At 40.1% G+C, this 72,089-nt stretch overlaps 3 protein-coding genes across 3 annotated transcripts; all 3 read left to right on the top strand.

The window, feature by feature from the left end:
- Positions 1-33,739: 33,739 nt before the first annotated feature.
- LOC135087390 (uncharacterized) lies at positions 33,740-35,317 on the top strand. Its single transcript, XM_063982157.1, has 2 exons — positions 33,740-34,407; positions 34,648-35,317. The coding sequence occupies exon 1, from the start codon at positions 33,822-33,824 to the stop codon at positions 34,377-34,379; it is 558 nt and encodes a 185-aa protein (XP_063838227.1). The 5' UTR covers positions 33,740-33,821; the 3' UTR covers positions 34,380-34,407; positions 34,648-35,317.
- LOC135087387 (uncharacterized) lies at positions 34,454-36,224 on the top strand. Its single transcript, XM_063982154.1, has 4 exons — positions 34,454-34,554; positions 34,636-35,004; positions 35,056-35,698; positions 36,174-36,224. Exons 1-4 carry the CDS (start codon positions 34,454-34,456, stop codon positions 36,222-36,224), a joined length of 1,164 nt encoding a protein of 387 aa, XP_063838224.1.
- An 821-nt stretch (positions 36,225-37,045) lies between these two features.
- LOC135087386 (uncharacterized) lies at positions 37,046-38,023 on the top strand. The gene has a single exon (XM_063982153.1). It carries the CDS (start codon positions 37,046-37,048, stop codon positions 38,021-38,023), a length of 978 nt encoding a protein of 325 aa, XP_063838223.1.
- The last annotated feature ends 34,066 nt before the right edge of the window (positions 38,024-72,089 follow it).

Here is a 72,089-nt window from a genome sequence, read left to right as displayed (position 1 = left end):
GCAATCAAGGTTTATTGTTCCAACAGCACTGTTATTCGTCTTTATAATGGAAAATCGTATATTTAGAAATAATAATTAACTGTAGTAATTTAAATAATTAAAAATAACAGCATTTTTTTTAAATAAATTTGAAATACTTATGGCAAAAAGCTATAGCAAAAACATTATTTTAGCTAATAAAACATTAACTTTACTTCACCGTGTCTATTTTCCGACACTACACCTTTTAAAACTGTTTGTCCAATTTCGAATTATCGCAACACTGAAGTTTATTATTAGGTACTTTGGAGATGGTACGAAATACAAACACCACTAGATTAACGTTTACTAATCGTAAATACAATAATTGCTTCTTAAAATTAAGTTTTGATTTATTTTACTTTGCTTAAACAACCCTGACGCTTGAGCTGCGAGGTAGATCAATTCTGATCACAAAAAAATTGCGCTCTTGTGAGCGTAGTAGTAAGGTGCGATTTCGAATGCACCAGGTTCGTTGGAAATTTTGCATTATTATTATTACCATTAAAATGTCCGCATCTGATCCTGATCAAGGGAGTGCAATTTCTGTTGCTACTATTATGTATTCTGTGCTATTATGTATTCTGTGGTTACGGTAAAAAGTTAGCAATGAATTAGATCGCCTTGTACGTGTAGGCATATTAAAACCGGTCGAGTATTCGGAGTACGCGTCACCGATTGTGCCTGTGTTAAAGCGAGACGGCTCGATAAGGCTGTGTGCGGAATGCGGATTACTCCGTCACTATAAACAAGCATTTGTTAGTGGATCGGTATCCACTACCTACTGCACATGAGTTATTTTCTAAACTACACGGGGCCCAGCAATTTACTAAATTAGATCTTTCTCAAGCTTATGCTCAGTGTGTTTTGGATGATGAGTCACAGAAAGTTACTTGTATTAACTCACATAAGGGGTTATTTATGTATACAAGGTTAGTCTTTGGTTTAGCTAGAGCACCAGCCATTTTTCAGCGAGTAATGGAAAGCGTGCTGTCAGGCATCGAAGGGGTGCTCTGTATGATGGACGATGTCCTTGTGACGGGTCCGTCCACGTCTGTCCACCTGAGCAGGCTGCATGAAGTACTCCGGCGTCTACAAGATGCTGGCCTAACTCTTCAAAAAACTAAGTGCGAGTTTTTCAAGGACGAGGTCGAGTACTTAGGGTTTAAAATAAGTAAGGAAGGGTTGAAAAAGTCACCTCAAAAAGTCGATGCAATTTTAAAAACACCAGTACCGAATGATGTGAATAAGTTGCAATCATTTTTAGTATTACGTATATATTTATACGTATACAGGGTGTCCCGTAATGTAACGTCAAGCCGGAACTGGGTGTTGAGGCAAGTTATGCTGCTTATCAGAAAAATATAAAAAAAAATCTATGTGGCATTTTGTCAAAATAATAGGCATTTAAAAAAAAACAAAAAATTCTACTCCCGGTGACGGTCTTTTTACTCGTGTTGCCACAAATCTTCACTTTTTCCAAATTTTTTTTTTGTTTTGTAACCCTGAATAATGCTTCTCTAAATTGTTATCAAAATTACAAAACCAGCTGCTCCAACTTGAATGAAAAAAATACATTATTCAAAAAAAAAATATCAAAATAAAAATTTTGCCTAGTTTAAACTGACTGTACTGAAAAAAAATTGTACTACGCGAGTGTGGCAAGTGACGTCATAATTTGGCGCATTTAGTAAGGATTCCAAAATGGTATAACACTTTGTAAAATCTTGGTGTAATTGTCGACAATTTTTGTTTATTGGAAATAATCCCGTTTTTAACTTTATCTACCTTGGTTAAAAATATTATTCTAATGTGCCCAAAATTCATGTTTCTGGCTTAAGTCAGGTGGAGAAGCCATTTTAAAAGGTATGAGCGGGACGGAGAGGGCCATCTTACCAAGCAGGGATGTTATGGATATCCGTAACCGTAACCGAAACTATCGGATATCCGAAATAAAAAAATATCCATAACCGTAACCGAAACTGATTCAAAAGTTACGGATAGTTTCGGATAAAGGCGGAGGATCTAAGGGTACAATTCCAAACTGCAAAACTCTATGAAATCTGCAGTATACACGCCGCAGCTGCAATGCCGCGCTGCCGATTTTATTGTCTTGGAATTGTACCTTAAATCTTAATATTTGTTACCAACTTATTCGCTGGCACCATCTAATATGCCAGCCTGTTTTACCTTTATCATACATAGGTGTCGTCTTAGTTGGTACATAAAGTAGCTATGTGGGTCACGCTCACGAAGCATCTTGCTATTTGTATTATACCTACATTTTTGAAATTCTAATAATTCCGTAACCGATATTATCCGAAACTTTCGGATAATCTGAAATGATTTCATATCCGTGACCGTAACCGAAACCGGTATAATATTATTCTAATATCCGTAACCGTATCCATAACCGAAACTTCATATCCTTATTATCCCTGTTACCAAGTACAAGTGTAGGCAGAGCAGGTAGTAAAGGCGCGCGCGCACGGGTGACTTTTGTCACAGTATGTCAACTACTAATTACTGTCATGGTGACAAAAGTTTCTGTGACTGACTGTACGGTAGTTAGTCACAGAAACTTGAATTTTGGGCACATTAGAATAATAATTTTTAACCAAGGTAGATAAAGTTAAAAACGGGACTATTTCCAAAAAACCAAAAATTGTCGACAATTACAGCAAAAATTTACCAAGTGTTATACCATTTTGGAATCCTTACTAAATGCGCCAAATTATGACGTCACTTGCCACACTCGCGTAGTACATTTTTTTTTCAGTACAGTCAGTTTTAACTAGGCAAAATTTTTATTTTGAATTTTTTTTTGGGAATAATGTATTTTTTTCATCCAAGCTGGAGCAGCTGGTTTTGTAATTTTGATAACAATTTAGAGAAGCATTATTCAGGGTTACATAACAAAAAAAAATTTGGAAAAAGTGAAGATTTGTGGCAACACGAGTAAAAGGACCGTCACCTGGAGTAGAATTTTTAGATTTTTTTTAAATGTCTATTATTTTGAAAATATGCCACATAGATTTTTTTTTATATTTTTCTGATAACCAGCACAACTTGCCTCAACACCCAGTTCCGGCTTGACGTTACATTACGGGACACCCTGTATATGTCGCAGTCGGATTGTATAATCCGCCGTTTTACATTACCACTAGGCATTTTCCATTACAGCTCTGTTTTGTAATACGGCGGTTCAACGTTTAGGCGGATTGTCATTGCGATACGTTCTTCAATACGGCGGCCCACGTTTAGCCGCATCGTACTACTATTTAGATTGTAGGGTGACCATACTTACAAAAAAACTATGTTTAATGAAACTATGTTTAATGAAAATAAATTTTAATAAGACAGATTTTAAGAATTATTATCTTCGTTACTTTATACTAAAAAATATTATATTTGGCTTCAGTATTTTTTTTAACTTATTTATAAATCACAAGGGATATCCATCTAAAAAAAGTAACTCAAAACAATTAAACTTTTCTAAAAAATTTAATTAATTAATTAGATATTTGGCTTTAGTCTTTTTTAGACATTAAAAATGATCACAGGGGACAGGTAACTCAAAACAATAAAGTTTTAGTCATTTTTTCTGGGTTATTTTTCTTTAAGATAAAATAATTATCTTCACCGGCCTCAGCCATAATAATGTCATATTTTTACACTAATAATATTGTGTAGGATTCCGCCTAACACCAGAATTCATAGCCACTTTAGCTGTTTTGATGTGGGTTATAACCTCTAAAACTCGTTCCCTTGTCCACGGTTTTTTTACTGTTCCACATTGAATTATTTAATTGCACATTATAATTATTCTTAAAGCCACTGTCGACAGACATTATTCATCACGTTTTCTCTGTTAAATTCAGAAATAACTGTGCAATTTAGCAATACAATTTCTGTATCCGATGCCATTGTTGTTGTTATGTCAGGCAGCGCCACGGTATTGAAAATAGGAACTAAAAACTGTCAAAGCGGCGGGTAATGACACGCTGTTTTACATTACGGCTAGCTGTATTGAAGAACGTTTGGCGCCGAATACATTCCAGCGGATTTTCATTCAGCGGTATTCAATCCGGCTAAACGTTAAGCCGCCGTATTACAAAACAGAGCTGTAATGCAAAATGCCTAGCTGTAATGTAAAACGGCGGATTATACAATCTGACTGCGACATATACATAAATATTTACGAAGATACAGATGTGTCAGCTGGGGACACGTACTCAGCTTACACACAGAAAACAACTCATAGTTATGAAGTTCTAATGGCTCTAATTGAATGACTGAGAGGTTTGATGACTCTAATTAGGCTTTTATTTATGGTATACTTGGAATTGCTCTAGGGCCAATGAGGAAGTTGGAGACATTCAGGTGAGTCTACGCACAGTCTACGACAACATGTGCAACCATGAAGCTATAGATAAAAATGGAGGCCACACTCCGAATACCTACTTGAAGCACAACCTATGTATCACTATCTCGCTCTCTGTGGGCAGACTCTCTCTTTCTAAATAAACAAAAAATATAAATTTGCTCAAAGTCAATGTAAAATCTTTATTTCTTGACATAGGTATCATTAAACGATAAGTGTTAATACTGGTAAAACGTTTTAGGAAGAAATTACTGTGAAAAATGTGAAAAATGTTTACAATGATCCAATGTCGGAAATCACGAAATAAACACTTACGGGTGGAATCTTAAGTCACTACCGGAACACCACGTACTACCGCAACCACGCACTACAAAATTTTGCACCATTTCTTGTGATAAAACAATGATTATATCCTGTAAAAAATCTCAAACGAAATTAACTGCATAATAAACAAAATAGTAAACAACCGCCATGATGGGCCGGATTGGGCCGATGTTGCCACATGGTACCGATTCCCCAGGAATTGGAATTGTAATTCCCTGATTCGCCAACACATTAAGCCTAAACGGCTGACAATTTTGTGATTTTTAATTTAAGTAGGTAATCGTAGTTCAATTATTTAATTGTTTAACTTCCGATTTGGTTAGTCAATTGGCTATTTCGAAGAATTAACTAGGAGATTTAAATAAGGAGATAGCAATACTACAGTCCACACTGAAAAGAGAGGTCGGCCCACAGAGAGCGAGATAGAGATAAGTAGGTATTTGACTCAAGTTGTTGTTCCAAGTGTGGCCTCCATTTTTATCTTTAGCTTCATGTGTGCAACCGGCTTAAAAGTGCTGTGATTGGCCAGAAGGCGTGCCTTATGGCCAATCAATGGCCGAGTGACGTGACGCACACTTTGAAAACGCTAGTGAGAGAAGAAAGATAAAATGGAGTCTACAAGATATCGATACTTTAAATCGCTAGGGGCAAGGCTCGAAACTGGTTTCACAAAATGCTTATGTATGAAAACCTTTTTATTATTATACGTTAATATTAACTACTATCACGCATTTACTTTTTAATTATGGCGATCTGCGTACCGCATATGTTTATCAAAAATAATGCCAGGCCTGGCTCACTCCGTGCGGTACATCCGATAATTACCTACAGCGAAGCGCCCCGCCGGCGGGTATTATATCAGTCGAGTGTCACGCGCGTGTTAGATTAATTATATTATGTACATACCTGATTGATATTAATATTTCATGTGACCTATAATTAATATTAGTAACTACACTATAAATTAACTTTCTATAACATCACACACACCAAGTATCAAACAGCCGCCATATTAACTGCCAGATAAAATTACGACTTCCGTTTGCAAATAAGGATTTATTGTAAGATTTCCGGCTTCCGAATAGTGGTTATTAATGTTTCTTAAATATAATTAAATTGATAAATTAATAAGCCAACTGGCTAATATTCAATCAAAAAATAAATATTGTAAAATGAGAAGTTCTAACTTCCGGGTCCGTTTTAATATTATTAGTTATAATATATTCGAACTTCCTGTTTATACAATTTATTGTAAGATTTGCAGCTTTTGGATAATAATTATTATTACTTAAATATTATAAAATGTATAAATTAATAATAAGCTAACTTAGGTACTATCCTTTGATCAAAAACAAATATTGTAAAATGAGAAATTCCAACTTCCGGGTCCGTTTAAATATTAATTATATTATCTAACTTCCTGTTTTCTGATTGGTCGTCTTAAGTGACCAATCAGAGTTGAGTAGAGGAAAGGTAGGAGTATGGGTATAAATATATGGAATTCCTCGTTGAAAGGCAGTCTCGATGGATCTTTGAGGTGTTGCTGACTAAAGTTAAGTATACATTGTTTATTGATACTATTATTATGCTTGTTGTGTTATTGTATTGTGTTATTGTGATATTGTATTAACACCTGGCTATGTGGCTGCGCCAGGCCTATTATTTTGACACCTGGCCAATTGATGGTGACATGCCACTGGGTCGGGTCGGTAGTTTGATGACCAGTATAAAGAAGGACTATGCTTATATTTGCCGGTTATGTTATGGTACAAAACCTAGGTCTTAACCTAACCTAAACCTAACTCTTAACGTAACCTAACTTAGAACTTGTGTTCTGTGTGTTTGATTATAAATACTGGTTATACAAAATACCCTCAAAATGTTAATAATAAATAAGACGTAATTACTGCTAGATTACTCATTTTTATGTAAGTTATAAATTGTTGTTACTGGTTGGAAAAAAAAGGCTGACAAAGGTGACTGAGTTTCTTCCGCCACTTCTTCTCAGCACCAGCCCGTGTTGTCCCGAAGTGGTGGTAGGGCAAGCTATATTTGGGACGTGTATAAGTGCCCTGGAAAAGGGCTTTATCTACACCACTATTTTTTTATCACCGGAAAATTTTTAACAGGTTATGTAGAAATGTGTGAAAATTATAAAGTAAAAAAAAAAATTACAATTTTTATAAAGTTAATTTTTTTATTAAATTTTCTTTAGTCCCTATTTTACGCGTCACAGCTGGGCCACTCCGCTGCTCGTTCATTCAGTAGAGTAGTCGTACGCGCTCGCACATTGATCTGTCTGTCTCGCTCACGCCTTGATCACGCTTCCAGTGTTATTATTACTAATTTAGACCATTATAATGCAACATTTCAAGTAATTTTGAGTTCTAATAAGCGTTTCATTACACTTACGTACTTCTTTACGTGGTATTCTGACTGTTAACACTAATTGTAAGTTAATAATACAATGAAATACCTACCTACTGTGAATACGTTACGAATACACACCAATGTGTCGTTACGAGGCTACTACGACTTTAAAAGAAATATGTAATTCAAAGATCTGCCAAAACAGCGGCTTTCAGTGTTATCATCACAGAATAATAATAATGTATTACTTAGCTACCTATCTTAGGCTATTTTTATTGCAACATTTTAAGTAGGTAATTAGAATTGTAATTGAACGCAGGGCAAAGGACGAAAACAGTAATTTAGTAATTACGTAATACGTCACGTTGTATTTCTGTGAGTTTTTAACACTAGTTAGTAATAATACCTACTGTGTAACTCCAATTGAGATCGCGCGTCGTTCGTAGTTCGTGAATTTAAGATCCGCCATAACAGCTGAGTGGTGCGAATAGTTTTAGATGGTGGTTTTAGTAGGCGCTTAGGTAAAATAATAAAAATAATTCAACTTTCCCTTCATACTTACCCGGGCTTAGGATCGGCCTTAGGACCGGCAAAATTCAATGCTTTGATAAGCACCCTGCATCGTGCTGAAGTGTGGCTGTCCCGGTACAGTCGCAAAACTGCACTACACAATTTCTCCCGCCAAGAATAATAATGCACGTATCATTAACACGTATTCACGTGAGGTGAATTGGTAAGACAACGTAATAATTGCACGACACTATTGACTTGATTGATACAATGTTAACAAGACAGTTCACGACCGATCAAGAGCTCGCGCGCGCGCAACTGACCGACCGCGGCCGACGGCCGGGCGAGCGAGAAAGCGGCGCGGGGCCGCGGGCACCCGCCCGATAATGGCCGCACAACAAACGTACACCGCCGCCTTTAGGAAGCGTCGGGCCGGCAACGTCGCATCTCTCTCCATAGTAACGGGCGGCCTTGCGTTGAGCGTAAATAGTGCTAGCGACGCGTGTGTCCAAATATTACCAATTTTGGGATGAAATTTTGAGTAGCTTTATTTAACTTTTTTTTTTTTGCATAAATAGGATCAGTATCAATAACTCATTACCCAGAATTTTTTTTTTCGGTGATAAAAAAATAGTGGTGTATATACTTATAATAAATCTGTAGAGAGGTCAATTCTGTACATGAAATATATTTTCAAAATAACTATCAGGGGGTGATAAGTGATCGATACTGATGCCAAAAATGCAATCAGTAAAATTTTTGTCTGTCTGTCTGTCTGTCTGTCTGTCTGTCTGTCTGTATGTTCCTTATAGAAACAAAAACTACTCGACGGATTTTAACGAAACTTGGTACAGTTATTCTTCATACTCCTGGGCAGGTTATAGTATACTTAAGAATTCCCATGGGAACGGGAATTAGCGGGAAAATCCTTTTGTATGCAAAATCTAAACCACTTAAGTTAGACGCTTGAAATTTGGCATACAGGTACCTTAGTACACTTAAAGCTTAGTTACAACAGGATATTGCAAAAATACCCACGGGAACGGGAGTTAGCGGGAAAAAACATTTGCATGAAAAAATCTAAACCGCGTAAGATAGACGCTTGAAATTTGGCATGCGGGTACCTTAGTAAACTTAAAGCTTAGTTACAACATGATATTGCAAAATTCCCACGGGAACGGGTGTTAGCGGGAAAAAACATTTGTATGAAAAAATTTAAACCGCGTAAGATAGCCGCTTGAAATTTGGCATGCGGGTACCTTAGTAAACTTAAAGCTTAGGTACAACATGATATTGCAAAATTCCCACGGGAACGGGCGTTAGCGGGAAAAAACATTTGTATGAAAAATTCTAAACCGCGTAAGATAGACGCTTGAAATTTGGCATGCGGGTACCTTAGTAAACTTAAAGCTTAGTTACAACAGGATATTGCAAATTTCCCACGGGACCGGGAGTTAGCGGAAAAAAACATTTGTATGAAAAAATCTACTAAACCGAGTAAGATAGATGAAGGGGGTAAAACGGGATCCACGCGTACGAAGTCGCGGGCGGCCGCTAGTACTGAATAAACTGTTTGAATTTGAAATTGGATTTTTAATTTGGAACTTATTAAATTACAGTATTATAGTCCTAAATATTTCCATGGTATAATACGATATGATAGGAATATAGCATAAAGTATTTATGCTAGATTTTGCTTACTATTATTCTTCTTTTTGTGGTAACTTTATTAATTAAAGAATCTGCTTTAATACATTAATATTTCCTAATTTACAAATAACTAATACCTTAAAAATCTAACACGCGCGCCCGTCAGGACGCTGGCGTGCGTTGTAGTACCTAATTCTATGATCGAAGTATTATTTAAAAAAATGGACATAAAGAGAAAGAAATATTATTGTGCGGCGTTTGGGTGTTTAAATTCGAAAAGAAATCTACCGGATTTATCTTTTTTTTTCCCTTCCCAAAGATGCTGAAAGGTATGTTGACCATGTAGGTAATCAATAATTCTTAGGATAGTATAGGAACCTAACCTACCATGACTATTGCTCAGAATGCGTTCGTTCGTTTCAGCCAAAATAAATGACGTCCACTGCTGGACAAAGGCCTCTCCCAAGGTTTTCCATAATGAATGCGTACTTACCTACATACGTACCTCATTACAAATAAGTAGATTAATTATTTTTTTACTAGACACTACTAGACAGCAACCCTAACAGCGTAAGAAGAGTTCAGAGGCACGCGATAGAAAGAGACAAAACTTGTAGGTGAATAAAATTGTAGGTACGTAGTGCCACAGAATAAGTAATAGTACAGGTACAGAAGGATTACTCCGCAAGACGATTTAAATAAATGCGAGTCTTGCTACGACGCGATACAGTGGAATTCAGCTCGCACAGCACTACGTACCTACAATTTTATTCACCTACAAGTTTTGTCTCTTTCTATCGCGTGCCTCTGAACTCTTCTTACGCTGTTAGGGTTGCTGTCTAGTAGTGTCTAGTAAAAAAATAATTAATCTACTTATTTGTAATGAGGTACGTATGTAGGTTAGTACGCATTCATTATGGAAAACCTTGGGAGAGGCCTTTGTCCAGCAGTGGACGTCATTTATTTTGGCTGAAACGAACGAACGCATTCTGAGCAATAGTCATGGTAGGTTAGGTTCCTATACTATCCTAAGAATTATTGATTACCTACATGGTCAACATACCTTTCAGCATCTTTGGGAAGCGAAAAAAAAGATAAATCCGATAGATTTCTTTTCGAATTTAAACACCCGAACGCCGCACAATAATATTTCTTTCTCTTTATGTCCATTTTTAAATAATACTTCGATCATAGAATTAGGTACTACAACGCACGCCAGCGTCCTGACGGGCGGGCGCGTGACACTCGACTGATATAATACCCGCCGGCGGGGCGCTTCGCTGTAGGTAATTATCGGATGTACCGCGCGGAGTGAGCCAGGCCTGGTAGTGCTGTGCGAGCTGAATCCCACTGTATCGCGTCGTAGCAAGACTCGCATTTATTTAAATCGTCTTGCGGAGTAATCCTTCTGTACCTGTACTATTACTTATTCTGTGATAATGCCTATAGGCTTTCAACTAGCTCTTATAGTAATTACATAGTTGACAGTTACTAATTACTTCCTGTTATTTTATTTTTTTGTAAAATCTTATAATCGCAAGTAACACATCATTTTTTTATTTAAAATTACAAAATAGAAAATTATAATTTACTTCTATTTATCGATAATAGGAAACCGCATTAGAACACGAGCACGGCACTATGTTACGACCGGCACATGCGGCCGTACTGTGTATTTTCACACGACAGTGGATATCGGAAGAAATTAAATACATTGCGCAGTAGTTGAGCATGATATAAAGTGGTTGCTAACTAAATCGTCAATGTACAAGTGTGTTAGAATTTTTATCACCACTGATTTCGATATCGCAGTAACTATTACGGCACTGAATTCGTTCGTAAAAATGTTTAGTTTTTAGGGTTCCGTACCTCAAAAGGAAAAAACGGGGAACCCTTATAGGATCACTTTGTTGTCCGTCTGTCTGTCTGTCAAGACCCTTTATCTCAAGAACGCGTGGACGTATCAAGCTGAAATTCACATGAAATACTCAGGTCTATTGTCCCTTTAAGCTGTGAAAATATCAAACTTCTAAGCCAAGCCAATCAAAAGATACAACCGATTATGTCGATATTTTCAACAAATTTTCGACACTCGCAAAGGAATCAAAACCTACAGGATACTTCCCGTAAACTCAGAATCTTGAAATTTGGCATGAAGCATTGTCATATAATGCAAATATAGGAAAAATTGCGAAAATCACATTTTTTTAGGTATACAGGGTGTTAGGTAAATGGGTATATGAGCCGACACTAGTCCATGTTAACATGGGCATATAAATGGTATGGTGAAGTCAGAAATTTGATATTACCATTTTATTTTTTTTAATTTTCATACAAAATATTTTTTATAAAATCCGATTTGTATGAAAATTAAAATGATAATATCAAATTTCTGACTTTGCCATTTATATGCCCATGTTAACATGGGCTAGTGTCGGCTCATATACCCATTTACCTAACACCCTGTATAATATAATAAAAATATTTTAATAAAATGAAACTTACTACCTTATTTCTCACGAACGAATAAAGGTATCAAATTGAAATTTATACCAAATACCTAGGTCTATTGTCCCTTTAAGCAGTGAAAAAATCAAACTTCTAGGTTAACGCGATCAAAAGATACAGCAGTTTATACCGACACCTTAGACGAATTTCCGTCACACGCTAGGGAATCAAAACCTACAAGGTACTTCCCGTGAACTCAGAATCTTGAAATTCGGCACGAAGCAACGTTATATAGTACAGATAAAGGAAAAATTGCGAAAATGATAAATTTGAAGGTACATAAAAATATTAAAATATTATTTTTGCTTACATGACATAAAATATTTTTTTAATAATTATAAACTTATTGTTGTGGGAGACTTCAATATCGATTTTAGAATGAATCCCCAGAATTTATTTTCCACATATTTTTCATCCATAAACATGTTTCCGTTAATAAACACTAGCACTACACGAAGTAATACAATTATAGATAACGTTTTTTCGAACTTTAATGTTTAATGTTCAATGTGATAAAATTCACACCTTTTTCAGTCACCATTTACAGATTTGGTTCAAATTTAAGACATAATTAGTTATTTTCAATCAGTTATTCTGAATGAAATCTAATTGCCTCTAAACTGTGAAAAATTCTAAATCAACGCAAAAATTCAAAACGCTCTAAAACGAAGACTATAAAATGTTGTAAATAAATAACTTAAATAAAAGAACTTTTACAAGGTACTACTGGCCTACTATTTTAGTTATATTATAAAATAAAAATTATCAACTATGTTGACTCTCACAAAATTACCATAACTATGATTGTTCTAAACTGAACGGTTTGCGCGAGAGTCACTTCCAAAGTATTAAAATGTGTCCCCTCTCTGTAAGTTCCAAAATAAGATAATATTAAAACTAAAAAAAAATATATGATGTGCATTACGCATTACCATGCAATTGGTTTGAACGATATCTAGTAAGTAATTTGATTTAATACGTCATAAATTGTAAACCGCTACGTTTGTACGGCGGAACCCTCGGTGTGCGAGTCCGACTCGCACTTGGCCGGTTTTTTTTATTTAAAAGCAAAATACCAATGGATTTGCAATACTTACATGTAGTAAATGACTCCATTGTTCCTGTAGTTCTTCAGTTTCAGTTTCACTTGTTTTATTGCACGTAACGACGCATTATCCAAAATATCGGAGAACATTTCATCCTGATCAACAAACTATATACACTCGGTATACGAGGGAATCTGTTAAGATGGGTTGAGTCCTATCTAAATAACCGTTCTCAAGCAGTGGTCGTGGGGGGATACAAATCAGACTTCATAAATATTCCATCCGGGGTTCCTCAGGGATCTCACCTTGGTCCTCTCTTTTATTGTGCTTATATATACGACATCCACAGATGTTTTAAATACTCTAAACATTTGTTATATGCTGACGATAAGAAAATATATGTATATGAAAATTAATTCTACTCTAGACTGTGAACTTATTCAACATGATCTTAACTCTCTTTATACGTATTACAAGATGAATAATATTAAGGTAAACATAAAAAAATTACAATGTTTAAGCTTTAGTCGTAAAAACACAATAATTAATTACCCGTATAATTTTAACAACACGATCATTGAGAGGACCAAGATAGTGAGAGACCTGGGAGTCTGGTTGGACTCTAAAATGCTCTTGTCCAAACATATTGACTACATCACAAAGCAGGCTTACCGCAACTTACGCTTTCTAATGAGATCTTGCAAGCGATTTAGAAACATCCATAGTTTGAAAGTGGTTTACTACGCTTACTGTCGAAGTATCCTTGAATACGCAAGTGCCATATGGTCTCCTCAATACAATAAATACATAGACAGAATTGAGAGAATCCAAAAACTTTTTGTAAAGCACCTTAACTACAAGACCCACAGGCATAGCGTATCTTACGAGGACGACTGTCGTCACTACTCACTCATGCCTCTTAAATCTCGGCGTGAGTTACTACACATGTCTTTACTACATGATATTGTAAATAGTAATATTAATAACCCCATTTTACTTGAACAAATTCAGTTCCGTACCCCCAAGTATCGCACGGCCAAGACTCCTTTGTTCAATGTGCCTTTGCACCGCACTAACTATGCCAAGAACTGTGTTATGTCTCGTTTGCTTAGTACCTATAACCATAATCATAGTGAAATAGATTTATTTAATCTCTCAAAGGGCTCATTAAAACAGCAAATAGTTCAGGCATACATGGATATGGATGAAACCTAATCATTACCATTGTATGAGTTGGATATGACATAATTATGACACAATTGAACAGATTTTTTTTTCTTTTATCCTTTTATTCTGAAATCCAAACATCACACCTTCGTCTTTGTATTTCCTGTTGTCTAAGAGCTTTCTATCCTCGCCATGCGCCAGCCAGCACATCTTGTTTTATTTTTGCTTTTTTTTATTTGCATTATTGTTTATTTTTGTAACCTAAAATAACAAATTACATTATTTATTCTGTTGTTCCTACACACTTAAATTAGCTGTGAGGTGAGACTCTGTAATTGGCTAGAGTTATACAGTGTGTCCGGGCTTGTAGTGATCAAACTTTAATGGCGTAATCTATGGACAATTTTATCGATGAAAATACTTCAAATTTGGGGCTTGACCCATTTGTCGCAAAATTACGAAGATTTAAGTTTTTAATTTTTAGTTTTCACCTCTTCCTTCAAAAACAAGTGAAAACGTGGGTAACTTAACATTAATAAGCGAATATTTAATATCATGCGATAGTCAATAAAATTATCTATTAGTAAAAGTAGAAAACGGACACAAGTTTTATACATTTTGTGGAAGTAAGAATGGATTGAATTAGAAAAAGACATGATTTTTTTCACTTCTTTTTCAGTTATTTTCCAACACAAGAAAAACCAGGTCGTTAAAGTATGTTTTATTTGCATTGTATTATTAGTATTTGAGCTATTCTACAAAACGAATGTAAATTTATTAGTCTACGTCTATTAGTTTTGACGTAATTGTTGAACAAAGATGCCCCTTCCCAGCCGGTTTCATAGCGCTACTAACATGCGAAAATGCACTGCCTGTATAAAAAATATTATCTAGGTACCTACTGTAAAGTTTATCAAGTGTAAGTAAAAATCCGTTTAGTAGTTTTTACGTGAAAGAGTATCAAACATCCATACTCACAAAGTTCCGCATTTACTTACAACATTAGTAGGTAGGATGCTAAAACTGAATAATTTTAAATCTATACTTAATATTATAAAGCTGAAGAGTTTGTTTGTTTACTTGAACGCGCTAATCTCAGGAACTATCGGTACGATTTGAAAAATTCTTTCAGTGTTAGATAGCCCATTTATTGAGAAAGGCTATAGGCTATATACTATCACGCTACGAGTAATAGGTGCAGAGCAAAAATGAAAAATGTTGCGAAAACGGGTTTTCATGCATACGAAGTCGCGGGCACAGCTAGTTAAATAATATTCAACAAATTACTGAAATTACTTGCTCAGTGACAGTGATTCAACTAGCAGCCGCCCGCGATTTCGTCATATTATTTTCAATCCTTTAATAAATAAATTCCGTTCTTAGTGGATATCTACACCCTATAAGGAAATCTACCTGCCAAATTTCAAGTTTGTAAGTGTTAGTTAATACCGGCCGGCACCAATACCTATCAAAATTGTAATTAGCTATTACCTTGACAAACTGAGACAAACGTTTAGGTATTCAGTTTGGCAATTTGGCATTCAGTCAAATACTTCAGTTTTTCATAAATAATGCTATAAAAATTTATGGCTTTTAAATAATTTTTGCCAGGGGGGACAACAGTCCTCAAATCATTGATTAAAAATCTAGTCCTGTTGTCTCCCCTAGCCAGGGGGGACAACAGGATTTCGAAATCCTGTTGGCTCCCCTAGGGGGGCCAAGCAGGGGGGACAACAGGACTGCACCCAAATTTTAAGTATTTTCATCGATAAAATTGTCCATAGATTACGCCATTAAAGTTTGATCACTACAAGCCCGGACACACTGTATAATGTACTACTCTGTAACATGTAAATTGTCGACCAAGCTGTTGAGTTTCCAAATAAATAAATAAAAAAAAAATAAAAAATAAAATAAATAGTAGGTACGACTGAATCGCGACTAACCTAGCTACGAGGATGTAACGTTTGTGCGAAAAATCCTGTAGCGAAAAACCCTATAGCGATTGCTCATTACTTCGATAAATTTATTCCTTCTATAGTACCTAATGTCGGTTTGAAATGCCTATTAAATGGACTATTTACCACGAACGAAATACCATAATTTGTAATATAAACACTAATAAAATATCATAACTACATTTATCGTCATGTTTTTATTTTTTATTAATTACGAAGACAGGCAATAATACGGAAATTATAAGTCAAGCCGCAAATATATTTTTTTACCACGGCATCTAACCTCTGATTTTATCGTCATTATTATTTACGCCTACCACCAAACTGTGATTTTATTTATTTATTTAAATTATAGCAAACCGGTTACTACGTGCCTATCGCGCCGGCATCACGCTACGCTACCCGATATGGGCATAGCTCGAATCCCGCGCGAGCTACACCCCGCGCGCCGCGCCCCGCTAACGGTTACAGCGCTCTAGAATTTTCGATCGGCGTCCCGCCCATAGCCGCGACGCATCGATCGCCAGTACGCGTTCGCGCTCCGCACGTTACACGCGCGCGCGCTGCTCATATCTGGCGCCCAACGTAAAATATGTATAAGTGACCTACAGTGACAGTGTAAAAGTTATTCGTTCTCCGCAATGCATACAAGAAGCCGAAACGCGTGTGACAGAGAGAATGCGGCGCCGAATCCCGCATTTCCCAGCCCTCTGTCGCCCACGCCGCCGACGCAGGATCGCGATGAACACGAAGTTCCAACAAGCCGCGATACGACCTACGTTCCCGCTTCTCACTTTTCTACTGAAAACGTAGCCAGCATAATAGAATCATTGCAAAGATCGCAGACGGAAGCATTCAAAGACCTCCTGTTATCTGTGACACGAATTAACACGTCGACACCGGCCCCAGGGGAAGGCACCCTGGCCCGCTGTAAGTCACAATTTTCCGGCCACCCGAACGAATCGGTAGAAGCGTTTATAGACGCCGTCGAGGCGTACAGCGACTGTGCTCAAGTGTCCAGCACTAACATCGTTCGCGGCCTCGCATTTCTCTTCAGTGGTGATGCTGCTACGTGGTGGCTTGGCATCAAGAACACCATCACATCGTGGGACGAGGCCAAAGAGAACCTGATAAGTGCCTTCGGTGACCGCCGCCCGCCACACCGCATTTACCTACAGCTATTCGCGAGCCCGCAGATGCACAATGAAAACACGGACACGTTCATAGCGCGTAGCCGTGCCCTTCTATCGAAAATATCGGATAGAGACGTCTCGGAGAAGGCCAGGCTAGACATGGTGTACGGCCTCCTACACACTAAAATCCGGCAGAGACTACGCCGTGAAGAATTTGCCACTTTTCAAGACCTACTACGTCATGCGCGCAATATAGAAGACAGCCAGGGCGAGGCAGACACGTCGAGAGGTACTCCGACGCCGCGCACGGCACCCCGCGCGAGCACAACATACGCCGGTCCCCGAGCGCCCACTTATACGGCGCCGGAATCCGCCATACGTGCCCCGCAACCGCCGCCTGCCGCCGCCGCCAGCCGCTATCCGGCCCCAGCAGCCGCCGCCACCCGGGCGCCGCCGGCCATCACGTACGCCGCCGCCCACCAGCCGCCGCCGCCCCCGCCGCCGTCGTCCCCGCCGCCGCAACCATCACCTGACGCCGCCGCCGCCCCCGCCGCGAGAAAGTCGCGTCCCACATGCACGTACTGCAAAAGGTTTGGACACACCCGCGATCAATGCCGTAAGTTGCAGAGCCAAGGTCAGTCCCAATTCCCTACTAACTATTCAGTGCGTGATAACGGTGATAACTCGTTGCGTGACAAAAGTGAGCCATTCTTTAGTGTCGAATCCCGGTCGTTTTCGCGTAAAGTGCGTAATCAGTGTTCGAAACCAATTCGTAACTTAAACTCTAAAGACTCTAACCATAAAACTACAAAGAAAACGACTCGTCCATCAAATAATAGTAACTCTAAAATACCTACTAATTGTAGTGATCAAAGTTCCTACTCGTGTCCCGCTTCCGATGTGCAAAATCATTCTATTTCACAGAGTTCAAAAATGCGATTAAATACATTATTTGATGAACGAAGTCGCAATAACATTCAGTGTAATAGCGATAGTTACAATGCTCAATCTTTAAAAAGTTCGATTACCCCAGAAAAATGTAATTTTTCTCACTCTTGTAAAGATAAACAAGATGCTAAGAGTAACAATAGTATGCCACAATGTAAAACGAATCAACATGTTCAATCCTTACCAATGTCTCGTAAGTGTAATTCCGAAAAACTTAATTTTTCGCTGCCATGTGATTGTCGTAATAATTTGTTACAATGTAATAGTAATCAGCATACTCAGTCCTTACAAACTTGTAAGTGCAATTTTGATAAAACCAAATTTAATTCTTATCAATCCTGTGACAATCGAGTTAACGTGTCACAGTGCAATAATGTTCAGTACACTCAATCCTTACAAGCTTGTAAGTGCCATTTTCATAAGACTAACTGTAATGTTTCTCAATCCTGTGTTAATACAAATAGTGTGTCACAGTGCAATAATGAGCAGTATAGTCCATCCTTACAAGTTATTGTAAGTGCAATTATGTAAAATTTAATTCCACTGATTCTTGTGATCATAATAATGTTGTGTCACAATGCAACAATAGTCAGTGTCGCCAATCCTTAGACAGTCCTTGTAAGTGCCATTTTCATAAGACTAACTGTAATGTTTCTCAATCCTGTGTTAATACAAATAGTGTGTCACAGTGCAATAATGAGCAGTATAGTCCATCCTTACAAGTTGATTGTAAGTGCAATTATGTAAAATTTAATTCCACTGATTCTTGTGAATATAATAATTCTGTGTCACAATGCAACAACAGTCAGTGTCGCCAATCCTTACACAGTCCTTGTAAGTGCAATTTCGATAGTTATAATTTTACTTATTCTTGTGATAATTCTAGTAATAATAAGTCACAATGCAAAAATGTTCAGAATAGTCAATCCTTACGTAACTGTAAGTGCAACTTTGATAAATGTGTAATTAATTCTACATCTTGTGAAAATCTTAGTTCAGTGCCACAATGTAGTGATGTTCAGAATACCCAGTGTTCACAAAAATGTCAAAACTGTAACTTGATCAAATGCTATTGTTTTGAATATGGAAATGTAAATAATGGAGCGCGTGCGTGTGATGACGATTCTGGGGATAGCCCCGTAGGCCGCGATTTACGCCCTATTTTTCATATTGACATCTTAGGTCACAAGGGTACCGCTCTCATCGATACGGCCGCTAGACACTGTATTGCGGGTCACACGCTGTATGCTCTCCTTCTACGCCTGGGTCATCAGCTGCATTCTTCCTGGCGGGAAATCAAACTCGCCGACGGTATAGTCCGACGTATGATAGTACTTACTACCACATTACCTGTGCGCTTAGAGCAGACCGTCATTAGAATCCCATTTTTAATTTTTCCAGACGCTACAAATAACGAGACGTTACTGGGAATAGATTTTATTACAGCTGCTAAGGTAGTTATAGATTTTCACAACGACCTGTGGTATTTTAGCAATAACGATCAAATAAAATATAACCTGTCGTTTGAACCTACCTCTCGTACCGTGTCCTGTGCTTCTACAGAGGTTCTTAGGGATGATGAAGGCCGTCATCTCAATCCAGCTGAGCGACAAGCGCTCGCTGATGTCCTCACCAGGCACGCGCATATTTTCAGAGCAGGGGGAGGCCCAACACCGTATGCAGAGCATCGCATCGAGACTGGTGAGCACCCGCCAATAGCTGTGCCTCCTTACCGCCTGAATCCCTCAAAGAAGGAGCAAATGAAGGTAGAGATTGATAAAATGTTACAGGATGACATCATCGAAGATTGTGAATCGGCTTGGTGTTCCCCGGCGCTGATGGTGCCGAAGTCCAATGGTGGTATCCGTTTTTGCGTAGACTACAGACGCTTAAACGCAGTCACCAAGTCCGATACTTACCCGATGCCGCGCATCGATGAGCTGTTGCAGAGTACTAAACGCGACTGCTTCATGAGTACCCTGGACCTGAAGTCTTCGTACTGGCAGGTGAAAGTACGCGAAGCCGACAGGGACAAAACCGCGTTTACTTGCCCTCTAGGTACTTACCGCTTTAAGAGAATGCCGTTCGGCCTGAAAAACGCACCAGCGACATTCCAGCGCCTCATAGATCGTCTCCGTTCCTGCTCAGCTTTACAAAACGTAACTATACTTGCGTACTTAGATGACCTACTGGTGATTTCTGATGGAGGAATCCAGAAACATCTGCAAGACCTCGAGGCAGTTTTCAAACGCCTGGCCGAGTTCCACCTCCACGTCAACAGGGAGAAGTGTGCGTTCGCTAGAGAAAGCGTCAAATACCTCGGCCACGTTGTTACCCAGCAGGGTATTTCCACCGACCCAGAGAAGGTGAGTGCTGTCCTCGAGATGAAGGAACCAGGTAACCTTAAACACCTGAGAATCTTTCTGCAGACCTGTTCATGGTTCAGGAAATTCATACCGAACTTCTCTAAAGTTGCCGAACCATTAACACGCCTAACCAGGAAAAACCAAGTATGGACTTGGGGTGCTGACCAATCCCGATCTTTCAACGAGCTGAAGCGCCTACTTACCTCGGCTCCTGTGCTGGTGCAAGCTGATTTCACCCAGCCCTTCATCCTGCGCACCGATGCAAGCAATTATGCCCTCGGCGCAGTGCTACTACAAGGTGAAGGTCACCAGGAGAGGCCGATAGAATACGCCAGCCGACTTCTCAACGCAGCTGAGCGCAACTACTCCACCACGGAGCGAGAAGCGCTCGCTGTAGTGTGGGCTGTAGAGCGTTTTCGACCTTACCTGGACGGCCAACCAGTCATCATTGGCAGCGACCATCAACCCCTGCGATGGCTGCTATCCCTGAAATCGCCAGCAGGAAGGTTAGTCCGTTGGGCCTTAAAACTCCAGTCTTTCGACATCCAGTTCCAATATACCCCAGGGAAGGCGAACGTCGTGGCAGACACGCTTAGCAGACCTATGTGTTCATCCGAGACAAGCCAAGATTGCGGTATTTGCTCGATCATCTGCGATCTGCCCACGAAGTCACCAAGCCAACTGCGCCAAGAACAACTCGCAGACCCTGAAGTGGAAAAGATTGTCAGAGACCTGGAGGACACCAACGATCTCAATGCCAAAAGATGGTCAGAGAGGGGTTACCTCATGGACCAAGGAGTCCTGTTCCGCTACAATCCGGACTCTGATAGCGAAACCCCTCAGTTAGTAATTCCAGCCGGCCAAGTTGCAGAGATACTAAAGGAGCTACACGACTCCCCAACAGCCGGTCATCCAGGCATTGACAGGACGTACCAGAAGGTTGCCCAACTTTATTATTTCACAGGGACTACGTGAAAGCCTGCATCCACTGCCAACGATACAAGGCATCTAACACCAAACCCCAGGGTTTACTTCAGACACCGGTTATGAACCAACGTAACGAGGTATTAGCCATTGACCTATTCGGCCCGTTACCGGAAGGAGACCAGGGGGAGCGATGGATTTTACTTGTGGAAGATACAGCAACCAGATGGACGGAACTGTACGCTCTCAAGGAAGCGACAGCAGAAGCCTGTGCACACACTCTTATTGAGGAGTATTTTATGCGGTACGGTTTACCTCGCAGGATTATTTCGGACAACGGTGTCCAATTCGTGTCCGCAGTGATGCGTGAGTGCATGTTAGTCCTGGATATCAAACAAAACTTCGTGCCATTGTACTATCGGGGACTCTTCCGCCTGACCACTTTGTAGAAATTTTAGCGTAAGCGCATCGCTCCGGTCACGTGCTCACCCCGTCTCTAATTGGTTACGCATTTTACTATATTTTTACTACGACCAATAAGAGACAATCAGGGCTTAGGTTGCAATACGAAATACCATTTTGCACTTTATTGTCATACGGTTAAGGTTTAAAACGAAATGTTTCTTTTTCTTCAATCTTTCTTAGTTTTAGGCTGAGTTGCACCACCTAACTTTGACCGTAACTATAAACGGTAACCGGTGCTTTTTGTATGGAGTTTGACAGATTTTTGACGTTTGTCAAAGTTAAAGTAAGATGGTGCAACTCAGCCTTAGAATTTTAATAATAGAATTCGGTTACAAACAAATAGATATGTATTTTTTTAATATTGTGTTTTTATACGAGGTCTGTCTGCTTTTTGCTTTGGCGAACTGTCGACATATTTACGATAACCAATTACCTGGATCATTGCTACCTAGTGCAATATTTGTATTAAATTGTAATAACGTAGATAAGTGTTTCTTTAAAACGGAAAACAAAAGTTGCTAATGTATTAAAAATAAATAGAAACCTATTAAGGTTTTATTTACATTCAAGGATTTAAGAAAGTTATTATGTAGCCAGATCTTACAATAATTGTTTTTAAGGCACAAATATTTTTTAACTCTTTACTAATTATTTCAATAACATATTGTAATAAGTAAAATTCGAAAGTAACTGTATGATTTTGTATTTCTCGCCTTAACTAGCTAAACTAATATCATGAGATTTACACTCTTAATATCAAAAATAATTATAGAAAAGGCTACTTTTTTCTTGGGAAATTGCACAGTTACCTCGGAATGTGCGATAGCAATTTTGTGACCCGAGCGGGCAATCGCTAGTTCAAATTTTACACGAAGCCTCATATTATAATATTTTGTAGCGATTCTTTATTGGGTTTCAAATTGACTAAAATGCGACGTTGCCAAACGAGCGCTACGAATGCGGGTAATAAGCAATACTCAATCCTAAACGCTTTACATAGAGCTTGGTTTGCTAGGGCAAACATCTACAGTGGTGCGCCGACGCTGCTTAGACCCGAAACATGAATGAACGGGGGCGGAGCATAATCGAGCGTGTGTGTGCAAACAATTTAGGCCCTTAAGGTGTCAAGGCGTCCGAGTCCCCGATAGTACCATCCAGAAGCAAATCCTGCCGAGCGCAAAAACCGTGACCTGAAAGCAATGCTAGCACATCTCGTGGAAGAGGACCACACATCATGGCCAGTAAAGCTACCGGTGATCCGCTTTGCCTTGAATAGTGCAAAGTGCCGCACTACAGGTACGTCACCAGCTTTTCTAACTTTCGGCAGAGAAATGCGGTCCCCCACAGAGGTCGTACACGACCTTCGTGCTATCTCAAACAAAGACAATTTCGTCCCACAAATTACCCCTTATCTCAGGACATTCCTGAAGTCACTGTCAGCTGTGCGAGAACGGGTGGAGATCCAACAGGATAAGGCTAAGCAGTACGCTGATTCTACGCGTCGTCCCTCAGATGCATTCCAGGTTGGTGACTTAGTTCTTTTAAAATCTCACCTCCTGAGCAAAGGCTCCAAAGACCTGACGGCCAAGTTCTTCCCGCGCCGTGATGGACCTTATCGCATAGCAGAGAAGATTAGCCCTACTACTTACAACATCTCCAGTACCGACCAGCCTGACATTGTTATAGGGAGATATCATACACAAGATCTTACCCGTTACCAAGGTAGCGAAGCCGTCCCTCCGAAGCCCGTTATTCCTAAAAGAAAACGCGGAAGACCACGTAAGGTTTAGGGGGGGATGATGGTTAATGCTAGACCACGGACGAGGGCGTTTCCCTGGTCTAGAGGGGGAGCATATAGCAAACCGGTTACTACGTGCCTATCGCGCCGGCATCACGCTACGCTACCCGATATGGGCATAGCTCGAATCCCGCGCGAGCTACACCCCGCGCGCCGCGCCCCGCTAACGGTTACAGCGCTCTAGAATTTTCGATCGGCGTCCCGCCCATAGCCGCGGCCCGCGACGCATCGATCGCCAGTACGCGTTCGCGCTCCGCACGTTACACGCGCGCGCGCTGCTCATAAAATATTTTTAAACAAAAAAAAAATTTTTTTTATTTACTATCGTAATTTTTATAGCTGTGCGTATGTCGCACTGAAAATTGCGTTTATTACGCTAGTTCAGGGAATTTGATTTGAAAGTGGACTGTACAGGTTTTTTAAAATAGAAAATTGATGAAAGGTAGATCAGTCCTCGCAACACAGAGACTAGAAAATGAGAAAGTGTATGTTATTTAAATTAATTTGCATAGGGCAAAGGGCAAACTTTATTAACGGGTCTTTTAAAGATGCCATTTTGAGTTCTTACAGTAATGATACGTACAACATTATCAGGTCCAGGATGAATTTCTTCAATCCTGCCTCGCGGCCACTGTAAGGGTCGAGTTAGATTAGATTTAAGCAATACTAAATGTCCGTTTTCACCATCAATCCCTAATTTTTGAGTGACCCCTATGTAAACAAAATTTCTGTTATTTGTTACCATAGGGGTCACTTAAAAATTAGGGATTGATGGTGAAAACAGGCTTAAATCTCCCACTTTTAGATTAGGTGCAGAAGAAAACCACTTTTCCCTCTGCTGAAGAGTATGAACGTAGTCGTTCGACCAACGCCTCCAAAAGGTTTGTAAGATCTTTTGGATTGATTGCCAACGAGATAATCTGTTCAGAAGAACGTCCTCAACTTCATATTCCGGGACGGCAAGTAAATTTTGACCCACCAAAAAATTACCAGCGGTCAGAATATCAAACTCATTGGGATTATTTGAGATTGCACACTGTCTACTCACGGACATTGCCCGCGGGCGGCCGGCGTGACTGGAGGGAGCGGCGAGCGTTCGGGGAACGAACGAGCAATGTTCGGTTCGCGAGCGAACATCGAAGAAGACGATTCTGACGCACTCTCTTCAACGACTTTGCACTAAACGGCACAGAATAAGTAATAGTACAGGTACAGAAGGATTACTCCGCAAGACGATTTAAATAAATGCAAGTCTTGCTACGACGCGATACAGTGGAATTCAGCTCGCACAGCACTACGTACCTACAATTTTATTCACCTACAAGTTTTGTCTCTTTCTATCGCGTGCCTCTGAACTCTTCTTACGCTGTTAGGGTTGTATAGTGAAAAAATAATTATAATTAATCTACTTATTTGTAATGAGGTACGTATGTAGGTAAGTAAGTATTACTGTTATTTTACCTTTGTAAAAATAACATTTCAAATATACCTAATTAGGATTAAAAAAACTTGTTTTATTACAATGTCTTCATTCATACCTATTTTAACATAAGACAGATAAATTAAACATACTATTACAGAAAAAAGAAGAATCCTATACTATCCTAAGAATTTTATTATTGATTACCTACATGGCCAACATACCTTTCAGCATCTTTGGGAAGCGAAAAAAAAGATAAATCCGGTAGATTTCTTTTCGAATTTAAACACCCGAACGCCGCACAATATTTCTTTCTCTTTATGTCCATTTTTAAATAATACTTCGATCATAGAATTAGGTACTACAACTCACGCCAGCATCCTGACGGGCGCGCGCGTGACACTCGACTGATATAATACCCGCCGGCGCGTCTTTCCGTTCTATACATAGCCAGAACGCAAGGGTGTGAAACTAATCGAGTATAGTTTGGAGATGACTTTTTTTATTAAGCTCCTCCAAACTATACACGACCAGTACGCATATTCTGCGTACTGCTCGCGTATACTTTGTAGTGACTTAGGGCAAATATCTTACTCCAAAATATACATCGCCAGTACGCATACGGACTAATCACGTATGTATTGTAATAAGTGCGTGATTACAATTTATACGCGAGTAGTTGCATGCTAGTCATTTTGTCTTATTAACCTCTCTTTCTATTACATATTAATTAATATCTGCGTGTCTACTTTAAACATTGAATCATCTTTCGACACGTATTCTGCCATAGAAAAGATATTTGTTTTGGGGCTGATATTTAATTTTCACCAATTCTCGAATAACTCTTAAATTAAGAATTATGTAGGTATGGAAATATGTCAAAATGATTTTGTTCTTGAGATAAAAGTTAATAAATAAAATAAATAATAAATAAATATCCTTAGACATTTTACACTGCGCTTCTAGTCCCAAACTAAGCAAAGCTTGTACATAATACTAAGTATTAAACATACATACTTAAATACTTTTTTTTTGTAAATACATACTATACATAGAAAACACCCAGTCCAATACAAACAAATATGTTCATGCACACAAATGTTTGTACTGTGCGGGAATCGAACCCGCTACCTCCGGAATAGTAGTCCGTTTCGAACCACTACACCAAACGGCCGATAATACAAACCTAGCATTTAAAGTGTCGCATAATGTACTCTCTCATTTTAAATGAATTTATAATTACACTAATAATTGTTATTTAATTTGAAATCTACCTAATCAATTTAATTTCAAAAACCACTTACAATAGTGCTAAAAATCTATATTTATTATAGATTCAGTAAAATAATAATATTTTATGTAATAATATCGAATAAATGCAATTTTAAATATAATTCCATGTTTTACTAAATCAATATCAACTAAACACACTCTAGTCAACTGTAAGTGGTGTAGTACAAACTAATCGAGTATAGTTTGGATATGACTTTTTTTACTAAGCTCTTCCAAACTATGCACGATCAGTACGCAAAATTCGTGTATAGTTTGGAGTCACAGATTTACAAACGGGCTCTACAAAATATACACGAGCAGTTTCCTATGGGTGCGTTCTGGCCATGTATAGAACGGAAAGACGCCCCGCCGGCGGGGCGCTTCGCTGTAGGTAATTATCGGATGTACCGCGCGGATTGAGCCAGGCCTGTAAACGGTCTCGATAATAATTATTATATTAATAATAAATACACTTTATTGCACACCAAATAACATAACAGAAAGAAAAGGAACACACAAGGTACAACTAGGCGGTCTTATCGCTATGAAGCGATAATATAGTAAATTTATACCGAATAGATAATTAATTTCATACAGTCCACTCTTTTCATTTATAATCTACACTCACTATCGAAGTAACATTTATTGGTCCATCTACCGGAAAACTGAATCCCGCTGAAGAAACGACTGCGGTTTCGAACTTTGACCCCGCGACACGTCAGCCGATTTATTGCGCCGTGTCACCATCGCTATCCGAAGAGTTGAAGATCAGAGTCACCTGTGGAATTTCTGGATAAGGATACGGGTGTTTTGTGAGTTCTTTTCAATTTATCCCTCATTTACATCTTTTCCTAAATTCCGTTACTTAACCCTAGAGTGCTCGCGCTATGAGCATTTTGCCGCCCACGGCGAAAAATTTGAGTTATTTTGTACACAAAGCGTTTGTCAAGGTCAAGCGTCTTAGTAGCTGCCTCCCTGTCCTTTGTCTCCTTGTTTTATAAATTACAAGAAATTCCGAGCGCGGATGATCGCAGGAGGAGACAATTGTTGACGGCGTGTCACGTTTGGCGGCAAATTGCTCATAGCGCGACTACTTCTTTCTCTTTATGTCCATTTTTAAATAATACTTCGATCATAGAATTATAATCATACTACAACGCACGCCAGCGTCCTGACGGGCGCGCGCGTGACACTCGACTGATATAATACCCGCCGGCGGGGCGCTTCGCTGTAGGTAATTATCGGATGTACCGCGCGGAGTGAGCCAGGCCTGGCACGGGCCAGTTTCGTAGATAATACTATACTTATAGCTACATCGGTACCGTTAGACTGCATCAGCTGAGCGCCTATTCATACGAATAATATTACGATCTTTATTTACGTCCGCACCAATTAGATTTTTCATAGGCCCTTAATTATTTTTCCTACCCACAATGGCTGAAAAAGTAATTAAACAGCGCGGCTCCGTAAAAGCTAAGCTTATTAGTTTCAGCAATTACATGACAGTTATAAAAAGTTGCAAACAACTCTCGGACCTACAGGTTCTCGAACTTGAAGGTCGATTTAATAAATTTGAAAGCTTACACGATGAATTTAATGATTTACAGACCGACATTGAGCTGCTATCAGACAATCCAGAGGAGGCCTATGCCGAGCGCTTCAAATTCGAAGACACCTTTTATCCGCTGGTTGTACAGGCGCGAAAGCTCCTGGAGGCCAGTCAGCAACATCAGAACAAGCTTTCTGCAGGTTCCGTATCAGGCTCTGAGGTATCAGGTGGGGCGAAAAGCAATTTTATACGTTTACCTAAAATAGACCTACCTCATTTTGATAGAAGTTATCAGGGTTGGCTGGAATTTAGAGACACCTTTCTCTCCTTAATCCATAACAACAATAGTATCGATAATATAAGCAAGTTCCATTACTTGCGTGCGTCCCTAGGGGGAGCAGCCGCCGAAATTATTAAAAATATTGATTTTAATAGCGATAATTATATTATAAGGTGTTATTTTTTTAACTGATAATACTTTGACAACACATCTAATAAAATCATACAAATACAACCCAAGTAGCATTTTACTCCATTTAAGAGTTCACATTTAGTTAATGTGTACTTAAAGCATTAGTACAGTTCACTCGTGATGTATCGACGGTCCCTACGTATAAAAACGTATCTGAAAACGGCCAATTTTACAGGAGAGCGGTTTGAAGGTTTAAACATGTGTAGCTCGCGTTCTATTTATCATACATTGATGAAATTTGGTATAATAGTTTTAGATGAGGTATATTTTATAAAACATGAAGAATTATCAAAAAATAATCACAATAAGTGTATTATTTGTCATTTACTCACTTATACAACGGAAAGTTTCTAACTACAAATGACGTAAGTGGTACTTACTAACTTTTACGTCGGAGTAATATATTTGTCTAAATTATTAACTGCCACATAAGCAATTGTACACGGGAACAAAGTTCAGCTACTACTGACCGTAACTCTCACTCTATGCCGATAGTCCTGCTCGACGAGGCATAACAGCGTCCCGCCTCGTTTCCCAGATAGTTGCATTTTGGAGGCACTCAATACCTTAAGATTCTTCCTTATCTAAGGGGTCTTTTGACTGAAGAATACTTGTAGAACCGGTAAATTTTCTTTGTCAATAGTGCCGGCCAGGTTTGACAGCATGGCATCGAGTCCGAAGATCCACATGGCTCTTTTTTGAGTTCGATCTTGTGGAACATTGAATACAACTGGGTACTAAATGGAACCCTTTTCAAGGGCATGGATATCTCAATATTTCATATTTTCTGTCATGCAGATAGTTTCATCATTACATGAATATCCTCATAAATAAATAAATAACTATCACAGCGAGGCGGCTTGCCTGGGCGAAACAGACGGCATTATGTTCGCCCTAGGCCAGGGACCACATATATTTAAAGGTATCCCTGACACCTTAACCTGACGCCCACACCACTGTCAAAACTAAGGCCCAGATCAAATAATTCTAAGAGTTATCGTGTTAATCACCAGTGGCGCCAAGTATTGAGTGCAAATACGGTGACCTTAACTGTATATAGCCAGTGGCAGCTCGCACTTTTTCCAATTCGTCGCCATGCATATGGAAGACAGCTTGCTTTTTCATGGCTGCTTCCCTAATTTGGAGGTCCGAAAACTCTATGTCGGAAGGCTATGGAGAAAGGCCGGAAGCTCTATACTGGCACCCTCAAAAGCATAATTCTGTACAGGACTCCCATCTAAGGCATCACCCTCGTAGGGAAAGGTAACGCTGCCCATCTTCTAAGACCTTAACAGGCCCAGAAAGTCTACAGGGCTACACCGTCGGCTTTAATGCAGCGTGAAGAACGAGGTGAAAACTCCGCATTAAGAGGACAGAGAAGCCGTTTGACGTGAGACTCGCTAGACTGTGCTGTAGTCTAGTAGTTGATAAACTACCTCGCCGTAGCTAAGTTGGGTCACTGAACTTTATTCGCACTCGTGCAGAAGTTTAAGGTTGCTCGAGCGATCGCACCATGACTGAGCACGGATCCTTCAAGCCCTAACTGTATTGTGGTGGCTAGGAGCATACGGCACACCATATTCTTGCGGGATAGCATAGTCAAAGCTATGTGGACGGTAACAAAACCTGGGTGGTAATGAATCACCTCTATCTGAGAAGACAAGGTGCCGAAAGAAGCTGCGGTACGATAGCGCGACTACGAAGCAAGTGTGGGTGCATTTGAATTCGCTTCAGGGAAGGTGACAGTATGATTGCGTCCTATCTTCCTTCCTTAGTAATGGCCAGCGTAACGGGGTCGTGAGGCTGCACGGGAGGCATTGCATAGGCCACCACCATCGTCTGCTGACGGTGAGTGTGTGTACGGGAAAGCTGTATACTTCCAGCTGCTCTCGTCCCAACTGTCGCCGTGTAGGCGGAAGGTCTTTGTCTGGAACCTCAAAGTTAGCACTTATAGCGAGTGACGGGGACATCAGGGTATTTTTAGTGGGTATACCTCATCCTTCTGACGGGTATGTATGCAATATCATGTAAGCATTATCATGTAATAGTAGCTTCTAACTACAGTTAATTGAAACTTTTGTTTGTAAGTGTTACCTACTTATATTTATTTCTGTATCTTGTAAAAAGTAGCATAGGAGAAGAACTTGGTTGCGTTAAGTCTAATAAATGACCCTAGATACTTCAGTCGTGTTGTATATCATATTTTATATTGTTTTGTCTTCATTTTTATCTCCACCAGATATTGCTAAAATTCAATTTCTCAGCGTAAAACACCGTTACTGGCACTTGCTTATAGACATAAAACAAACTTTTCCAAAGTAAAACATTTATAGTGGCAGTTACGGCTAGAAGATACTTTAATTTTCCGACGTAAAAATAGGTAAGTGCCACTTACTTATAATAGTAACTTTAATTTTCCCTAGTGAAACAACGCAACTACCAGGTTCCTACAGTTAATTGATTAATTTGCCGTTGGTATAATGTTGAGTGAAATAGATTAGGTTAGAAACCATAATAATACCTATTTTCTTCATAAATTACGTATCAATTCACTCGATCTGCGCGAATGAAAGTGGCAGTTGCGGGGCTGGGCGCGCGGGGATAAGCGTGAGGTCCAGCGTAAAATTTCGTAACTCCCACTAATGCAATTTTACTGCGGAAATCGTTCTAATTTTGTAGTTGCGGGATTTGTTTTTTGGCGTTTTAAGGTTCAATTTGAATAAAAAGTGTATGTTTTTTGAACTGAGCCGCAACTGTTGGGTCCTCTGAAGGTTTTGCAAACAAAAACAGCAAATCACGGAACTGGTAGATACTGAATTGTACGTAGGGACCGTCGGTATAAGCTGTATTATTGCAATTAATTACACCTATACCTGTCTAAGGGACTTATAGGAGTGTAGAGTTATACTTTTATACGATTGTTGGTGTTATAATACTCTTACAACTATCCTTTAGTCAGCCGTCTGACTAAGAGCATTATAGGAGGGTAGAGATACGGCAACCGCTGTTTAACGGCCTACTTGTACGATGTTATAGAGCTAGCATTTTAATAGAACACACGTGGTCATTTATAAAGCCAAAGGCTGTTATGTTTACTTGTTTTAGACTATTATACAGCTAGTAGCTGTAGTAGGACTTGTTTGTGATAATTAAAATAACCTTTTTTATTATCTGTACAAAAGTGTTTCAATGGTTCGCATGTGCACTGTAGCCTGTTAAAAGGACTATACAGGGTGGAAACGATAAGTGATCTCACTCGATTATTTCTAAACTATACAAGATATCAATAAACTAGTTATTGATCCTGAAAGTGCTTCATGAGCTCTATCAAACGGTATTAATAATAGGTTACAGAATAAACTGGATCTATCCGAAACTTCAATGTTTCCAGCTTCCATACATTTGGTAAAGTCACATTATTTTAAAAACTACATATGATATCGTAAAACTGATTACTGATTCTAAAAGTGCTTCACAAGCACTATCCAATGGTATCAATAATAGGTTACAGAATAAACTGGATCTAACCAAAAATTCAATGTTTCCTTCTTCCATACATTTAGTACTACCACAGTCATGACACTCATCTCTTGACAATATTATAGCAAGTAAAGCCTAAAACCAATGTTTTTCATTAATAATTTAAAATAAGAATACAATTTACGAGTTTATTTTAAGTATTTATTATTAAATTAAAAAAATTACACTTCTAATATTGTGTGTCTGGCATACATTTAGTATGGAAGCTGGAAACATTGAATTTTCAGATAGATCCCGTTTATTCTGTAACTTATTATTGGTACCGTTTGAAAGAGCTCATTAAGCACTTTCAGGATCAGTAACCAGTTTTTTAATATCTTGTATAGTTAAGAAATAATCGAGTGAGATCACTTAACGTTTCCACCCTGTATGTGTTGTCCATTAACATCAATAGCAGTTTATTTGTCCACAAGTACTACTTTTATTTGCTTTAAGCTGAACATGAATGTGAATGTGATATTCTATGACACTTTTCCCCAAGCCTGTTTTTAGTTGTTCATGGTGGTTCTGTACATGATGCAGAGGAAAAAATTATGCCTGAACCTGAAAGTTCCCTTCAAAATATACAGATATCAGAGTGTGATGATTGCAGTTCTAGTGATAGTGAATACAATTTTGATTTGGACAATTATTTAACCTTTCGCAAAAAATTAAGAACATGGGCTATTGAAAATCGTATTCCTCATTCCGCTTTGAATAAATTGTCAGGCATAATAAACGAATTTAAACCGGGAACACTACCGTCTGATGCTTTAGGTATTCATACTTGACTATTAAGTACCTGGGCTAGGCGATTTAACGGACATTAATAATTTTTATTGCGGATCTCTAAAATTTCAGTATTTGAAAGAATTAAAGATACACAATTGACCTGAACTAGGTACATCTTAAAGCTGTACATAAGTTCACATTAGAATAAATTTATAGACATTAGCGCTGTAGTGGTACAAATGTGGAACTTCATATAGATAACAGCATTCTAACAGAACACATGTGAACCTAATATACGCTCACCGCATTAAATTGGAGTTATAACAGTTCACATAGCCGTATTTCATTTCCACCATTTTGTTCTACATAATCTAAAATATTTACCAAATAAATCTCCAAAATTAATGCAGATTTATCACAAAATTCGCAGATAGAGCGATTGAGTTTTGGTTTCATGTTATAATTAATTACCGTAGTATAATTATAATGCCAATACAATATCAAAAACTGAAAATTGTAGATTTCCTCTCAGCCAGTTTTAAATATTTTAAAATGAATATCGCGTTTTTACAGAGGCGCGTAAATATTTTAGCTGTAAATATGTAAACATTTCACGATAAAGTTGCATTCCCAATGGCATTAACATTATTAAGTATTTAAAACCCGTGTTATTATTTGCATAAATGATTATCCGCCCGAGTTGTTTCCCTCTTGGCACTCACGTACAAATACCAAACTAATATTAAAATGTGGAAATAATTTAGGACACACGTGAACTTTAGGTAGCATTGGAGTACTTTTGTCGGACTTTATAACTTTGAAAGCTGTGCATTTAGCCACTTGTTACTCTTTATTACACTCACGTACGTTGTATGGTTCACACTGCGACCCATATAGTGCCGTAAGTCAGCCTCGAACTAAAAGGGCGAGGGAAATCAGCGGTGAGAGCCAAGTGCTGGTCAGCGCCAAGCGTGCTAAGACTGAGGAAACTCAGTCCTATGCCGCGGCTCTGAACATCTATAAGATGGCGATCACCGCTAAGGACTTTCCAGGGACCTGGCTAGGCGAGGAGGAGTATCTGGCGCTTCAGGGTATCATTTTTGATAAACTGGAGATCACGCCGGACCCCATCCCCGTCGTCAGCATGGGAAACCTGAAGTCAGGGGCAATTCTCTTCAGGTGTGAGGGGGAAAGCTCTATGAAGTGGCTTCGCACACTTGATGGTACTGCCGTCAATGGTGTGGAGCTTAGGGTGGTGGAGGCTAAGAACCTCCCAAAGCCGGTAAAGATGGCCTGGAAATCCAGGAACGTCACGAGGCAGGACACAGGGCGGGTCATGAGGTTGCTGCAGAGGTTACATCCGAGCCTGAAGACCTCGAACTGGAGCATTGTTGGCTCCACTGTAGAAGGAATGGCGGTCAGGAGAATCGTCCTGATGGACGAGGCCTCTGCGGCGTACATTAAAGCCCGTCAGTACATCCTGAACACTGGGATTGACCGGAGCATCTTCAAGCTCCTCGAGTACGATGTGAGGCGTGGGGATGAACCGGTCAGTGCCAGTGTGACGGCTGAACAGCGGGGGGATGCGGTGGCGGTGCCGGAAGACTGCCCGCGGACAGAGGAGCAGGCCTTGGAACCGATAGCGGGACCTAGTGCGGGTGAAGGGCTATCCGGAGGGACTGGGGGTGGGGAGGAGGAGCTGGTGGTAGATGAACCTGCTGCCGCTCCGTCTCCCGCATCCATAGGCTCGCTGGAAGCCATAGCTGACCTGGACCTGGGACGGTCCTCGCCGCTGGAGTATGATATCTCCGCGGATGAGGAGACCGAGCTCGGGGACAGAATTTGACGTCTGCAGCTCTCTTCGGGGGTTTAAGGTGCGTTCAAATTAATCTGCATCACTGCAAAGCGGCGACTGCCATCATGGCACGAGAGCTCAAGGTCAAAAGATATGATATCGCCTTAATCCAAGAGCCCTACCTGTACAAAGGTGAGGTGAAAGGACTCGGCGGCACAGGTGGAATGTTAATATATAATTGTTCTACTAATGATACGAGGACTTGCATTTATGTCAGAAATGGGATAAGTGCGATTCCTCTATCCAGGTTTTCTTACAGGGATCTCACAGCAGTGAAGATCCAAAGGGAGGGGGATTTGCGAGGAGTGATAGTGGCATCGGCATATCTCCCATATGAAAAGGCAGATCCTGTGTCAAGGCAAATGCAGGATCTGATACAACACGGCAACCAAGAAGATCTGGAAACCATCATTGGCTGCGATGCGAATGCTCATCATGTTGTGTGGGGCAGCTCAAACAACAACGCCAGAGGAGAGAGGTTACTGGATTTTCTGGTGAGTTCTGAAACACATGTTATTAACAAGGGTAACAAACCTACATTCTTCAATGCCCGGAGGGCAGAGGTGATTGACCTGACGCTTGCATGTAAAAAGGCAGTCCGGAAAATCACTAACTGGTATGTTTCGGACGAGATATCATTGTCTGACCATAACTATATATGCTTTAGGTATAATGCTCCTATAAGAAAAGACGCAATAAAAAGAAGGAATCCCAGGAACACTAATTGGGAAGACTTCAAACGGGACCTAAGGACGGAACTTAGTGAACCAAAATGCAAACTTAACTCTGTGCTTGAAATAGAGTTTGACGCTGATCGAATCACCAATGCCTTGAAGACTGCCTGGAGGGATAACTGCCCGGAACGCGAGGCGGGATCGAAGAAACTTCCATGGTGGACCAAGGAAATAGCCCTCTTACGAAGGGAGACAAGAAAGGCATTCAATATTGCAAGAGCTAGGAATGACTTTACAGAGTATAGAAGAGCACTGACGGAGTATAGCAAAGCGGTGCGAAAGGCAAAGAGGAAGGCATGGAGGGATCATTGTGAGATGATCAACTCAGTTCCCGAGGGCATGAGACTGACAAAGGCCATGTCAACAACCAAAGCGAACCCACTCACTACAGTATGGAGTGAGAGGGGGGGATATACGGAAGCAGGCAAAGATACGTTGAAAACAATGATAGCAACGCACTTTCCTGAATCACAGGTCCTAAACGATGATCAAGATCCAATCAACGTGGAGGAACAAAATAGAACAACAAACAAGCTCGACTGGGTTACGGCTAAAAGAGTAGTGGATGAGACTAAGGTGAGATGGGCAATCGGGAGCTTTGAACCATACAAGGCACCAGGCCCAGATTCGATCTACCCAATTCTCTTGCAGCAAGGAATCTCCATTCTGAATCCTCATCTATGCAGGTTATACAAAGCCTGCATAGCATTTGGATACATACCTAAGGTATGGAGAGAAGTCAAAGTGATCTTTATACCTAAACCAGGTAGACCGGATTACAACGACCCTAAGGCATATAGGCCAATAAGTCTACAATCTTTTCTTCTCAAATCGCTTGAAAAACTTGTAGATAAGTACATAAGACAAGGACCACTAAAAAGATTTCCTCTACATGAGCTACAATGTGCATACCAGGCAGGGAAATCTACAGAAACTGCGCTACACTATGTAACCGGCAGGGCGGAGGCGGCTCTTGAGAGTAGGGAGGTTACTGTTGGGACATTTGTCGACATAGAGGGGGCATTTGACCGCACTACCTTCGTCTCTATAGGAGCTGCTGCTTCTGACCACGGGGTACCACTACCTCTATGCCGGTGGATAGACTGTATGCTTAAAGGCAGGATTATTCAATCAGAACTGCAAGGAGAGTGCATGAGTGTAAGGACTGTCAAGGGCTGCCCGCAAGGGGGGGTACTCTCACCCTTGCTATGGAGCCTGGTCGTGGACTCACTACTTGTGAAACTTAACAAAGGACCACTCTACACGGTTGGATATGCAGATGATTTGGTAATTATGGTAAGGGGCAAGTTCCCAACTATTGTGACAGACATCATGCAAAGAGCCCTCAACACACTGGAAGAGTGGTGTGACGAAAACCACCTCTCGGTGAATCCGGGAAAAACGAATGCTATTGCATTTACAAAAATGAGAAATAATACAACAGGGCTAGGACATCTCTACCTTTATGGTAAACAGATAACCTGGACCAATGAAGTGAAATATCTAGGGGTAATCCTAGATAAGGAACTTACATGGCGTAAACACCAAGATACGGTCATAGCTAAGGCTATGAGAGTGCTGGGAATGTGTCGTGGTGCATACGGGAAGACATGGGGACTTAGTCCCAGAGTGATGAGGTGGATCTATATAACTATGGTGAGACCAATAATACTTTATGGCAGCATTGTCTGGTGGCCTAGAATTAGGTTACAGACGTGCAGAACGGCACTGGGCAAATTGCAAAGAACTGCATGCCTAGCAATAACGAGTGCGTTTAGAACTACGCCAACTGCAGCATTGGAGATTATTCTGGGATTGCCCCCACTGCACTTGGCGCTAGAAGTAGATGCAAGGAAGGCGCTGCACAGACTGAAGGGGGCGGGACTTTGGAGTACATCCAAACCTTGCACCAAGCACACAAGGATGGGGAGCGATCCTCAATTAGATGCAATAATGGACATGGGTTGTGATACAATGCAGCCTAGGTACATGTTTAGCAAGGATTTCAAAGTGTCTATACCAACAAGGGAAGACTGGAAAAGAGGACTAAAACGTCAACAAGACAGCCTGATCTGGTATACTGACGGCTCCAAGATGAACTCAGGAACAGGAGCGGGCGTCTACTCCAAACAATCTGAGCACAGTGAAAGCTTAGGGAGGTTTGCAACAGTGTTTCAAGCTGAAACCTATGCTATAATCATGTGCGCAGTAAGGAATATAGAACAGGCGCATAAAAAGCGTGACATTTACATATTAAGTGACAGTCAGGCAGCACTCAAAGCCATTGCCTCAGTGAGGGTTGGATCCAGACTCGTTCTGGAGGCAATCTTGGCACTGAATAAACTTGGAAGGCACAACAGGGTGACCCTCATGTGGGTACCTGGACATACTGGAATCGAAGGCAATGAGAGAGCCGACAGTCTAGCGAGACAAGGGTCAGAGGCGGCACCTATTGGGCCAGAGCCGATAGTGCCCTTATCTATGAGCACTTTACACATGGCCATGAGGCAATATATCTCCAGGAAGCACAGAGCTGAATGGGAAAGCTCCAACGGTATGAGCCACTCCAAACTATTCCTAGTTGGAAACACAAGATCATGGGAAAAGCTCATACTCAATGGAAACAGAAGGCAAGCCCGAGTGATCACGGGTGCGCTGACAGGACACTACACTACAAACCACATGCTCCACAAAATGGGCCTAACTACGGATGACAGCTGTCGAGCATGTGGAGAACATGCGGAGTCCATGAAACACCTACTGTGCGAATGTGACGCGCTAGCTAGAACTAGAATGGGTCTCCTGGGGTCGGCTTATCCGACACCAGAAGAATATAGGTCCTTCTCACCCAAGCTCTTGATCCACTATATGGATAGGATCTTTGCGGATGAGGGGGGATAAAGGTATAGGGAAGCACAAAAGATCCCAATGGGTCGACGTGCACTGCGCTCATGCGCGGCCCTAAATAAGATAAGATAAGTCAGCCTTAAGTCCGATGTTACTACTTAAACTGCTATTATAATGCTATTATACTGCTAACGTACAGCCATAGTGAACTTAAGGCTGTCTAATTTGTGCCCAAACTGGTTCTATAACAGCATTATAGCAAGCTATACAGCTCGTATACACAGCTGACATACACAGCTTGTGGAGTACATGTGAACGACTAGACATACTATATAGAACCCCGAATGTTACTTGGGAACCCGTGTTAAAAAAAAAATTCAGGCTAGTTTTTGTTTTTACTTTTCCTAACAAAAAAAAGATATTATTTTTACAACCATCCTGTCTTCACTCACTGCCTCTCCCTCTTTCTTTACTCATTTCATTCATACGAGTACGAACAATGGCCGCGCGCGTTCATTCAACGTTCACACACATAAAGGTAAGATTACACAACCAACGTTACCAAAAATTATCACTCGTGAGTATGTACGATGTTACGTCATGTTAATAGGTACTACGCGCTGGGAGAAACAAAATCTAGCCACTTGTAGGTAAATAAGTGTATTTTCATTAGTGTAATAGCGGGGGACTTTTCCAACGAACCGATGCGAATCATCCGCGTTAAACTAGAAATTTAAAAAAGGATAGAAATTGAAATTCAATATCTACGGTTTCGTAATGCCTACGCAATTTATTTAGAGACGTAATAAAAAATGAATAGGTACATTACATACCTATTACTACTTCGCGTAGCGTTCGCTTCTCCGCTTCAGTGGAAATGCACCCTAATATTGAATATGAATAAAGCCTGGTCCGTAAGCACGTATAATCCCGTCCAATGACCCCAAGCCCAAGCTACCCATCCCTATCGCTCGCGCGTAATTATGTTGCTGTCGCGACTGTGCGACGGGCGCCCGCAGTGAGTGTGCGAGCGCGACAGCAACATAATTACGCGCGAGCGAGAGGGATGGGTAGCTTGGGGTCATTGGACGGGATTCTACGTGCTCACGGACCAGGCTTTAGGTGTTGTAAATAAAACTCACTGATCAATTTTCCTACATTATTTTTCCTTATTCACACATTTACCTATTTTGAATGTTGTTATTTAAAGTTCCTAGGTTATTATTACACTAATCACAATAAATTTTGAACGTCAAGCCTTTGTTGAATGTTCACGTAAACACTGTCTTGCACTGTCGCGTCTTTCCGTTCTATACATAGCCAGAACGCAAGGGTGTGAAACTAATCGAGTATAGTTTGGAGATGACTTTTTTTAATAAGCTCCTCCAAACTATACACGACCAGTACGCATATGCTGCGTACTGCTCGCGTATACTTTGTAGTGACTTAGGTCAACTATCTTGCTCCAAAATATACATCGCCAGTACGCATACGGACTAATCATGTATGTATTGTAATAAGTGCGTGATTACAATTTAAACGCGAGTAGTTGCATGCTATTCATTTTGTCTTATTGACCTCTCTTTCCATTACATATTAATTCATATCTGCGTGTCTACTTTAAACACTGAATCATCTTTCGACACGTATTCTGCCATAGAAAAGATATTTGTTTTGGGGCTGATATTTTATTTTCACCAATTCTCGAATAACTCTTAAATTAAGAATCATGTAGGTATGGAAATATCTGTACCCCCAGTGAAAAGGGATCTAAGTCGAAAATGGTGATTTTTGGGAAATCGCATTTGAAGTTAAAAAAAATCCTGCTTCATCGCTATTAGAGATAACTGGGTGAAATATTTTTTAGGTGAAGGTAATGTTAGATATAATTAGGCAGTGTGTCAGTTTGGGAAATATAGCATGTGGTTTTTTCGTAATTAAATAAAAACCAAGTTATATCACCATGCACGACAACTTTACATTCGTGTAAAGTGATGTAATGAGACATAAATCATTTTACACCACACTGAATTGACCACCCGCTAACAAGTGTAAAGTGATACATTTTACGCAATTTCTGTTGACAATTTTTTGTTTCTTCAATTTTAGAAAAAGTTGTAAAACAAACATAAGTAATTACACTATGAGGAATCATTATTTCAGGTTATTTAGGGTAAATCGTCGAAAAATTTTTACTTATATCAATAAACACCAATTTTTTGGTGAGAAAAAAAATGTGTAAACTGATTTAACTAACATAATAGCGATCTAAGTATCCTAATAATTATGTGTAAAGTGATACAAGTGGCGACTGTAAAGGAATAAGGCTAGAATTTGAGACTGAATTCTAATTATTTACTCCTTAAATGTTTATTCTGATCTGAAACTACTATTTTATCAATTATTACACCATATAGCATGAATGATATCGGCCTAAATCACATACATTATCTCCTATTTTAAAGTAAGTATAGCTGAAGCAATTGTGTAGTAAAGACCTGAAACAACAATGGTTTCACATCAACTAATTAGACAGGAGACATAGAAAAGTTTGTTTTCTACAATTACCCTATTAGGAATCAAACCCTGGACCAGAGACGATGATGTCAAGCTATATTGATTGCCTTTTGGCTACAGAAGGATAATATAAAAGTAAAGTCATAAAATGCATTTCTTTTCAACAAAGAGACTTTTAAAAAGCCCTTTAACACGTCCTAGTATTACTTGAACCCTACAATTATTTTGGGACATAAATGGGCCAGTGCTGAGAAGAAGCAGCGCAAGAAATTTAGCCACCCTTGTCAGCCTCTTCTTAAATCATAAATAACTTGAAAAAATCGAACTGCCTAAGGCGGGAATCTTCTTAAATCAATAGAGACATGAATTAACAAGACATGTTATACTTGCGAGCTAAGCAGATAAAGTTCAGCAACACATGCCATTTACATAATTATTTACTTTATACATAGTATCCATTCATAAGGGCTTTTGTAGTTAGTTTTTCAGGGCAATCGAATATTGCACTTAGCCTCTTGATTAGACCATTGTGCGCTATTTGTAGTTTATCTTCCTATTCCAACCGCTCCAGATCCCCCCCAGGTAGCAGCAGCCTATCTAGGTCGCTACAGGCCTTCTGCAGCGACCCTGGTGATTGGAGAATTTGAGCCTGTTGATCTGCTACGCTTGTGCACTCCTTGTGCACGTGCTGCGGTTTTTCTTCTGCCTCCATGCATCTTCTGCACAGTAGGCTGTCTGTAACAGCTATATTGTGTAGGTGTTTGTTTAACATACCTGTTATTACACTTAGGACCTTGCGGATGTTGTCCCTGTTTAGTCTTATGAGGCTGCGGGAGAACTTTTTCGATATATCCACAACTGCATCTTTTGTTTGCCTGCATCTTTCACAATCTTTCCATTCTGTGTGGTGTTATTTTTTTTTTTTATCTGTGCTTATGGTATCGGCATTATAATTGTTCCGGACCAAATACCGTCGTGTACGATCCCCTTCTGTCCAGTTCATCTGCTGCGTCGTTGCTCAAGGAGTTACTGTGTCCTTTGATCCACTTCAGGAGTGCAGGGTAACGCCATTTGCGTCTGCAATGACTTAGGAGCGCGTCATGGCATTCCAATATAAGTATTATAATGTAGTATATTAAGTTGCTTTGTATTGCTTGCACTATCTGAGATTATTTTTATATTCAGACCTCGGATGTCTATGGTTGCAACCGCCTGTGCTGCTCTGATTGCATTCTGCTTGGAAAATTGTATTGTGTTTATCTAGTGATGTTGATATTCTTAGTATATTTAGGTAATTCGAGAAGACACCAGCTCCCGTACCTTTTTGGGTTTTGGAGCCGTCAGTTTATATCCTAACTTCATTGATTCCAGAGCAATCTTGCGTTTTCGCTGTAAGCTGGATATTATATCTCCAGTCGAAGATGTGAACACAGGGAATTCTGTCGATGGGTGCCTCGGTGAGAGGTATTTCTTTTATTAGGGTTTTGTGCAGGATCGTGGAATGTCCTGTCTCCTTGTTTTGCTTCTATATGCCGTTCTTACCTTTAAGTCTTAGAGCGGCTGCTTGCGCTTCCTCCTGAATGAAGAGCTCTAAAGATCTAAGATTCAGAAGATACTCAAGTGATGTCGATGGAGTGGTTCTCATACAACTAGTGGCCGCTATGCTTACTAGGCGTTGCAGGCTTTGGAGTTTTGATCTTGCTGTGGATAGTTGTGTTCTGTGCCACCACACAAGTGATCCATAATAATAATTATGTGTAAGAGGGCCATATAACCGACGCAACGTGTAGAGCCAAAGTGTTATCTTTGAGTTGAGACCTTATCTACTACCAATGAGTCTCTTGCACTGATGGAATGCTATACAGGCCATTTTTATTTTGTTCTCGACATGACTCGCCCAGTTCAATTTGTTGTCAAAGGTGATGAGTTTTGTTTATATAGAGTTCTGGTAGTCGGAGCTCTTGTAAATTCGATAATGCACTTATTAGTTATTAAGTACTTTTATTTACAACGTTAGGCACTATGAATTCAATTATATGATTTACTAGTACATGTTCACCATTATTTATTAAAACTATTAACTAAAGTTCTTTGATTTATAAACTACGACATTATTTTTTCCTTTAATCTGACGTTTGGGCTAAGTTATATCATTTTACACCAAATAATTAACCAAATTATTAGTTGCGATTTTTAAATGTTTTTGATCTAAGTAACTTATAACATTTTACACATGTACAAAACTTTTGTGGTTAATGGTATAAGTCTAATTGAATCATTATACACAAAATAAATAATCTTTTGTCTTTTACTTTTTGTGCTATAAATTAAGTTACATTCTTTTTCACCAACCAACAATACATAGTTTTTTTTTTGTGTATATTAATATGAGTCATCTTATATTGTTAATCACAAATTCAATCTGAACAACTTCAATCGTGTAAAAAGTAGTAACACGAGTCATACCTCTTGACACAATAAAAAAGTGAAAGAAGCCTCCGGTACACTTTGTTAAAAGTAGACATGTATCAATATACACGAAGCAAAACTCAAAATTGGTTCACAAAGCCTTACTTGTATCATTTGGCACAAAATTATTTTCGTTTCTATACGTCGTAGAAACATACCGATTAGATACAAAAATAGCTAATTTTTCAGAGATTCACATTATGTTATAAAGACAATTTTGATCTAAGTCGAGTTAGATCCCTTTTCACTGGGGGTACAGATATGTCAAAATGATTTTGTTCTTGAGATAAAAGTTAATAAATAAAATAAATAATAAATAAATATCCTTAGACATTTTACACTGCGCTTCTAGTCCCAAACTAAGCAAAGCTTGTACATAATACTAAGTATTAAACATACATACTTAAATACTTTTTTTTGTAAATACATACTTACTAGAAAACACCCAGTCCAGTACAAACAAATATGTTCATGCACACAAATGTTTGTACTGTGCGGGAATCGAACCCGCTACCTCCGGAATAGTAGTCCGTTTCGAACCACTACACCAAACGGCCGATAATACAAACCTAGCATTTAGTCTCGCATAATGTATTAATAATGCACGTTGAACTTTCTTCTCTCACTCTCTCTCATTTTAAATGAATTTATGATTACACTAATCATTGTTATTTTATTTGAAATCTACCTAATCAATTTAATTTCAAAAACCACTTACAATAGCGTTAAAAATCTAAATTTATTATAGATTCAGTAAAATAATAATATTTTATGTAATAATATCGAATAAATGTAATCTATACTTATAATAAATCTGTAGAGAGGTCCATTCTGTACATGAAATATATTTTCAAAATAACTATCAGGGGGTGATTAGTGATCCATACTGATGCCAAAAATGCAATCAGTAAAATTTTTGTCTGTCTGTCTGTCTGTCTGTCTGTATGTTCCTTATATAAACAAAAACTACTTGACGGATTTTAACGAAACTTGGTACAATTATTCTTCATACTCCTGGGCAGGTTATAGGATACTTATGAATTCCCACGGGAACGGGAATTAGCGGGAAAATCCTTTTGTATGAAAAATCTAAAGCGCTTAAGTTAGACGCTTGAAATTTGGCATGCAGGTACCTTAGTAAACTTGAAGCTTAGTTACAACAGGATATTGCAAAATTTCCACGGGAACGGGAGTTAGCGGGAAAAAACATTTGTATGAAAAATCTAAACCGTTTTAGTTAGACGCTTGAAATTTGGCATGCAGGTACCTTGGTAAACTTAAAGCTTAGTTACAACAGGATATTGCAAAATTCTTACGGGAACGGGAGTTAGAGGGAAAAAACATTTGTATGAAAAAATCTAAACCGCGTAAGATAGACTCTTGAAATTTGGCATGCAGGTACCTTAGTAAACTTAAAGATTAGTTACAACAGGATATTGCAAAATTCCCACGGGAACGGAAGTTAGCGGGAAAAAACATTTGTATAAAAAAATCTGAACCGCGTAAGATAGATGAAGGGGGGGTAAAACGAGATCCACGCGTACAAAGTCGCGGGCGGCCGCTAGTTTTAAATATAATTCCATATTTTACTAAATCAATATCAACTAAACACACTCTTGTCAAGTGTAAGTGGTGTAGTAGAAACTAATCGAGTATAGTTTGGATATGACTTTTTTTACTAAGCTCTTCCAAACTATACACGATCAGTACGCAAAATTCGTGTATAGTTTGGAGTCACAGATTTACAAACGGGCACTACAAAATATACACGAGCAGTTTCCTATGGGTGCGTTCTGGCCATGTATAGAACGGAAAGACGCTGCACTGTCTAGTCTAGCCACGATCGAATTGAGGTAATGCTTCCGGGCTGCACACTTGCTTGCTGTTCACTAGACACCACGTCGGATTTTGTATTCACAATTCGCGCACTAACTTTTTTACGGAAAAAGTCCCTTTCGCGTAAACAAGCACTCATCTGTCCAAATCACACTGTAGGAATGTACCTAGGTAGACTTCCGCAATATCCATCGATAGAACTCGGTCGCGGTCGTGGCCCTCTGGCAACAACCCCTTGATAAGGCATTCCGTATTTTTACGCAAAAGCCGCCGTCTGCGGCGCTCGCATCTGGGTACCGCCAGCACTACTGTGCCGGTGATTGAAATTGAAATCCAGAACTTCGTCCTCGAAGCGCACGGGATCTCGTCAAGTCAAGATACGGCTGCGCTCCCTCAAGCACTGCGCGGCTCCAAACAAGCAAGGTGTGAAAGTTTTCGACTCGTCAATGTTTCTCGTTGGCCAGTTAGTGTACCCGAAACATAATTTCACCTGCGTTTTGTTATTTATCAAGCGCGGCATTGTAATAACACGCACACACACTGAAACAGTACCACAATAGTTTGGGCACATTGGACGGACTGGGACGATTGTTTATGTTGTTGCGCTCCCGCATGCCAATCGGCGGCTCGGCGCGGGCTGTGGGCGCGGAGCGACTGGCAGCGAGCGATATCAATATGGCCGACTCGCGCGCGGCACGTGGCAGCGGTCTGTTACAGATAGCCCTCGCACCCTATATTGCTTACTTGACATTTCGCCTTTTGCCGACTCATCCTTTTCTATCCATAGCCTGCGATCCCTCGCATCTCCACGCCAGTCTCAATCCACCATCCGAACTAGACGGCTGTCTTATCCTATTAATCTCGTGTTCTTTTTTAAAAACCCAAATCCTCTGAGGCTCATAACATTTGGTGGCAGCGCAAAGGGATTCAAAAAGAGTCCCCGGTCAACGTCTACAGTTCAGTTTTAAACCAAGTAAAATCTATAAATCCAGTCTCGACGCGTGTGTGTGCCGTGTTGTGTGTAAGCGCCGACTCCACTGTGTGAACTTCCAATAATCCAATACCATACCGAGTTCCGGCCCGGCCCAAGTCTTCCAACGTTCCTGAGTTCCTGAGAGGCCCACTGCTGTGTGCATCATCCACAGCCGGTCTCCACCGAGAACAGCCGTTTGCCCACTGTTGCGCACAATTTCGTGCTGCGACCGGCAAGCGAGCATCCAGTGACGCAACGGAGCGAGGCTTATCAACAAGCATACATTTCGCCGAGAGCAGCGCGACTTCCAGCTTCCAGTTCCGGGAATGATCGTCCTTATCGCGCTATCCGCATTCCAGTGAGTAACTAGGTCATTGCTCGTCCGATTTTAGCTATCGTAATTTTTAATCTTTTTGTGTGTTATTCTAAATCCAATTGTTGTTCTATTTTTGTTGTTGAATTAATTCATATTGTACCAAAATGGCAGAGAGATCCAATAGTCCAAAATTTAAGAGACCCGAAGTGGTTCTAACAGACGTAGATGACGAAGGCCAGGACCAGCATTTACCCCCTCCTGGACCTTCTACTAGATCCCAGAGTAAGAGAAAAACAGCAGTAGTAGTCAAATCAGAAATCGAATTATCCACCTTACTCAAATTCATTAAACCCTACGACGGTTGCCGCGAGCAACTTAATTCATTTCTTGTCAACTGCAACAACGCTTACGAGCTAGCATCGGAATCCCAAAGGGACATACTTTTTAAATATATTCTATGCCAGCTGCAGGGCAAGGCCGAAACGGCTTGCTCCATCAAAGAGTTCGCCAACTGGCATCAACTAAAAGATTTCCTCAAAACCCAGTTCAGTGAGAGGGAACACTACGCTTACCTCCTCACTGACCTGCAAGATTGCAAACAAAACCCGACTGAACCTGTTAGCCAGTACGCTCTAAAAATTGAGACCTGTTTGTCCCAACTATTAACAGAAATTTCGATCTCACACGGACACAAAAGCCGAGAGATGATTGGGAGAACCGCGGCCATGGAGGAACTGGCCCTCCACCATTTTCAAATGGGCCTATTGCCCCGGTTGTCCACATTCGTTAGGTGCAAATCGCCTCGATCCCTAAACGAAGCGATCAACATTGCTATATCCGAAGAAAGAATCCAACAGGCGCTATCCAGGCCAAATCCAAATCAATTTAACCGTAACCGTAACCAAAGCTTTTCCAACCAATCGAATCAAAGATCCAATTTCGGCTCCAACCGACCTAACAACAATTCCAATTCCAACAACAATTCCAATTCCAACAACAATTCTTCCCGTCCGTTCTGCAGATATTGTAAAAACGCAGGACACACCCTGGAGCAATGTCGCAAAAGGGAATTTAATAATAACCGTTTCCGTAACTTTGATCGAAACCAGCCCGGACCATCCCATCGAATTCACTTCGTGTCCGATGAATCATCGGAACCCATCGATGACGAATATCCGTCCGAATCAACCGACGGGTATGATACCGTCGACAATCACTCAAAAAACGAGTAACCGTCTCGTCCCGGTGTCGTGCGGGACCTCACAATTGTGAAATCGACACCCAAAAATGTACTAAATCCTCTGTATCCGTGCAGCAACCTATCAAGGTTGACCTGCCAAAACCTGCTAAATCCTCTGTATCCGTGCAGCAGCCTATCAAGGTTGACCTGCCAAAACCTGCTAAATCCTCTGTATCCGTGCAGCAGCCTATCAAGGTTGACCTGCCAAAACGTGCTAAATCCTCTGTATCCGTGCAGCAGCCTAAAAAGGTTGACCTGCCAAAATGTGCTAAATCCTCTGTATCCGTGCAGCAGCCTATCAAGGTTGACCTGCCAAATCCTGCTAAATCGAATATATTCGAAATCATCAACAATCCTGCAAAGACATTACTACCCCATGTCCTAGTAAAATCCTCTGTATCCGACATCCCATTATCATTACTAGTCGACTCAGGATCCTCAGTAAGTCTGCTGAAACATTCATGTATCCAAAAACATCCTAAACTCACCAAAGAAACCATCCAATTGAAAGGAATTGACCCTGCTGAAGAAACAATCCACACCAGAGGTCACTTCCAATTGAAATTATAATTTCCCAAATTAAATGTATCACATTCATTCCATGTCATAGACGCAATACATTTACCCTACGATGGAATAATCGGTTCTGACATGCTCAATGCTCATAGTTGCAGCATCAATTATAACAAAAACCTTCTATACCTCAGTAAAACGTCCATTAAATTACATTTCCATGATCCTGCCTACATTATACCTCCCAGAACCGTAACCATTATTGAATGTTCAGTATCGAATCCTGAAATAAAACAAGGATTAATCCTCGACCAAAAAGTTTCCGATAACCTATTAATTGGACATAGTTATGCAAACTAGAACCAACCCTCACTTTGAGTGAAATTGAGTTATGTATGTAGATAGACTGTGTATGGTGTCTAGCATCTCCTCAAAAAAAGTCCTGGTCGATATAGCAAGCCACAAAGCAAAAAAAGAAGCCAGCTAAGGTACCAACCCAAAATTTTGAGGCACTTTTTATAAGCAAAACGGACTCGTGTAGCATGGTACTTAAAGTAATTTAAATTTAATTTTCTATAAGGAACTAAGCATCTTGGTTCTTTTTAAACACATTTATTCGATTCGCAAAATAGAACCAAGCCACATGGTTCCTACAAGATATTGTATTTTTATTTTCTTGTGGGAACCATGTGGCTTGGTTCTGTTTTGCGAATTAAATAAATGGGCTTAAAAATAACCAAGATGCATAGTTCCTTACGTATGTTTCATAAAATTCGAAAAAAATAAAGGTCTAAGCAGCTTGGGTTTGGTTTGCGTTTAGAAAAATGAATATTGGATAGAAATAGAAATGCGTTACCTTTGTCGCTAATACATAGTAATTATGATTATTATGTAAGAGTCATATTTTTCCCAGGTGATAGTTATATTAAACATAAAATCTACCATTATCTACCATAAACTATCGTATTATAAAATAGCAACACGAAATATTAGCGGGTAACACTGACACATTCACTTGTACATTTTCTACTGTGCTTCGATCTCATTTCAAAAAAGTATGAATAAGAAGTTGAGTGCTCGAACAAGGGCACTTGTGAGTGCTTGCCTTCAAAATAGCTCAGATGATGAAGATGAAAACTACAGCGGTGTTGGTAAGTAAATAATAATTACTAATTTCAGTTTTTGTTCTAACCTTAAATTATTTTATTTTGTAAATAACTAACAGACATAAACAGGCAATGATATTGATTAAGTTCTTCTACAAAGAAGTTAAATACGGGTATGTTTGTTAACAGCACAAAAGTATGTGCTATTTTAACAAGAGAAAAAAGGTCATTGACCCATTTACATTTATGGTTGTTCTTTCATAAACAAAAATAAAGCTAGTTAACGTCCTGAATGAACGTTTATCGCGATCCTTAAGGCTGGTTTTAGTGTCACGCGGATTGTCAGTGCGGATCGCTCCGCACAGCCGATTTGTATGAACGGCTAGGGAGCGGAGCGGTTTCTCCGGACCGCATTACCTACTCTAAAACGCTCCCTAGTTCATACAGATTGGCCGTGCGGAGCGGGTCCGCACTGGACGGTCCACGTGACGCTAAAACCAGCCTAACTTTTTTAGCCTACAAAATATGTTATGTATGTAATGTTTAATGAAAATGGGTTAATCGGTTCTAAAGTTAACAAAAAATACTAATGTGTAGTATACTTACAAAAAGAGTGAAATAAAAAACTTAAATAAAACATTTTAAAAACCCCCGACACTAAAAACCTCTAAAATGAATAATAATAACAACTTTATTTTAGGTAGGTACCTACCTAAGTATTAATGTTTCTATAGAGAAAACATAGGTATAGGTAAGTTATAAATATTAAAAAATTGAAGAGCGGTCCCCCCGATGCGGCGTTTTCTCTATAGAAATATGAATACTTAGGTACCTACCTACCTAAAATTAAGTTGTTCTTATTATTATTTTTAGAGGTTTTTAGTGTCGGGGGTTTTTTAAATTTTAAATTTAAGTTTTTCTAAATGCTAACATATTTCAGCAGCATGTCGTTTTCAGTTTTATATTATTCCTCAAATCCTTATTTGTATATGTATGTACAACTTGCTTGGTCCCGGATGCGAATGTGTGTTTATTTGTTTCGCTTAATACTTTTCTTTCTTCTTTCTTCTGCAGCTTTGCCTTGTGCCGATACCAATCGCAAAAGTGAGCATGAAGTTTCGACTCATGAAATCAGTTGCGAGGAGAGTGTCGAACAGCTTTTTCCTGGCATGGGGTGCTCGGGGTATTTTAACACAAGATGTAATGAAGATGTTGAGGAAAAGAGTATAGAGCCTCCACCCTATTCTCCGTTAACTCCTAGACCACTTAGCAATCACAATGAAATAACGCATGACAAACAAATATTCACTAACTCCTCTCCTAGCATTGTCCAGCACATAAAACGTTCTGAACCTGATGTTACGCTTCATGAAACAATTAATGAGAATAGAATCACACCTGTGTCTCGTCCCATAAGTCCAAGGCCCAATCAAAGCACCTTCCCCGATCAACTGTCGATATACTGAAGTGATATTTGATGATGACGACTCAGTACAAGACCCGGATTTTGTTGGGGAAAATTATACTGGCGGCAGTGATAATAGTTCAGGAGAATCAGAATCACTGATTAACTCTATACCAAACATATATTCTGAAACTAATACTGATGACACTGAAACTCAAACTTCCAGCCATTCCAATCAAATCTTGCAAGAGAACACTTCTGAAGCAACTAGATCTCCTTTAGGTAGGCCAAAAAAGGGTAGAAAGAGAAAGTATGGTGGTCACACTCAAGAAGAAAGGAAGAAAAGGAAGTACCAAAATTTGCCCTATGTCAACTCTAGGAAACAAAGAATTGATCCAAAGCCATTTTTAGATTATAACTGTAACTGTCCAAAAAAATGTCAAGAGAAGATTTCGAGGGAGAAAAGATTATCCGAATTCCAAAAATTATATGCTTTAGGCACTTATGCAGCACAAAATATGTTTATTGCAGCTTGCGTGAAGGAAAACCCAATTAAACGTTCATATGTTTCTGCTTCTAGTAATCATTCAAAGAAAAAGACCTTTACTCGAATATATCATCTAAATGATGTACTAGTTTGCAAGAAAATGTTTTTAAACACCCTTCAGACAACATCCAAAAGGGTAAATACATCTCTGTGCAAAAAACGCGACGAATGCATAACAGATAAACGAGGTTCCCAAGGAGGACACAATAGAGCAACTAACGAAAGCGAAGAGTTTATCATAAATGTTATACAAAAACTGCCAACATATGTCTCCCACTATCGCCGAGCAGATTGTAACGATGCAAAATTTTTGAGATCTGATATGACTCTCCCTACAATTTATAAGCTATACGAAGATGAAGCAAAATTGGCTGGACAGAAGGTGCTCTCTTTTTCAAAAGTCAAACGCGTATTTCTCACGAAGTTTAATCTTCGCACAAAACCTTTAAAAAAGGATACATGTAACAAATGCGACTACTTTTCTAGCAAAAAATTAAAAGCGTCTGAAGAAGAAAAGGCTATGCTGGAAGACGCTCACAGTGAACACTTACAAAAAGCAGAAGCACTGCAACAGCAACTCAAAAACGATATGCAATTAGCTAAAGAAGATCGATTCACCGAAACAATAACATTCGACCTGCAAAAAACGCTACCCCTTCCGCGTATACCAACTAATGTAGTATTCTACAAAAGACAACTATGGGTGTACAATTTAGGAATCCACTCAGGAAGCAATGACCAGGCACATTGCAATGTTTGGGTGGAAGGTGAAGCGGGAATGGGATCTCAAGAAGTAGGCTCCTGTTTGTATAAGCATATAATAGAAAGGTTTGGTGATAGCGGCGTGAAAAACTTAATACTTTGGAGTGACTCTTGCGGAGGTCAAAACCGAAATATTAAACTAACGTTGATGCTAAAAGCTTTATTAAACGATCACCCAACACTAGAAACGATCAGGCTACGCTTTTTAGAATCCGGTCACAGTTTCCTGCCGAATGATACTGATTTTGGCCGAATCGAATGTGCTTTAAAATTGCAACAAAGATTATATACGCCAGAGGACTATATGCAAATAATGCAGGTATGCAAGAAGAATAAACCAATGCAAGTTCAGAGAATGAAAACGGAAGATTTTTTGTCAAGTGCTAACCTAGAAAAGAAAATAACAAACAGGAAGAAAGCTACTGATGGCTCTAAAGTGTCTTGGCTTAATACAAAAGAAATAATGCTCAAAAAAGAAGATGAGTTTTCGATTTTTATGAGATCAAACCTGAATGATGACCATATTGAAGTAAATATAAAGAAAAGTTTACGAGGAAATACAGGGCTATTAACGAAACAAGCAATGGATCCGCTTTGGCCTAATAGAAAACCTATTCCTGAAGCAAAGTTGAATGACTTAAAAAGTTTGCTGCATCTTATTCCAGATGATGCTCAAGAATATTATAAAAAATTAACCGGAAGTTCAACTGTTCAAGACGACATAGATGGGTTTTCTGGTACTATTGATTTTGAAGTAGAAGTTGAAGATGCTGATTAAGTAATTGTATGTACAAGATGATGAATAATACCTAGTTGTTTCTGTTTAATGTAATTGTTTAGTTATTAACCATTTTTGTGTGTAAAAGCAGTATAAATTGTTTTTATGTTCAAGTTTCAATAAAAAAATATGAAAAGAAACATTTATTTATCATTTGTTTTTCTTAAAAAGAAAATCAAAAAAGAACCAACCCACAATACAATAGTTTTGCAAAAAGGAACCATCAGGTTTTTGATCCTAAATAAACACTAAACTGCCATAAATTAGAATTATGTTGTTTTCCTATATTCTTGCCAATACTGTCCTTTAACATTGTTAAGTTATTTATCTCATAAAACTTAGGGGAGACCTAGGAGAGTTGTGACACTTTTTACTTTAGGGGCCATATCTCACTCAAAAAACATTCCACAGCTATAAATCATACAAATTAATGTAGCGCCGTTCCTTCTGTTTTCAAAACAATCACCAAAGTTAACTAAAGTATTAGGGTTTCTAAGAAAATCACCAAAATCTTAGACCACTCCCTCTGTCACAACTCTCCTAGCACCGAGGTAAGTTGTGACAGGTACCGAGGTGAGTTGTGACAGCATTGTATTTCATCTATTAGATATAAAAAATACCATAATACTCAATCAAATATAATTTTTAGCAAAAAAGTACTTTAATCATCCTTTAGTACCTACCAGTTAAAACAAATAGTTATAGGATGTCGTTACACAGATTGAGCCACATTTCTCCAGTTTTCATTTTTCTCCCACGACCCTGGATTTTTTTTTTATTATATTTTTTAGCTAATATTATAGTCACTTAATACCTATATTATTTTCTTTCTCTTCTATAAAAATAAAATAGTCGCGGTGGTATAATCCATAGACGGAGCTTCGCCTTCTGGGTTTACTTGATAAGCCTCTTTCTTCTTAATATAATCTTGACAAGTTTAGATTGTAAGAGGTCGCAGCATATCTTAAACTTTAACCCTTTAACCTAATCACTTCATAAGCTAGGTCCTAGATTTCGACTTTAGCAAGCAGTTCCTCTATATGGCTTTCATGTATAGTTATGAGGCATTCTGAATCAAAAAAGTAACAGCATGCAATTATACAAATTATGAACCTACTAACACACAAAAAAACATCTAAAAACATCGTGGAAATGGCCCATCGGAAAAATTAAGTAAGCTAGGAGAGTTGTGACAGGCTGTCACAACTCTCCTAGGTGTTTAAAATGACGACTTGGTTCGAATAATCATTTTTATTTTCTAAACACGATGCGCACACAAAACATCGGTGCTACATTTTGAGACCTGAATAACCATGCAACTTGAGAAAAAATAACACAACAGTGCACATTATACTAAAACATGATATAAATTGAAATCATTTTTTGAAGAAAAACTTACTTTTCGCATTTTTTTGTACACAGACGTCATATTTACGTAACCGTGTCTCATGCGCCCGCCCGCATGTACTTAGTCAAGAAGAGCGTCTTAAAAGCGACAAACAAGCGTTTTTACCAGCTTCCTAACTATATTAAGTAAGGAGAAATCGCCCTTGTCACAACTCACCTCTGTCACAACTCTCCTAGGTCTCCCCTACCTATTTTTTTCTACATACCTTTAAAACAAAAACCTAATTATCTCAATAGTGACATGTTGTGGGTTAGTTCTAGTTTGCATAACTACGTCCAATTGCAAATTGCCTAGTAGTTGTCAAAAATAATAACAGAATAAATCTATCCGTGATAAATACGTCAGAAAACCCTATTACCTTAAAATCCGATTTGAATCTCAAACTCAGTCCTTTAGATTGCGAATCCGAATTCACAAACCAACCTCCTGCCTTTTAATAAACCACGAAAATGTTGCGACAGATTGTCATAAACGTACCGAAGAAGTCCTCAAACAACTATGTGTTTCTCATCTCAACCATGAAGAAAGAGAGTCACTCTTTCAACTATGCTCCGAGTTTTCCGACATTTTCCACCTTCCCGGAGAAAATCTAACGTACACCAACGCCCTGAAACACGAAATCAAAACCACTACAGATATTCCTATACCTACACGTCAAATCCTATCGATTTCCCGAAATCCACAAAGCCGAAGTACGTAAACAAATCGACAAAATGTTGGAACAAAATATCATAGAACCTTCCGATTCCCCATGGTCATCACCCATTTAGGTCGTTCCCAAGAAGCTAGACGCTTCCAACACGCAAAAATGGCGCGTGGTAATTAACCCTCGAAGACCTAAGTATTCAACTCCCCGCTCTTTCCGAAGAAGGCGACAGCATGCCCTGTATCGACCTCTTGGAAGGAGACAGTGAAATCGACCTCCAATATAGCCCTATCAACGACTTACCTGCGATGCAGCCTTCCGCTCCAAGCCCTGAAAATAAAAATCACTTACAAAATCCAGCGCAACCCTCCAGTCCTATTCCTGAAACGCAATCGAATTTACCAGTTCCAAACTTACCCGATCTAGAAGATCCTCCAACACCTGGAAACCTACATTCTCCCAGTTCCTCTTGCCACGATGGTCCTTCTCCATCAGCTGAAACCTTACCTGTGTCCGACGAAACCTATAGTAAATTCCTGAAGTCACCTGCGAAGTCACACGATACCCAAATCACCGAACATAATGAAACCCTCTTAAAGGGAACCCAAAAGTTGATCATTGTACCTACCTCAATAGACATGGATGACTCCATGCCCTATGTCCAAGAAATTATTGATAATTGTCCAGAACCCGAACGCAGTGAATTCCTGAAATTAGAAAGATCCTTAAACACATTCTTACCTCTTACAATCGAGAACAAAACTTACCTGTTCCTATTCACGAAAGTACATCACTTTGATGATTACTCCTACTCCGATATTTTTAAATCCCTGCAATATGCACGTGACCAAATAATGATATCATACCCCACAATAAACGAAATAAGTACATCTGATTTTAAAAATCCGTTTGACAGGCATTCCTTTGTAGAAATATACAATATGTTCAGTTATTTATTCAATGGAACAAATATCCAAGTCCATATTTACCATGATTCCATTATATATCCATCGCTGAGTGAAATTCCCAAAATCCTTAAAGAAAACCACGACATTCCCATCGCCGGACATTTAGGTGCTATTAGAATGTTAAACCGAATAAAAGAAAGATTCTATTGGAAAAATATGCGTAGCGACATAGAAAACTACATTAAAAAGTGCACATCTTGCCAAACAAACAAAGCCCTACGAAAAACTAACAGAGCGCCCATGATAATAACATCCACTTCAACTTCCCCATTCGAGAGATTATCCATTGATATAGTAGGACCCCTACCAGAATCCGGCGCAGCCAAACTCAGATACATCCTGACTATGCAAGATGACCTTACCAAATTCTCAATAGCTTACCCAATTCGTAGTAATACTGCTGAGGAGTCATGTGAATGCCTCCTACATTTTATTTCATTATTTGGAATTCCAAAATATATACTTACCGATCAAGGCACCAATTTCACCGCCGAAGTATTCAAGAAAACTTGCGATTTCCTAAAAACAAAACAGCTGTGGTCCGCTCCCTATCATCCTCAAACGCAAGGTGCCTTAGAGAGATCGCATTCAACCTTAAAAGAATATCTAAAGTCGTATGTCAACGACAAACAAGATAATTGGCCCCGATATGTCTATACAGCAATGCTCGCATATAACACAGCCGTACATTCGACAACACATTATTCACCATTCGAATTATTGTTCGGATATAAATCTCGTATACCGGATTCAGTATACGATGACAGCTCTAACACCACGTATCCAGAATACGTTAAAATGCTTCAACATCGGTTAAAACACACCAGAGATAAAGCCATAGAGTTCATTAACAGATCAAAAAACATTTCGAAAACTTATTATGATTCCCGTACTCGCCCAGTACAATACAAAGTAGGCCAGTACGTTATGTTAAAAAATCATTTGAGAATGCGTAAGGCATTGTCCCCTGTATGGAAAGGCCCATACAAAGTTGTCAAGGTACATAGCAACCATACCTTATCGCTGTCGATAAACAGACGCCACGTAAGACATCATTTCGATGAAGTCAAACCTGTCGAAAACCAAGACAACTAAAGTATTACTTAATTTTTTATATTGATTATAATTTACATTATTTTAAACCTAGGTTATTTTATTTTACAGGTAAGATTAGGTATACACTCTATACATTATATACACACTATACTTTATATACACACTATACATTATATACACGTTATACATTGATACGACCGATGACCTGATAAAGGTAGCGGGAAGGCGCTGGATGCAGGCCGCTACCAACCGTGCGATGTGGAAGTCATTGGGGGAGGCCTATGTTCAGCAGTGGACGTCCTGTGGCTGAAATGATGATGATGATGATGACACGTTATACATTATATACATTATACACATTAGTAGCAATAGAAGTAAAAAAAATGTTTTCAAACAAAATGTCTCTTTTTATTACAGCATATTGGCCCAAGGTCACCCGGAGTTCGTCCAAGAAATCGACTCCAGTTCTGGCGTATACTTTGATCCAATTGGTGAACTCAAAATTCGCGTAAGCCATTTAGACGTAATAACGCCTATCGATATATCATATATCGAACCGCATATCAAAAATATTAACTCTATATTGGGTACACTTCGGCTTATTTGTACTCAAGTTAAATTAGAAACCAATCATAGTTTAGAATGTCATAATATTTTAGAACCATTAACAGTTAGATATCACGATATAGTTTCTGAATACTCTGCTATTTCTCCAGTGGCGGCGTAGCATAGGTTGGCACCCGGGGCGGCTAACCCCCCCCCCCCCCCCCGTCATAGTATAAATTATAGCCTAAGGCACCCCAGAATGGCACCCCCCCTGTCATGACATCATGACCGTCCTGGTCATGTAGATGTGTCAGTGAGTACTAATCTGCGCGACTGTTGTCACCCCCTGATGCTTGGCACCCGGGGCGGACCGCCCCCACCGCCCCCCCCTTACGCCGCTACTGTATTTCTCACCTAGTGGAAAAAAGGTTTAGGAGAGGGGCATGGATATGTGGTATTGGCTCTCTCGCCAAAATTGTATTCGGTACTTTGAGCGAAGATGACGGTATCAAGTACGATAGCGCCATCCAAAATGTACACAATAACGAGAAAAGATTGGCATCGTTAATTAAAGAAAATATCTTAGTCACCTCTTCAGTTTTATCTCAATTTAATAAAACATTACATTCAATAAAACAGAACGAGGCCAACCTTAACCAAACTATTGACAATTTCTCTTTAAAATTGAAAAATATTACTTTAATTTCTAACGAATTAACTATCAAAGCAAATATCAATTCAATCTTGAATAGTCTAGAAGCTTCATTGTTAACGTTATCGTTTCGACTGGAAGACATAACAAACGCGATCATGATTAGTAATCAAAACATTCTGCACCCGGCCATATTACCTCCCGCGCAGCTTTATGATGAAATTGTCAGTAACTACCGATACTTACCTGTAGACTATAAATTACCTGTAGATTTAGCATTAAATAACATTCACCTATTATTGAATGTCTCTAGTATAGTATGTTATAGTTTAAGCAACAAGATTGTGTTTGTATTAAGAATACCATTAGTTTCTCCGAGAGAATTTAACTTGTACGTACTATTACTTATTCTGTGCTTGTACCATAGTATAGCATTGCCTACACCACACGATAAGTTAAAACATAATTCTTTTACTTATATAATACCTAGCAACAGATACATAGCAATGACCAAGGACAGATCGGAATATTGTTACCTTGACTCACTGAAGGAATGCATAGCGATAAGCCCGAGCGACTACATCTGCGACGTCATGACTGTGTTCCCCGTTAGTGCGAATCCAAGTTGTGAAAGTGAATTAATGATCAGTGTAATAAAAACTATACCAGTGCAGTGTCAAACCGATTTCGTCCACGGAAACATAGATTTATGGACACCACTTTACAATAATAATTGGATATATGTACAATCCCAAATTACCAAATTATATATAGAATGCCCAAATCAGAAAATCCTAGAAATAAAGTATCATTGGCACAGGAATACTTACAATACCAAACAATTGTATAGCCTACTGTAAAAGTACGAAATTAATACCTAAATTTAATAATGTAAAAATCAACACCACTGTAATTCAACCAGATTTTAATATTATAAATCAATCTTGTTGTACTCTAGATAAGTTTATAAATGTAATCAATAATGATGAAGTCCCCTTGAAATTACAAAATATTGTTTTAGATGTTTTTACTTTGGAAACGAAATCAAAATTAAGGTCGATATCTGACCAAACTGATAAAATTTTAAATCAACACCCCCTGATTAAATACGAAACTCATTATTCGATTACACTCATAATTGTTATATGTATAATTTTAATATTTTGCATTTTAAAAATGTTTTTATGCATTAAATCGCGCAGCCGTCTAACTTACCTTTTCCCGAGATCCTCTCGCGCCAATCCTGAAAACTTACCTGTAGAACCAGCTCCAGCTCCTCCAACTTCCGAACCAGCCATTCCCTTGAAGATCATTTGTCGGCCGTTTGGTGTAGTGGTTCAGAGCGGACTACTATGCCGAGAGGTCCCGGGTTCGATTCCCGGCCGGGCAGAAATTGAAATGATGAATTTTAATTTCTGTGACGGGTCTGGGTGTTACTATGTATAATATGTATGAATTTAAAAAAAAAAGTATATAAGTAGTATATCCGTTAAGCTAGCACCCATAACACAAGCATTAAGTTGCTTACTTTGGGGCTAGCTGGCGCTGTGTGAAATTGTCCAAAGATTTTTTATTATTATTATGTTTGTACGCTTTGGAGCTCACGGGTCAAAAGTGGCCCGGTCCTTTATAAGGCTTGCGTGGGGATACAGATCCAACACGTAGAGGCCGTTTTAAGCGCAAAATAATCGACAAAAGTGAAAGTGGTGCACATGCTGGAACTAGTCTCTGACTATATCATGGAATGTAGCCAGAGACCATCCCCAGCCTGTGCACAGGAGCTATTGCAGTTATTGGAGAATGGACTAGGGTTATGGATGAAGGATGGATGGACTGGTTACTGGGCTATGGATGGAGACTACGGGACACCTGCCTGGTTCATAGTCTCGGACTGAAAAAATGGCAGGCGGTGACTAGCCAGCGACTAAATGGGCCCCCCCTGGCGTCATGGGTCGTATAGACCGGACTGAGGGGCAACATTGGCGTCAGCCAGCTCAGGGGTGTAGAGAGGTGTGCTGCGCTTTCTCCGAAGTTACTCGCGGCGTTATGCCCTTTAACACTTCCACCCCTGGAGCATATAGCTCTAGCGACTCCACTCTGGCCGGCCGGTTAAGGCAAGCCAGAGGTGAAAGTCCTGCAGACCCTCTCGGATTCCACTTCGGCAAGCCGAAGACGAGGGTCTTGACCGACTCTCGGGAGCACTCGGATTAACAACTGGCCCCGTGGTGTCGCTACTCACCAACAGCTCGCCACAAAGCTGCCCTGCGGGGCTTATTATTATTATTATGTTTGTACGCTTTGGAGCTCACGGGTCAAAAGTGGCCCGGTCCTTTATAAGGCTTGCATGGGGATACAGATCCAACACGTAGAGGCCGTTTTAAGCGCAAAATAATCGACAAAAGTGAAAGTGGTGCACATGCTGGATCTAGTCTCTGACTATATCATGGGATGTAGCCAGAGACCATCCCCAGCCTGTGCACAGGAGCTATTGCAGTTATTGGAGAATGGACTAGGGTTATGGATGAAGGATGGATGGACTGGTTACTGGGCTATGGATGGAGACTACGGGACACCTGCCTGGTTCATAGTCTCGGACTGAAAAAATGGCAGGCGGTGACTAGCCAGCGACTAAATGGGCCCCCCCTGGCGTCATGGGTCGTATAGACCGGACTGAGGGGCAACATTGGCGTCAGCCAGCTCAGGGGTGTAGAGAGGTGTGCTGCGCTTTCTCCGAGGTTACTCGCGGCGTTATGCCCTTTAACACTTCCACCCCTGGAGCATATAGCTCTAGCGACTCCACTCTGGCCGGCCGGTTAAGGCAAGCCAGAGGTGAAAGTCCTGCAGACCCTCTCGGATTCCACTTCGGCAAGCCGAAGACGAGGGTCTTGACCGACTCTCGGGAGCACTCGGATTAACAACTGGCCCCGTGGTGTCGCTACTCACCAACAGCTCGCCACAAAGCTGCCCTGCGGGGCTTATTATTATTATTATGTTTGTACGCTTTGGAGCTCACGGGTCAAAAGTGGCCCGGTCCTTTATAAGGCTTGCGTGGGAATACAGATCCAACACGTAGAGGCCGTTTTATTATTATTATTATTATTATTATTTATGTTTGTACGCTTTGGAGCTCACGGGTCAAAAGTGGCCCGGTCCTTTATAAGGCTTGCGTGGGGATACAGATCCAACACGTAGAGGCCGTTTTAAGCGCAAAATAATCGACAAAAGTGAAAGTGGTGCACATGCTGGATCTAGTCTCTGACTATATCATGGGATGTAGCCAGAGACCATCCCCAGCCTGTGCACAGGAGCTATTGCAGTTATTGGAGAATGGACTAGGGTTATGGATGAAGGATGGATGGACTGGTTACTGGGCTATGGATGGAGACTACGGGACACCTGCCTGGTTCATAGTCTCGGACTGAAAAAATGGCAGGCGGTGACTAGCCAGCGACTAAATGGGCCCCCCCTGGCGTCATGGGTCGTATAGACCGGACTGAGGGGCAACATTGGCGTCTGCCAGCTCAGGGGTGTAGAGAGGTGTGCTGCGCTTTCTCCGAGGTTACTCGCGGCGTTATGCCCTTTAACACTTCCACCCCTGGAGCATATAGCTCTAGCGACTCCACTCTGGCCGGCCGGTTAAGGCAAGCCAGAGGTGAAAGTCCTGCAGACCCTCTCGGTTTCCACTTCGGCAAGCCGAAGACGAGGGTCTTGACCGACTCTCGGGAGCACTCGGATTAACAACTGGCCCCGTGGTGTCGCTACTCACCAACAGCTCGCCACAAAGCTGCCCTGCGGGGCTTATTATTATTATTATGTTTGTACGCTTTGGAGCTCACGGGTCAAAAGTGGCCCGGTCCTTTATAAGGCTTGCGTGGGAATACAGATCCAACACGTAGAGGCCGTTTTATTATTATTATTATTATTATGTTTGTACGCTTTAGAGCTCACGGGTCAAAAGTGACCCGGTCCTTTATAAGGCTTGCGTGGGGATACAGATCCAACACGTAGAGGCCGTTTTAAGCGCAAAATAATCGACAAAATTGAAAGTGGTGTACATGCTGGATCTAGTCTCTGACTATATCATGGGATGTAGCCAGAGACCATCCCCAGCCTGTGCACAGGAGCTATTGCAGTTATTGAAGAATGGACTAGGGTTATGGATGAAGGATGGAGGGACTGGTTGCTGGGCTATGGATGGAGACTACGGGACACCTGCCTGGTTCATAGTCTCTGACTGAAAAAATGGCAGGCGGTGACTAGCCAGCGACTAAATGGGCCCCCCCTGGCGTCATGAGTCGTATAGACCGGACTGAGGGGCAACATTGGCGTCTGCCAGCTCAGGGGTGTAGAGAGGTGTGCTGCGCTTTCTCCGAGGTTACTCGCGGCGTTATGCCCTTTAACACTTCCACCCCTGGAGCATATAGCTCTAGCGACTCCACTCTGGCCGGCCGGTTAAGGCAAGCCAGAGGTGAAAGTCCTGCAGACCCTCTCGGATTCCACTTCGGCAAGCCGAAGACGAGGGTCTTGACCGACTCTCGGGAGCACTCGGATTAACAACTGGCCCCGTGGTGTCGCTACTCACCAACAGCTCGCCACAAAGCTGCCCTGCGGGGCTATTATTATTATTATTATTATTATTATTATTATTATTTATATGTTTGCGATTTTTTCATCTCAGCTATAGAGCTGGTATAATATAAGATCAGCTACGGGCATGGCCAAGTACCTGATCTATAATCGAATCTATAAAAATATTTGGATTACGATTATTATTATTATTATTATTATTATGTTTGTACGCTTTGGAGCTCACGGGTCAAAAGTGGCCCGGTCCTTTATAAGGCTTGCGTGGGGATACAGATCCAACACGTAGAGGCCGTTTTAAGCGCAAAATAATCGACAAAAGTGAAAGTGGTGCACATGCTGGATCTAGTCTCTGACTATATCATGGGATGTAGCCAGATACCATCCCCAGCCTGTGCACAGGAGCTATTGCAGTTATTGGAGAATGGACTAGGGTTATGGATGAAGGATGGGTGGACTGGTTACTGGGCTATGGATGGAGACTACGGGACACCTGCCTGGTTCATAGTCTCGGACTGAAAAAATGGCAGGCGGTGACTAGCCAGCGACTAAATGGGCCCCTCCTGGCGTCATGGGTCGTATAGACCGGACTGAGGGGCAACATCGGCGTCTGCCGGCTCAGGGGTGTAGAGAGGTGTGCTGCGCTTTCTCCGAAGTTACTCGCGGCGTTATGCCCTTTAACACTTCCACCCCTGGAGCATATAGCTCTAGCGACTCCACTCTGGCCGGCCGGTTAAGGCAAGCCAGAGGTGAAAGTCCTGCAGACCCTCTCGGATTCCACTTCGGCAAGCCGAAGACGAGGGTCTTGACCGACTCTCGGGAGCACTCGGATTAACAACTGGCCCCGTGGTGTCGCTACTCACCAACAGCTCGCCACAAAGCTGCCCTGCGGGGCCGGCGCCACAAAGCTGCCCTGCGGGGCACGCCACAAAGCTGCCCTATTATTATTATTATTATTATTATTATTATTATTATTAAACGTCATCCTGATGCAGAAGAAATCCCATCTCCTAGTATACGCAGAAATGTGTAAAACCTAAATACTTACCTTTTTCCGTTTTTTCCTAAACATCGCTCATTTCACCCCGATGTTTAGTCTACCCCCGGGAGGTGTTACAAATAGCCCTCGCACCCTATATTGCTTACTTGACATTTCGCCTTTTGCCGACTCATCCTTTTCTATCCATAGCCTGCGATCCCTCGCATCTCCACGCCAGTCTCAATCCACCATCCGAACTAGACGGCTGTCTTATCCTATTAATCTCGTGTTCTTTTTTAAAAACCCAAATCCTCTGAGGCTCATAACAGGTCGTTGCCCTCGGCCGGCTACTTCGATAGTGCGTAAACGAGTACTCACCGCGCTCAAAGGATGATTTATTTTTTATTTTTTTCGAAACATTCTTTGTCGTTTTACTCGAAAACTAGCCTGAATATTTTTGAAAAAACACTTGGGTCTTATTTGTATGATTTTTTTAGATGTGTTGGTAAAGTATTATCAGTTAAAAAATAACACCTGATACAGGGTGTTAGGTAAATGGGTATATGAGCCGACACTAGCCCATGTTAACATAGGCATATAAATGGTATGGTGAAGTCAGAAATTTGATATCATCATTTAAATTTTTTTAATTTTCATACAAAATAAATTTTATGAAATCCGATTTGTATGAAAATTAAAATAATTAAATTATTTTCACCTATTTACCACTCCAGAGCATGACACATACTGAGCGGTGGCCAATTTTGGTTCTAACTTGTACTTGTTTTTTGTTATCTGATTCTGTGTGTTATATTTTAAATTGGAACCAAATAAATGTTTTTTCTTTCTTTCTTTCTTTCTTTCTTTCTTTCTTTCTTTCTATCTTTCTTTCTTTCTTTCTTTCTTTCTTTACTCATGTGATTCTTTTAGAAGTCTTACTGTAGAAAATAGATTACAAAAGGCAAAACGTCTCGGGGTATGCATGACCTGTTTACGGGAAGGCCACGTAGAAAAGCGCTGTAGGTTTTCATGCTGCAAATATTGCAAAGATAACCACAACACTTTACTTTCACTTAGACCAATCCAACAATAAAGTAGAACGTCATCCAATGCCTACTACTAAAGCCTGGTCCGTGAGCACGTAGAATCCCGTCCAATGACCCCAAGCTACCCATCCTTATCGCTCGCGCGTAATTATATTGCTGTCGCGACTGTGCGACGCGCGCCCGCAGTGAGTGTGCGAGCGCGACAGCAACATAATTACGTGCGAGCGACAGAGATGGGCAGCTTGGGGTCATTGGACGGGATTCTACGTGCTCACGGACCAGGCTTTAGTAACAATGTTTCATTTTCTGCAGATATACAACCTAATTCTCAAAGTCATATCTTGCTTTCCACAGCTGTGGTGAGAGCGGTGAGCGACAAAGGTCAAAGGTACAGCGCCAGAGTCCTGCTCGACAACGTTAGTCCAGTTCACTTTGGTACTGACGCCGTGTGTACCAAGCTCGGATTGTCCCGACTTGGCGACAGTTCCATCCAAGGTTACAGGTATTAACAATATAACTAGTACTAGTACACAGTCTTGCAACCTCACCATCGAATCAATGCATAATGAGTACTCAATTAAAATTAATTGCCACATTTTGCCTGAAATAAATAAAAAATTGCCAGCATCCTACATAAATATGAATTGCATACCAATTCCTACAGGACTAATTTTAGCGGACTCATCATTTAACATTCCAACAGATATAGATATTCTACTAGGAGCTGAAATATTTTGGGAAGTAATTCAGAGTAATCACATAAATTTAGGAAAAAAACTTGCCAAAATTATGTGAAACAAAATTGGGTTGGTTAATTTCTGGTTCTGTACCTACTAATAATAATTTAAACGTTACTCATTCATATTTTTGTAATTTTTCAAAAACAAACAGCATACAATTATCAAAATTTTGGGAGCTAGATTCAATTTCTCCTAAACATTGTCTTTCTTTGGATGAACGCGCGTGCGTGAAAGTTTCATGTTAAATACCAAACGTAGTCCGGACGGTCAGTTTATTGTTACCATGCCGCTCAGTGCGGAACCCAGCGTTCTCGGTGACTCATACGCTATGGCTAAACGTAGGTTTTTAACTTTAGAGAAACGTTTCGAGCGCGATGCTACATTTATACGTATGTAGGTACATGGATTTCATGGATGAGTACGAATTTTTGGGACACAAACTTATCGAACGGTGATCGGCATAAAATTAGCTATTTCTTGCCCCACCATGGCTGACGTATTGCGAGAATCTAGCAAAACAACGAAGCTGCGAGTAGTTTTTGACGCGTCTGCTAAGTCTACGTCAGGCGTATCACTCAACGACATCCAATACGTCGGTCCAACTATACAGAATGATTTATTTTCAATTTTAATTAGGTTCAGGTAACACAAATATATAATTTCTGGAGATGTTGAGAAGATGTATCGAGCAATTTTACTGAATCCTAAGCAACGCTCCCTACTTGGGTATTTCTTATGAAATCTTGAGATTTTATTTAAATTTCTTTTTTTTTTTACATAAACTTAGATATTTTTTGCAGAGATCAGAAAAGTTACTTTTAGAGATCTGTCCAGGGGTATTGGTCTTCCATATTTTTTTTATATTACCTATAAAAAAACCGGCCAAGTGCGAGTCGGACTCGCACACCGAGGGTTCCGCCGTACAAACGTAGCGGTTTACAATTTATGACGTATTAAATCAAATTACTTACTAGATATCGTTCAAACCAATTGTATGGTAATGCGTAATGCACATTATATATTTTTTTTAGTTTTAATATTATCTTATTTTGGAACTTACAGAGAGGGGACACATTTTAATACTTTGGAAGTGACTCTCGCGCAAACCGTTCAGTTTAGAACAATCATAGTTATGGTAATTTTGTGAGAGTCAACATAGTTAATATTTTTTATTTTATAATATAACTAAAATAGTAGGCCAGTACCTTGTAATAGTTCTTTTATTCATCATCATCAACAGCCCTTTACAGTCCACTGCTGGACTATGAGCCTCCTCCACTATAGTGGAGGGTTTTGCCATAATCTCCACGCTTGGCAGGCGGGTTGGAGATCGCAGCTTAAAAGATTGATGTTTTTCAGAGAGCGCTGCTGCCCATTCTCTGTTTGATGTGTAGTCCCTAAGTCGCCTCTTACGACACCCGCGGGAGAGTAGGGGTTGGTGACAAATGTATTCTACTCTGCCGTCACCACACGGCTTAGTTCTTTTATTAAAGTTATTTATTTACAACATTTTATAGTCATCGTTTTAAAGCGTTTTGAATTTTTGCGTTGATTTAGAATTTTTCACAGTTTAGAGGCAATTAGATTTAAGAAGTAGTGTCCGACTACTAAACTAGTATTACGACCGAAACCGAAACCGAAAACGAATTTCGGCAACGGTGTCTATTTCGGCCGAAACCGAAACCGAAACCGAAACTTCCTTACAAGGCTCATATTTTGAGGGAAAAATAAAGAAAACGTTATTATAATCAGTCAGACTTTATTGTTTTCTCTTTAAATCACATAGATTTTCATGCTATTTAGACAAGTGTAGTTTCAAACCAGTAATAGTTTGCCTTCTAGACTCGAACGGAACTTCCTAGTGAATATAATTTATTGCACTGTTTGCACTTAGCTTTCGATAAATCAGATGGAATTGTTTCAAAATATTGCCATATGCTGTTTTTTAACGACATTGTTCTTTTATCATCGATGATTGAAGAATACTACAACAAAAGAAAGATTGTCTGTTAGGTATAATCTATACTTAATGTAAGGGGATCTTGCATATTGATAAGCAGATATTAGGACATTAACACGGTTAAACTAAAAATTGCCACATAATTCGTAGTTTTTTTCTGGTATAAATAATAAAACGGCAACTTTCATACAAAAATGCAAGAACTCTGACATTCATGTTCTACTATTCTATTTACTAAAATTTAACTATTACATAATGCATTAAAATTGAACTTATAACGCGCCTTTTTACTCTAAAAGGTATCAAATTATGTATTAAAAAAGAAAAAGAAGGATTTATAGTCTAGATTTTTTTAATTACATCTACATATCCCGTCTCATAGTAGGGTCTTTTACCTTAATAATTTCTCAAAACAAAATTGGTAGTACGTACGTTAGTATCTACTGTACTTGCCACTTGGATACCTTGGTGATAAATACTAAAATGAACTTTGAAACTCTGAATCCATAATATTATCACCATGAAATGCACTATAGTGATTACTAACTACATAACTAATGTATAGCATTTGCGAACCAAAAAAATGTTTTTTTGTCTATCCCGCGGATTTATAAAAAAAAAAAATAGGTTAGATTAAACTTGATTATACTTTTATCAGTCATATTGAATATTTTTTTTATGTTTACTACCCGCTCTTATGTTATAACGACATAAAACGAGATAAAACTTACCAAATTCAAAATGAAACACTCGAAAACTTGCCACCACAAAAAAGCAAAACTAACAGCAAACAAACAAGCCAGCGAATCACGACATTGGCTCTGATCGGATTCATTCACTCATTCAACGCGCCGAACATGACCGATAACAGCGCGGAAACTCCCGAATGCACATTCGGTTTCGGTCGTAGTTTCGGCAAGTTTGCCGCCGAAAACGAAACTAAACCGAAACTCGTGTTTTTACCGAAACTCAACCGAAAACGAAACCGAAACCGAACATTCGGTCGGACACTATTAAGAAGTGTTTGATATGAATTTCAACTTTAATATCTCTACGCGTTCATGTGAAAAAGGGTAGGTAGTAAGTTTATAATTATTAAAAAAATATTTTATGTCATGTAAGCAAAATTAACATTTTAATATTTTATGTAACTTCAAATTTATCATTTTCGCAATTTTTCCTTTATCTGTACTATATAACGTTGCTTCGTGCCGAATTTCAAGATTCTGATTATTTTGTCAAAAAGGCTCAGTTCGGCTGCTTTTGCAGTGAGAAAGATAAGGCAATTAACTGACATTGAAACGGCAAGGCTAGTATATTTTAGCTATTTTCACAGTATAATGTCATACGGCATATTGTTGTGGGGCTCAGCCGCGGACATTGAAACTGTGTTTGTTCTGCAGAAGAGAGCAGTGCGGGCCATTTATAACCTTGGACCCCGATTTTCCTTGAAAGAATTTTTTAAGGAAATTAACATACTGACAGTAGCTTCACAGTTCATTTATGAAAACCTTTTATATGTTCGCAAAAATATAGAGCAATTCACGAAAAAGAGCGATTTGCATAACTTTAATACAAGAAACAAAAATAAACTTGCCGTTCCAAATTTCAGACTGCATAACATTGGGAATACATTTATGGGGAAATGTATTAAATTATTTAATAAATTACCACAAACTGTTGTAGAACTACCCATTCATAAATTCAAAGCACATATGGGGCATTCCACGCGAAGCGGGCAGGTAAAAAAAGTCGATGTTTGCGATTTCAGTAATATTTGAGTATGTTCTACCTATACATACTATTGATACGTGTACCAAATATTTTTGTAATATAATGACTAGTTTAAAGAGTTATGGGTCTTCGAAGTTTTCGACAACCGGTTGGCATGCAGTAAGTACTTCAAAGCCGATTATGGAGTCATAAAATTATCTTCTTTCTTTCTTTTCAGCCAAATGACGTCCACTGCTGGACAAAGGCCTCCCCCAAGGTTTTCCACAATGAACGGTCCTGCGCTGCCCGCATCCAGGCTCTTCCCGCGACCTTTACCAGATCGTCGGTCCACCTAGTAGGAGGCCTGCCCACGCTACGTCTTCCAGCCCGTGGTCGCCACTCGAGAACTTTCCTGCCCCAACGGCCATCGTCTCTACGAGCTATGTGCCCCGCCCACTGCCACTTGATTTTAGCAATTCTGCGAGCTATGTCGGTTACTTTGGTTCTCCTGCGGATCTCCTCATTTCTGATTCGATCACGCAGGGAAACTCCGAGCATAGCCCGCTCCATCGCCCTTTGGGTGACCTTGAGCCTTCTTATGAGGCCCATAGTAAGCGACCACGTCTCAGATCCGTATACCATCACTGGCAACACGCATTGGTCAAATACTTTCGACTTAAGACACTGCGGTATTTCGGACGTGAGTATATGGCGAAGCTTCCCGAACGCTGCCCATCCGAGTTGGATTCGACGATTGACCTCTTTCTCGAAGTTGGACCTACCTAACTGGACTGTTTGTCCCAGGTATACATAATTGTCAACAACTTCGAGTGTAGAGTCTCCAACCTTCAGAGGAGTGGGTGCAACACGGACATTAGACATGATTTTTGTCTTGTCCATGTTCATTCTGAGGCCCACTTGTTGAGAGGCTCTACTGAGGCCATCGAGCATTGTGCCTAGATCCTCCAAGGTCTCAGCCATGACTACGATATCATCCGCGAATCGAAGGTGGGTGATGTACTCGCCGTTGATATTTATGCCAAATCCGTTCCAGTCCAGAAGCTTGAAGACATCTTCCAGGGCGGTGGTAAACAGTTTTGGAGATATGACGTCTCCCTGTCTTACCCCTCGCTGCAACTGGATAGGTTTCGAGTCCCGATCCTGGAGGCGGACCGACATTGTGGCGTTTTTGTACAAACCCCTCAACACTTCGATATATCGATAGTCAATTTGGCACCTTTGGAGAGACTGTAGCACTGCCCAGGTCTCGACCGAATCGAAGGCTTTTTCATAATCCACAAACGCCAGGCAAAGTGGTTGATTATACTCCTCGGTCTTCTGTATAATCTGCCTTAGCGTATGTATGTGGTCTATGGTACTAAAGCCTTTTCGGAAACCGGCTTGTTCGGGAGGCTGGAAGTCGTCGAGCCTGCGAGCGAGACGATTCGTAATGACTCTCGAAAACAGCTTGTAGACATGGCTCAGAAGTGAGATGGGTCTATAATTCTTCAACAAGGTTTTGTCACCTTTTTTGAAGAAGAGTACCACCACACTTCTGTGCCATGTCGTAGGCGTTTTTCCTTCGAGGATGACGGAATTTAAATTAAAAAATTTAAAAATGGTGGCACAAACAAAAAAACGGCCCCTAGTCCCCGGCGGCCCCACTATCCCGGACCACGGTAGCGGTCACGGTAACGGTGGGGCAAGGGGTGCGAAGAATCCCCGGGGGATGCCAAGCTACCAACACCGACGACCTCTGGCCCTGGCAACCTATAACGCTCGCACACTGCGTACAGACGTGAAGCTAATGGAACTCGAGGAAGAATTGAGCAGGTTACGGTGGGATATCGTAGGATTATGTGAAGTCCGAAGAGAGGGAGAGGACACCATAATTCTCAAATCCGGAAACCTGCTCTATAACCGGGAGGGCGACCAGCAGTCCCAGGGTGGTGTCGGGTTTATCGTCCACAAGTCCCTTGTCAACAACGTGGTCCAGATCGAGAGTGTTTCGGCGAGGGTAGCGTACCTGATACTCAGAATCACCAAACGGTATTCGCTGAAGGTCATACAGGTATACGCACCGACCACGGAACACCCCGACGACGAAGTGGAGACTATGTATGAGGATATTTCCAGAGCCATACATAGCTCCCGGTCCCATTTTACCGTTGTGATGGGGGACTTCAACGCGAGGCTAGGTAAACGAAGCGATAATGAGCCGAAAGTGGGGCAATTTGGGTATGGAGAGAGGAACGCACGTGGCCAACTGCTGGCTGGCTTTATGGAGAAGGAGGGCCTCTTTATGATGAACTCCTTCTTCAGAAAGCCAAAACAGCGAAAGTGGACATGGCTGCATCCCAATGGCGCTACAAAAAATGAGATAGACTTCATCTTGTCGACGAAGAAGCATATATTCAATGATGTCTCTGTGATCAATTCGGTCAAAACAGGAAGCGATCACCGAATGGTAAGAGGCACATTGAATATCAGACCCAAGCTCGAGAGATGTCGACTGATGAAGTCTACGCTCCGCCCAGCGCCCATCCAACTCCAAAACCCCGAAAGCTTTCAAAATCAGCTCGAGTTGCAAAATCGTTTCGAATGCCTAGGAGACTGCGAAAATGTGGACGAATACAATGACAGGTTCGTGGAAATTGTCCAAACGACTGGGTCTAAGTTCTTTAAAACCCGTCGTTCAAAAGGAACCAAAAAGATCTCTGACCTCACCAATCAACTCATGGAAGAGAGACGGAACTTGGTTTTGCAGTCCTCTGAAGATGCTGCTCAGTATCGGCGCCTTAACAGACAGATCTCCAAGTCTTTGACTCGCGACCTACGCCAATTTAATACAGACCGTATTAAAGAGGCGATTGAGCGAAACAAAGGCTCTAAAGTGTTCGCAAGAGATCTGTCTGTTGGCCAAAGTCAACTGACCAAGCTGAAGACAGAGGATGGCAGAGCCATTTCGTCGGGGCCGGAGATATTGGAAGAGGTTGAGAAGTTCTACGGACAATTATACACGACTGTACGCGCACCTGTCACAAATCTAGCCGAAGACCCAAGAGCTAGACTGACCCGACACTATACCGAAGATATCCCGGACGTCAGTCTGTATGAGATTAGAATGGCTCTCAAACAGCTGAAGAACAACAAGGCACCGGGTGATGATGGAATCACGGCTGAGCTTTTGAAGGCAGGCGGAACGCCGGTACTAAGGGCTCTTCAGAAGCATAAAATTATATATTAAAATAATTAAACCACGGGATTTATTACTTCATTTACCGTGCTTTTTAACTGTATTTTTGGAAACGAAAAAAAAATTTCCTAAAAAAAAATGCAAATTATTTTTTTTCCTTGATT

The sequence above is a fragment of the Ostrinia nubilalis genome, assembly GCF_963855985.1.
Source record: "Ostrinia nubilalis chromosome W unlocalized genomic scaffold, ilOstNubi1.1 SUPER_W_unloc_2, whole genome shotgun sequence".
Taxonomy (NCBI): Eukaryota; Metazoa; Arthropoda; class Insecta; order Lepidoptera; family Crambidae; genus Ostrinia; species Ostrinia nubilalis.
This window is presented reverse-complemented; position numbering and strand designations above follow the sequence as displayed.

Coding starts and splice junctions, on each gene's coding strand:
- LOC135087387 (XM_063982154.1), top strand. CDS start 34,454: ATGGCACGAGAGCTCAAGGTCAAAAGATATGATATCGCCTTAATCCAA. Junction 34,555..34,635: donor CTCGGCGGCACAGGTGGAAT/GTTAATATATAA, acceptor TCCTCTATCCAG/GTTTTCTTACAGGGATCTCA. Junction 35,005..35,055: donor GTCCGGAAAATCACTAACTG/GTATGTTTCGGA, acceptor TATATGCTTTAG/GTATAATGCTCCTATAAGAA.
- LOC135087386 (XM_063982153.1), top strand. CDS start 37,046: ATGGGGAGCGATCCTCAATTAGATGCAATAATGGACATGGGTTGTGAT.
- LOC135087390 (XM_063982157.1), top strand. CDS start 33,822: ATGGCCTGGAAATCCAGGAACGTCACGAGGCAGGACACAGGGCGGGTC.